Genomic DNA, 65,069 nt, shown 5'->3' with positions numbered 1-65,069 from the left:
GCAAGGGTGGCGACGTCCTCTCTGAGAAGCACTGGCAGGGCAGGGCTGCTGGGCAGGGCTCAAGGTTTACCTGTCAGTGGGCGGCTCCTGACCCAGGATTTCAGGAAAGTGGGCAGATGCCTCACCTTGCCCTCGGGGCCGCCCCACAGCTGGGCGAGGGCCACCTTCCCCACCAGGCCCTGGAGGCTGGCTCAGGATTCTTCTTGGGGCCCATGAACATATTTTAATTCTCTTAAAATCAGAAGGAAACATGAGCAGTGTTCCTTGATTTCTGGGGTGGGGAAGCGGCTCCAGGCGCCCCTGTGGAGCCCTGATCCAGTGCATCCAGGGGACACCTGGGCTCCGCAGCCGCGGGTTTCAAGTCCTCAGATTCTCCCCTCTGCGGCTCGAACCAGCCACGGTCAGTTGAATCTGTGGATGTGAAACCTGCGGCCATGGGGGCTGACGGTCCCGGTGCTGGGACCGCATCACATGCACTTTATGCCTCCAGCCGTGAAACATCTCACTCACGTTGTCTGATGGAGAAAGAGCCTCCACCCGGGGCTTCCCAGGTGGCACTGGTGGTAAAGAACCCGCCTGGCAATGCAGAAAACGTAAGAGATGCAGGTTCAATCCCTGGGTGGGGAAGATCCCCTGGAGGAGGGCATGGCCACCCACTCCAGTAATTCTTGCCTGGAGAATCCCCATGGACAGAGGAGCCTGGTGGGCGACAGTCCATGGGGTCACAGAATCGGACACGACTGTGATGGCTTAGCAGACACACGAGGCCAGAAGCGAGGAGAACTCCACTTTCACTGCATAGATATTTTGGGGTGTCTGCCCTGAGGTGGGTACTGTCCTTGGCCCTGGCGGGGACAGAGCCGTGGGCCAAGCACACACCCACCCACTGTGAGTGCGGGAGCTGTGCCCCCCACCCCAGGCCTTGTGCTCAGCCCCGCACAGAGGGTGATGGGTGGGGGTGGACAGAGAGAAGGTGCTGGAAGGCCTGGGAGCAGCTGTCCCCGGCAGCCACCTCCCTCCACAGCAGGCTGTCTGTCCTCCATTTCCACGGGCGGCCGAGCAGGGGGACAGTCAGCGACATCTAATCACCCCTGTGGCTTTCTCATTTCCTCCCTGAAATGGGAAGACATGGTGCTGCAAAGCTTTCTTGTTTTGTGTGCCCTGCCTTCTGATCTCGCCTTCGGCGGCTTGTCTTCCATCGATGCCCAGCTCGTCCCTCTCCCAGTGAACCCTCCCCCGCAGGCACTGGTGTCTCCTCAGACCTGGGCCCCGGCTGGGTCCCCAAGTCCTTGGAGCGTCCCAGCTGTCCTGCACCCCCACATTGGCAGACCGGCTCTGATAACCACTTGCTGGCTGTATCTTGACAGCGACCTGAGGAGATAACCTGCTTCCTCCCATTTTATCATCAGTGACAGCAAGCAGGTGAGAACCCGGGCTGTGGAAGCTCCTGGCTGGACTCATGGCCGCTGCTCAGGGAGCACCCCCTCCCTCCTCTGGGCTGCACCTTCTTAAGCTGTAAGAGCTTGTGGCTCAGCTGGTAAAGAATCCACCAGCAATGTGGGAGACCTGGGTTCAGTCCCTGGGTTGGGAAGATCCCCTGGAGAAGGGAATGGCTACCCACTCCAGTATTTTGGCCTGGAGAACTCCATGGACTGTATGGGCCATGGGGTCGCAAAGAGTTAGACACGGCTGAGCGACTTTCACTTTCAGATCAGTCTAAGCTCTTTGCCCAGCTCTGACAGCCTGGAATTTCATTCTACGTAAAATAAAGAAGGATAAGCCTATTGATGGGGAAAACCCAAATCAAAACACCCAAACACACACACACACCCCAAGGAGAGATGATTCCAGATTAATCAGGTTTGTTGTTGTTGTCAGTGATAAATGTCAAAGGCTTTGCAATGCCAGGACTGGAGCAAACTTTCTGCAATCTGTCAAGTTTCCACAGGATGTATATACACACTAGGGTGTATTTGTACAGAAAGAAGCTTAGCGTCAGGAACTGGCTCATGTGATAATGGAGGCTGACAAGTCCTGGGACCTGCAGAGGGCGAGCTGGAGACCCAGGAGAGCTGACGGCCTGACTCCTATCTGAAAGCAGGCAGATGGCAGACTCAGGAAGAGCCGGTGTCCAGTCCAAAAGAGAAAAAGCCAGTGTCCCAGATCAAGGCCACTGGGGAGGGGGAATCCTCTTACTTATGGGAGGGTCAACCTTTTTGTTCTATTCAGGCCTTGAGCTGATTGGATGGGGCCCGTCTGCTTTACTCAGTCTACCCAGTAAATGTTAATCTCATCTAAAAAAAAAAACCAGCACCCTCACAGACACACTCAGAACTGTATGGTGACCAAATAATTGGGCCCCACGGCTCAGCCAAATCGACCCACAGAATTAACCATCACACCTCTTCCTAGGCAAGATTTCAGCAGACGTGGGAGTTGAAGAGTTTTCTCCCATGGCTGGGACTCCAGGGGCACAGATGAAAGCAGCAGAGACGGCTCGCTGCCCAACTCTGTGACGGGCATGCACATCTTCCTCATGGCCACATGGTGGCGCCCACGGACGCAATTCCCTGGAGGGTGCCGTGACTAACCTTCATCGGCCAGAAGGGGGCTCCAGCTGGGGGCTGAGGTTGGGTTTTCCTGACTGTAACGCAGGGACTCTGAGCAGGGGTGCAGACCAGCCTTGCAAAAGGGAAGGAGCAGAACTCGGCAGCCCAACAATTCCGTGGGAATCTGGATCCTTCTACAGGAGCAGCTGGGAGGGTCCTACTTTCTGGAGCCAGGCACTCGCCTCTTTTAGGTTCCCAGAAAGAGCCCAGACTCCTCTGCCCTTGTGTCTCACTTTGACACAGGGCGTTTGGGGCTGGCGCACAGAGGCTCAGTAATTTGGATACCCCAGGGCTCATAACTGGCTCTCTGCCACTGTCAAAATGGGTCCCGGTGACTGACCGCACTCTTAAACCCAAAGGCAAGGTTGGAGTGGGAAAGTCTGGTTGCTTCTATTTGAAGGAAGAGAAAGGGGAGGTCATAGGCAGCACTCAGCAAGGGGCAGAACTTTAAAGGGACCGGCCTCCAATTTTTTCCTGGAAGACCCCAGGAGCCCGGCTGCCACTTGCTGCCAGCTGGCTGGCACTGCTTTGCTGTCCTGGGCACAGACACCACAAACGCAGGGTACGCCCCTGGGCTCAGAACTTGGGCCATGGGTGCCAGCAGCCCCCACCTTGTGATCTGGATAAAAGGAAAGCAGAAGTGTTAAGTTGCTCAGCTGTGGCCAACTCTGCAACCCCACGGACTGCAGCCCACTAGGCTCCTTTGTCCATGGGATTTCCCAGGCAAGAATGCTGGAGTAGGTGGCCATTTCCTTCTCCGGCGGAACTTCCCAATCCAGGCACCCAACCGGGGTCTGCTGCATTACAAGCAGATTCTTTACTGTCTGAGCCACCAGGGAAAGGAGGAGATTCCCGAAGACAGAACCAGTATTACTTTCCTTGTAGGGAAAACAACCCACTTAAAGCCCTAACTAAAAAACAACAAACCACCTTACTATCGTAAGATAAAACAGAGACACGGAAGAGCATACATTGAATCCGCAACTTGGTGGAAAGATTGCCCCACGCCCCCCATAACCTGGGCTGCATCCCCAGAAGGAACCATCACGTGGCTACGTGCATCTCTAGTTAATAGTTTGGTCTTGTTTGTTAAGTGAAAATCTCTTTCATTTATGGGACTCCCCCACTTCCACTCCTTTCTTCCCCTCACAATTTATCTGTTGAAGAACCCAAACCTCTTGTTTCCCGAACAGCAGTTCAGCTGTTGCCCATCTTCTATACTTCCTACAAATCGGCAGCCAGACCCAGAGCCTGGCCTGGGCTGAAGAACTCACAGGGCTGCAGGTCTCCAGAAGACCAGAATATGTAGTTGTCTCTTTCCATGACCTTAGCAGCTGAGCACCGAAGAATTGATGCTTTTGAACTGTGGTGTTGGAGAAGACTCTTGAGAGTCCCTTGGACTGCAAGGAGATCCAACCAGTCCATCCTAAAGGAAATCAGTCCTGAATATTCATTGGAAGGACTGATGCTGAAGCTGAAACTCCAATACTTTGGCTACCTGATGTGAAGAACTGACTCATTGGAATAGACTCTGATGCTGGGAAAGATTGAAGGCAGGAGTAGAAGGGGATGACAGAGGATGAGACGGTTGGATGGCATCACCGACTCAGTGGACATGAGTTTGAGTAAACTCCGGGAGTTGCTGATGGACAGGGAGGCCTGGTGTGCTGCAGTTCATGAGGTCGCAGAGTCGGACATGACTGAGCGACTGAACTGAACTGAGCAGCTGGAGATGCTGAACGCTTAGATCTGTTCACTCATGCGAAACGGCGTTATTGTTATTCCTTTAATTAATTCGCTTGCTTACTTTCATGGGTACTGCTCTCCAGCTTCTGTCCATTTAGGAAAGGCAGGATAAATTCAGCTTGTTTACCTACCAGCTTTCTAAATTGGTTCCTTATCGTCCTCCAAAGGGGATCAGTTCTATATGAAAATTGCTTGGAATTATGAATTCATGGATTTTAACACAGTCAGTGGGTTGGAAGTTGACTGCACTCTAGAGTGTTCCATTCTATGTATTTATTTGGCCGCACCAGGTCTTAGCTGTGACAAGCAGGGCCTTTTTGGGTGCGGCATAGGAACTCTTAGTTGCAGCACGGGGGATCTAACTCCCTGACCAAGAATGGAACCCAGGCCCCTTGTGTTGGGAGCACAGAGTCTCAGCCAACAGACCACCAGGGAAGTCCCTCGTGTTGCATTCTTGACCAGTAAAAGCCTCAAGTCAGCCTCTGAGCCCTTGAGCTACGACCCTAGTGTCTTTGATCACTTCTTTCGTCTTTGATGAGATAAGATGTCCCTGGCTCATCTTGCAAATTTCCTGTACCAGACCTAGAATCAGCCATTTCTCCAATAATGTCTTGTTTCTTTGGTGAGGAAAGGTATTGAAAGACCATAATCCAGGTGCTTTGGGATTCTCAGTGTTTATGGGCTGCTCGTGGTTTCATGCTTATGTATATTCTCCCCACTATCTGAAAGTACAATGATCCTATGAAACCCTTTTTAAGTCGAAATGGCATTAAGGGAAGAAGCAATTACCTTAGGGTATGCTTTGGTACGGAGAAGGCAATGGCACCCACTCCAGTACTCTTGCCTGGAAAATCCCATGGACGGAGAAGCCTGGTAGGCTGCCGTCTATGGGGTCGCACAGAGTCGGACACGACTGAGCGACTTCACTTTGACTTTTCAATTTCATGCACTGGAGAAGGAAATGGCAACCCACTCCAGTATTCTTGCCTGGAGAATCCCAGGGACGGGCGAGCCTGTTGGGCTGCCGTCTATGGGGTCGCACAGAGTCGGACATGACTGAAGCGACTTAGCAGCAGCAGCATGCTTTGGTAAGATTCAAAGAATAAACTGAGATAAAGCACAGACGCTCAGAGACACGGTTCGAAGCTGCGGTGGCTGCGTGTTGAGATGCTACGTGTGGTTTCTGGGAAGGAGCTTGGCGGGGGCCTCTCTCACTACCTAGGTGCACTCCCTCTGTAAACGCTGCTGCAAAACCAACACTGAACGCTATTTTCACTGCCTTTTTTCACAGAATTACTGAAAATGGGTGTTAGTGTAGGTCTTTCATAAAAGCAAAATGGTGTAAGGTGAATTTTGGAAAAGCAGGGGATATCTGTGTGTGTGCACACCCGTGCATGCTCAGTCACTTCAGTCGTGTCCAACTCTGTGACTCCATGGACTTGTATCCCGCCAGCCTCTTCTGTCCATGGAGATTCTGCAGGAAAGAATCTTGGAGTGGGTTGCCATGGCCTCCTCCAGGATATCTTCCCAACCCAGGATCGAACCCAGGTCTCCTGCACTGCGGGCGGATTCTTTACCACTGAGTCAATGGGGAAGCCCCTGGAGTGTGTGTACACATTATATATACATGTTATATATGTATTCACACATACGTAACACCAATGCGGATCAATACATGCTACGACTTAATGGCCTGATACAAAAATCCACCGCCCACTGTTAGGATGCCCGTTCTCAGAGGCTCTGAGGACAGGGACGGGAGGCAGGAGACAGGTGCTGCCAGCCCCACCTGCTTTTCATGTTGCTCCAGCCGCCACTGTGAGAAGCTGCTGCTACATTAATGGCTTGTAAAGTGGGCCCAGGAGACAGCAAAGCAGGAAGGAATCCGGCAAAAGTCTTGCCCTCGGGGAGAGGCTGGCTGAGTCAGCAGTACTCGCCTCGGGTGCTGATAACTGGAGCTTGTCTTGAATGCCACGGGGAGGGGAGGGCAGGCTCACAACCCAGGCCAGGCTGCGGGCGTGTGGGCACCTGCAGGCCTTACCTGCTCCCGCCCCGAGGCCTGGGCACTCCCTGTGGGCACTCCCACCGAGAGCAGGCCTCCCGCAGGCCCAAACGCAGGAGCTGGGGACAAGGCAGCCCAGGTTTCTGAAGGTCCACACTGGTCCCCTGCTGAAAGGACCCATTTTGTTACTAAAGAAATCTCCCAGTTTATTCCAAGGCTTTTTTAAACTTCATCACAGATGATAAGTGAAAATGCAAAGTACCATACGTGTCTTCTTGCCTGTCAAGTACATAAGCGTTTTTGTACAATGAAAAATACTGATTTGTTTTGACATTCCATGTTAAACTGCATCATGTGTAATGCAGACCTAATCCATCTGATCATGTGTTCTGGGGAGTGTTCTTTAGTCAACAGTTTTAATTTAGTATATATGTAAAAGAGAAACATGGTATCAGGTGTCCAGCCTGAGTCCTGTTTGACTTCCTGGAGTCGGAGGAAAGGTGCAGCCTGTTCTCTGTTGGGGCGCGGGGGGGGGAGACCACTGAGCTGTACCTACTGAGCCTCGATCCGCACCAGCCTCTGGCTCCAGCATCTCCCTTTCCTCTATAGTCTCCTAAGAACGTCATACTCTTCAAAGGAGGTTGCCATTCACAATAAGAAAAAGACTCTTTTTTTTAAACAGTTCACATTTATTATTGATAATAATAAAAAAATCTTTTAAAGACTGTATTGTATTACCAAGAGTGAGGTAATATGTTTACAAAACATTTACAGAATTTGATACGTAAATAATGTAATTAGGAAAGAAGGTGAATTAAGACACTAGTAATAGAAGGGAAACCAGAAGGATCGTTAGTGCTGGAAAAAGGTGGCACGACAGCAGCATCTGAAACAGGGCGCAGGGCGCTGAGTAGGGCGGGCCCAGCGCGGGACCCCGCCCACCTGCCCCACAGCCCCTCCCAGGAGAGCGGAGGGAGCCCTGGAAGGTGTGTGCAGGGATGTGCTTTGAACTCTTAAAGATACAGTCAACTCTGGGGATAAAATAGTGCCACTTCTGAGTCAACTTAAAAAGAACTGGTCTTCAGCCTGGGGGAGGGGGTGGCTGCAATTCAAATAGTTCTACAAACATCCCTGGGCTGAGGTGGACTGTCGAGTGAAGCGTTTTCTTGGCAGCTGTCAGCAAAATCGCCATCTGAGACACAGAGAGAGAGAGAAAGAGAGAGAAAGAGAGAGGGGACCATCTTCAGGTCCTTAGAATCTGGAAACAGGAAGCACTGACAGCAAGCAGTGTGGATCCACTAACTAGCCCTACTGTGCTTTCTGGAAACAAGCCTCTAGGTGCCAAGGGTCGGCTGTGCTCCACACAGGCCCGCAGCCCAGGGAGAGGCAGGAGAGTCTCAGTATGCCACACCCACGGAGGACACCCACGGAGCTCCGCCCCTCCCAGCCCTCCTGACCCCGCCCCTGGCACACCCTGGTCCTCACAGCGCTCCACCTAACGCCTCCAGGGCAGATCCATAACAAGGCAACTCAGGATTTCTGAGGCCGGGATTTCTTCATGATGAAGATGGCACCTGGCTCCTGGCCCAGATTCTTAAAAAGCACAGCCTCTGCCACACACACCATCACGTGACATGCCTTCATTCATTGTGGAGACTGACCCAAAGCAGCAACTGGACAGACTCACAGAAAACCTGCTTTTCCCATAAAAAGCTGAGAAAATGATGGGCCAATAAAAAGGCAGACCAGGCTTGGCGATCAGAATCAAAAAGAAAAAATCAAAAGCAAACCAACTTCATCATCTGATCTGCTTCGAGGACATCGAACCCTCTCTTACTTGAACTAAGTTTCTACCCACCCCTGGACACACATGCTTGCGTGTACACACATCCACAACTTCCTTCACAAAGGAGCCGGGCTGCCCAGGCCACAGGCGGTCCTGGCACAGCCACATGGGGAGAACGCTGGTCAGCTACAGTGAATGTGGGACGTTCCAAAATGGCGAGTGGGGCTCGCTGCCCCTGAAACACCTCCAGCGGCAGGAAGGACCACCTGGGCGCTGACGCCACCCGGCTGTGAGGGGCCCAGGGAGGCCAGTGGAGGAGCTCAGAAGTGAGCCATGCAGGAAGGAAGAGAGGCACACCAGGAGGAGAGGAGGCGGCGGCCCTTGGCCCACGTTCAGGACAGAGAAAGTCTGCTCTCAAAGTACCAAAAGGTTTGAAGGGAGGAGAGAGAAAATAATGTTTAATGATGGCGGTGTTCTTCCTGGCATCATGGGGGGTCCCCGAGAGCCCCCAGCCCCCACTTTACAACAGCGGGTCTGTTTGGTCCCAGAGCTGGGTCGGGACACCCACAGGCTCCCTGAGTCCTTCCAGTTAGGCGGCGACTACTCAGAGGAACAGGAACCCAGAGGGCGGTCAGCGCCCTCGGAGCGCGTCGACCACCGGCAGGGAGGAGGCGGGGGCCAGCTGCGGGCAGGGGACCAGTTGGCAGCTTCTGCTCCACGGAGGAAGGCGGGTCACCTCGGACGGGTGGAGGGGCTTCATCCACTGAGGGACAGTGAGGAGGTGGCTGGAATCGTTTTTTTTGCATCCAGGTTTGAGACAAAGTCAACCTCTTAACTGGTATATAAACTACTTTTCTTTGAAGAGAGCCCTTGTGCTCTGATTGGATTTTGTGCACACTGTATACAAAATCTATGGCTATTGAGTGAGAGTTACAACTACCTGTCGAGATAGCTTCGGGGTCAGTGACTACATTTACCATCTGCAGAGCTATCTGCTACCTAGAGGGCCAGAGCAGTTCACACAACGTGGCCGCTCGGCGGCGGGTGGGCAGCGGTCCGAGGTGGTGGGCCGTCCCCTCCGAGCACTGGGCACTACCTGGAGATCATGGAGCTGGAGTGGGACTGGCTGGACGAGGTGGTGGCGGCACTGAGCTGCGAGAACCCGCTGTGGCTGGACTCCAGGCTGGTCATGGAGCCTCTGTAAGCAGCACGGGAAGGGGAGGCGTGAGGACCCATGGTGACCGCCAACTGCCTTCCAGCTGGACCCTGCCCTCGCTCCCCTCGGTCCCCAACCCCTTGTGTGACATCACGAGCTGCCCTGGCCCAGAACCCGGCCTCCCGTACCTGAAGTCCTCGGAGCCGATCACCTCGGTGTAGTACATCACCTTGCACTTGTGGGAGGAGACCTGCAGGGAGGCCAGCACGTCGTCCACACGGGGCAGGTTGGTGGCGGCGCAGGCCGGCGTGCTGTGGAACTTCCACTGCAGGATGTAGAAGCCCGGCCACCGAGTCACGTGGGAGCCCTGGAGTGAGTCGGGGGGCACAGCTGAGGACCACCTGCTTTCCGGGAGCCCCCACAACGGGGACAGACGCCGAGGGGACCACATCTCTGTCCACTCGGATCTAGCGTCGATTACCGACCCTCTCGGTGAGGGAAGGGGCCAGCTACCCTGGTTCGTGATCAGGCCAGTCTCACACTGCCTCCAGGGGTGGGCCCTGCAGCCAGGCCCCCACCTGCGGAGGAGGAAGCAGGCGCCCACAGGGTGGAAGCCCCCAGGGGGGTCCTCTGCTTACCCTCGAGGCGGTAGGGTCTAAAAAGCTTTCCTAGGCCAGCCAATACTCTGACGTGCTTCTAGTGACCTTACCAGCATATCCCGGGTTAAAAGGATGTCAGTCTAAAGTTGAATGACGATCTGTGAAAACTGCTTTCTCCCCCTAACTCTGGAACTAAAGACCGTGTGATACAGCTTCAAACGTTCATTATTTTTAAAACTGAATACTCTCTTTCAGTGTTTCTAAGACCACCAAAACACTGTCAGGCTTATCCCTGAAAAGTGTGAAGGCAGCAAAATCATGCGTCTAATATAAAGGCCAAAAACTCCCGAGAACTACCATTCTGAGCTCAGGCACTCAGAATAACTAGCCAACGTTTTAAATGAACTGATGGAACACTGCAAAGAAATGAGAATGCTTGGTCATGACAGTTAACAGTTCCCTATGTCCTTGTTTATCTCACTTCTACTCAGAGTGATTTTCTTAAAGGAGACCAATGCCGTTGGGTCAAGGGTCATCTTAGCAGCCTCCTGAATCCCAGCAGTGCGTGTACACGGACTGCCCTCTCCTTCCTTCTGTTTGCTTCTGTGAAAACATCTCCAGAAATAATTCATGGCTCTAGACACAAGTCATGGATTCTGCTGAGCAGAGTTCTTCTGAGAGTCACTCGGCTTCCTGAATCACCCTGACTAAGAGGACACACTGAACCGCCCGGCCACCGCCCTAAGGCTTCCTTCTCCAGACAGAAAAGCCAGGCTGTGGGCAGGCTCAGGAGACCCTACCTGCACGCTCTCCCCTTCTTTACAGATCAGAGGCGACTCCACCATGCTGTAGTCCCGGCCCAGCTGCCAGACTCTGTCTATCAGCTGTACGTTGTTCCCTCCTGGGGAAGTGATGCTGTGCGCCCCCAGGGAGTCCTTCTTGGGTGGCTGTGGTGACCGCTTGGAGTGATAGATGTTAAAGACAATGTCCCCTTTGCACACGTCAAAATCCCACGTGATCACCGATGAGGCGTCCACGATCTGAATGAGAATCTGGAAGGAGAGGTTGGCTGCATCAGCCTGCCACGGTGAACATGAGCCTGTGAGCCGGCGCCGCGGCAGCACGTCCCCACCGCCCCCCAGCTCTCCTCTCAGCTGGGGGAGGGGGGTCCCAGCCGCAGGCCTCCTCGGCCAGGCTCGGCACTCGATCAAGTTCCGTGCTCCGTTAGCTCCCCCTGCAGCCTGAGTGTCCCGAACATGCAATTTAGATGCCATTCTAGGCTACCGGGTCCTGGCTGTAAAAAAGGCCTTGATACAAAACAGAAATAACGCTCAACAGCACAGAAGTGGTTCCGAGGGTTGCTCTGGGCTGAGGGGCACAGGGAAGGTCCCAGAGTAAACAGCCCGGGAGGGACAAGAGGAGGGGAGGCGAGCACAGGCTGAGGGGTGTTTGGCCCGCAGCCGCCAGGCTGGGTGGTGGGAGGGAGCCGCGTGGCCTGGGTGGGGAAGGCCCTGGGTGTCGAGTGCCAATCTAAAAGCTGAATTTCAGGCAGCGCCCATATAGCTTCCCAGCAGGGAATGATCAAAGTTACAGTTTCCAAAGATTACTGTGATAATTAAAACCAGCTGTGGAAAGCTATGTATTCACTAAAAAATCTCGGCAGAAGCCAGCCCCATACCCCACCCGCCCTGGAAGCCGCTCGCTGAGTGCCGCAGGCGGTGTGCCGGCTTCCCGGCCAGCAGTCTCTGGTGGTCCCCCTGCCTCGGCTCTGTCGCTACACAGACTCTCCCTAAAGAGCAGATTCCACACACACACGAGCCCTGTCCCATCCCAGCACAGCGGCAGCACCGACACCACGGGCTCCATGGGCCAAGCTCCTTGGGACGCCAGCCCCTCTGCGGACCGGCCCCTTGCGCCTGCGTTCACAGCAGGGACGAGGAACTCAGTCCTTGCTTCATGAGACCCCCGTCCTTGATGTGCGTCCTACTGAACCCTCAAACCAGAGCCGAAGTTTTCAGTGTTCTGACGTAGAAACCCTCTCACAGATAACCCTGCGACCCACAAGAACACACCGCACACTGAGCTCCCTACCCGGGACATCGCGACCGTGACCTAAGCAAAGACGAGAACGCAGCCTCCAAGTAAGAAATTAATCCAAGTAATCCTTGAGATGCAGTTGTCTCCCCCCAAAGAGGCTGGGAGTAAGGCACCTCAAGCCCGTCTCCGCTCATTCAAACCACAGCATCGTGTCCACTCACCCCAGGAGGCTCGGGTGGTGGTGAGGGAGGCACCCCGGCCAAGCATGGAGGAGCAGCACAGGGTCAGCTTAGCCAGCTTCAGCCGGGCGGGATCCCGCGACCCTGAGCCACACACCTCGGCCCGGAGCCCAGGATGAGCCGAGCCCACTCAGTGCGCTAAGACCACTCAGTGCAGAGACACTCATGACACCAGAGCGCACGCGTGTGTGGAAACAGGCACAGCCTTGCTCAGGCACCACCACAGGCAGCAAGGAGAGAACGCATGGCGTGAGCTCCTCCTCACCACCAGACTAGGAAAACGGGCAAACTCCTTAAAAAATAGTAAATAACCAAACCCAGTCAAGAAAACACAGAAAGTGCTGAAAACATTAAACTGAGAAGTTACAAACCTCCCCCCGGGGGAGACCTGCGAGGCGCCCCGTGCGTCAAGGGTCTTGGGTGGACCGGACGTGGATACGCCTGCCTACTCTCCTCCTGGGGGCCCTGACCAAGGGCAGCCAAGGTCTGCTCTGCGAGAGCCTGCTTGCCAGCATCGACAGCTACCTTAACTGCAGACCAAGTGCAGACCAAGACCAAGTCGGGGAAAAGCATCTGATTCTCCTAAACGACCCCCTACTGGGGAGACCACAGAAGAACCCCTGGGGGGAGGGGAGACCCAGGCCCCGTGGCTTCAGCCCGGCCCCTACCTCGTGCGGGGCCCCTTTGAAGACGCTGGCAGACTGGTAGATGGTTTCGGTCCAGAGCTTGAGGTCTTCGTTCTCCAGCTCCTCCGCGGTCCTGTACAGGGACTTGGGCACCAGGCCCCCCTCCGGCACCTCACACTGGAAACGGAAACACGGCTTGAGAGCAGTGCCCACGGAGGCCGATCCCGAGAGCCACACGCCGGCCTGACACGCTCAACTCTGCGGAGCCTAGCTTAGGAAATGGGAAACACTGGCCATGTCGTAAAATACCCTGCACTACTTAGGCAACATAATTGAGAAAAACCACTTAAACACACGTGTCTCACTTTGAGTAAATGAGAACAAGCTGAGGCTGATCTGCCACAACGCTCACAGTAGTGCGTGTGTGGGACAGCATCCAGCTACTGAAGCTGGTTTACGTAAGCAGCGCTGGGTGTTTATATTGTGCTGCAAAGGAAAACGCTATGTGAGGAAGAGTTTTATTCTCTACAGCACAGGCGCTATTTCTATCATGTGCAAGTAAGGGCAAGATGTGTAAGTAACGGGGGAAGTTTAGTGTCTGTGCCGGGTCAAACGACCAGTCCACACCACCAGCCAAAACCCATGAAGAGCGGCACCTTTCGAATTTGCTTGAAGCAGGCTAAATTAGAATTTGCACATTCGTGAATGTCCTAATTGACCCGGATATAATGACTGAACCCTCGAGTTCTTAAAATCCAAGTGCTTCCTGTGGTACCTGCCCTGGGAGGTGACTACACAGGAAGAAGCACGGCCATCTCCGACGGGCAGGGCGGCAGGACTCAGGGAGGCCGCTGCAGTGACGGCAAGCTGGACGGCGTCAGACAAGCGAATGCAGCCTCAACGCCAGCCCGACGGTGGCACAGAAGAGCCAAGCCGAAGCCTTAAGAGCCTGAGCGGGGAGACCTCTGCTCTTATGGGGTAGATCTCTGCTCTTACTGGATTCTTACCATTGCTAACACAGCACAGGGGAGTGGAGGCTCTGCCCACTCCAGCCCCGCTGCTTCCATTGCAACTGGAAGAGCAACCTGAGTCGTGCTCTGATACACTGCGTCTGTGTGTCTCCACAGATCTGACCCCAAGCTGTAATCTCAGGGGAGCTGGGTGGGGGTCCCCTGGCTCACTAGCTCCCTGCACTGCACTGTGGTTCCATCTGCGACTCCTCAGAGCGGGACTGAAGGCCTGAGAACTGAGTTCAGCTCTAAACTCCTCCAAGAATCCCCCAAGTTCCCATCAGCAGCTGAACACGTGAGCCAGCCAGGGTGGCCGCACCTCCACATCGCACAGTCTAATTTACTGTGAAGGGGAGTGGACTCCCTGCTGGCGTCACCTGCTGCGTCAGCAGGGCGAGTGGACCGCTCCCGGCTTGTTTCCTGGCCCTCACATCAGGCCGTCTTGCCCCCGGGGCCATACGGTCTTCAAGGAGCTAAACTTCTCTGACTCATCACATGCCCCACTCATCACAGTACAGGGGCAGAAGTGGAGCCATCTGCTTGCTAACCCAGCCATGCAGTGTACTTCAAATCCTGCATTACATAAAAGAGGATGAGCTCCCTTAATTACCCTTTTTAAGATGTGTTCCTGACATCATCCACGGGGCAACCTTTTTGGAGAATCAATTTGATTTTTTAACATTTTAAAGAAATGCACAGCTGCTCTAAAACGGTTAAAGAATCTAATTCACGCAAAGCTGAGAGCATAAAGGAAGCTGCAATCACACTGATTCTAAAACAAGCTCTCTTTAGTGTTTAACAATGAAGAATGTGTATGTTATCAAAAATTACCTAAATGGCTCTGTTTAGTTTAACCCAGGATCAGACAGATGCCAGCCAAAACCCCCAAACTGAAAGACAAATAATCCAAACGAAAAGTTCTGAAAATCATTTGTGTCAACCACACCCACCTTCCCTGCCCTTGTGAGTAGTCAGACGTGTTACCTGCCTACGTGGTACGTCGTACCATGCACTCTCCACTCAGGAAATCTGGAATGATCTCTTTGTCGATGTAATCCAGCAGGCCTCCAGGCCCCTGGTAGTCATTTCCTGCATAAATGAGGAATTTCCTTCTGGTGTTGTCGTCAATGAATGGACTAACCTACAAAGAATTGGAAAAGACCACGCAGTTATACTTGCTCTGCTGTCTGTACTTCAAGGGTGAAAATTACATGCTGATATTGGGGGGGTGGGATTCAAGTTCGATACGCTCTTTCTGTAAAGTCCAAAGTGTATGACGTGCGGACTCTCGGGAAAACTTTCTTCCCTTAAATAACCTGAGACACTTTGATCTCTCCACGCTTGTCTCGTTTCTTAACTAGTGATACAACTTGGAGTCACAGACACACAGGGACAGGAACCCGCACTCGCCCGCCGCGGAGGCGCACCAGCGTCCAGAGCACGGGGAACACGCGGGGGGCGCGCAGGATCAGCAGGCGGCCCAGTGTCTCGGGGTAGTTGGCCTCCACCACCTCGATGATGCGCAGCAGCGCCTTCACGCCCGGCCTCCACAGGTGCCGCATGTTCAGCCCCTCCAGGTCCACCAGGCAGGTCCAGGAGCTGCAGGTGAGACCAGCTCTGTTCAGCGCGCGCACACTCGGGAAACCACGGCCCAGGGTGACTGGCTTTCGTTTTTTATGTTCTATACAGTTGCTAGTGTCCATTTCCAAAAATACACTGGGTTTTCAAAATCACAGTGTAATGAACTCTACCGCTATCTGCCTGTATTAAGACGTGGGCTGCGTGTAATAGGACCAATCCCCAAAATACCAAAGCCACCAAGGGCTAGGGAACCAGGATCAAAGGTGCAGCCATCCATCCAGGGAGGCACGTGCTGCCCTGGACCTGCTGAGCCCCCTCTACTGACCCAGCGGGGCGTGCGTACGGCGTTTAAATACACGTGTGACTGAACGTTACTGAGTCAAGCGCTGCGGCAGGGGCCGGAAACACGGGAGTGAACAAAAGCCCTCAGAGTCCCTGCCCTCCTGGAACTTCTGTGCTGGTCAACCATCCAGACCCTTCCCAGGGCCCACCTCTGAACAACTGCACGTCTTCAGAACAGTCCACCATGACTGCAAGTTTGGTTTAAGAGCAGAGAATCATTTTCTTCTGTCCCACCTCCTCAGCACCAAAAAAAGCAGAGCAAAAACCAAGCAACTGGGACCCTGGACTCCCAAGGACCATGAAACTACCACAGGCCGACCCACACAGGCCGAGAGGACAGCAAGGCCTGGGGCAGAAGCACCAAAACCCAGCAGCTGCCCCGCAGCTGACTGCAGCACACGCCCCACGCGATTATCTGTCCCACCTGCTAGGACACCATGGAAAACAGTAACTACTCAGACTTGGTCCTAAAAACCAAAGCAGAGTCTGGCTTTTTAAAAATCAACTAGAAATACGTGACTCCTATTTCAAACAAGCTCGGAGGAAGAAGCAGCTACCTGATAGGCCGGCCGAAGACCTTAGTGTTCTCTTCACACCGTCGCAGGCCTTCTTCGTTGATGGAAAGAACCTGTGTACAAGAGCCAGAGACGTTGCCCATCAGTCTAAGGGGCCGACGCGGCTGCATCCGGCTGCGCGGGTGACGGCGACACCATGTGCCTCAGGGAGGCGTGTAAGCCAAACGCCATCTACGTCCTGACACGGCCGCACGCACAAAACACATCACAGAAGCAGCAGCTCGCTCCCTCATAGGCACGTCCAGAGCGAGCGTGTCTGAAGAGTCGGAGGTGAGTGTCGGCGGAGTGGCAACACAGTGAAGCCTCACACGCCAGCTAAGAGAAAGGGCAGTGTGACAACCGACCTCAAGTCTGGCTGAAGGGACCCCTTTGAGCTGGAGTAACAAGCCCTTCCCCGACAGATGCAGTCCACCCGTAGACCTGTGTGCATGTGTGCGGGAGCGCCCACGGAAGCACACGCACAGTGCTGGGCACCACAGAAGAGGCACAAAATGCCCACAGTGGGTAATGTGGGACGACGGCTTCTCCACTGCCTTTCAAGGTTCTGCTTGCTCGTTTCTACTTTAAGGCTAACATTCTTCTCTTGGGGACTACCCACGCTGTGCAGCCTGCCGGGGAGGGGTTGAGGAGACAGGGAAGGAGGCGCTCACAGCCCTGACAAAGGACGCTCAGAGCCAGGACCACGCTGTGCTGGTGCAAGAGCACTGCTGAGAGGCCTGACGAGAGGCGGCCCCAGAGCACAGCGAGGGTAGGCGGCAGGACCCACATCAGCCTGGGGGTGCGGCTGGGGGAGCGGGCGCCCGGCCCAACCCCCACGCCCCCTGGAGCAGCTGTGCCCGCGGCTGTGTTCGTGCTTCCCCACAGTGAAAACCGTTTTCTTAACTTTTGGGCCCTCTTTTGAAGTTTGTAGAATTTATAAATAGGTCCTCCTTTCTAATGATCAAAGTGATACACGCTGTGGCTACAGGACCATGGTCCCCTCCCACCCCCGCCGACAGAGAAGGAAGTGAAGCCAGCGGGCAGCACTCACGTATCTCAGCAGGGCCTCCTCGCCGAGAGCCCTCACCAGGCCTTTGGTGTCCATCTGCCCCAGCCGGAGCACGTAGAGGGGCCGGCCGTCTGCAGGGGAAGGACAGGCGGCGTGAGCACTGCTCCTGACCCGAACCGGGGGACGGGCGCCCCCATAGGCCAACGGGGCCCCGTGCGCTCTCCTGCTCTGGGAAGCAGCAGCTGGCTTCGGCAGTGCCTACAGGAGGCCCACCCGGTCTTTTCCCACCAGAATTGTAAAAGGTGAAAACAAAGGCCAACTGATGGAGCAGGTCATTAGCGGGGCCCCGCTGGGGTGAGGCGAGCCCCGCGGAGCTCGGCCTCTGGCTCTACCCGCGCGCACTGACGCACCTCCACTGCGGGGCTCGGTGCAGTAACCCCACTCCACCTGCCACCGAAACTGAGCCAGAAGCCTGTCCTGCAGGTGTCGTGTGCAGAGCATTCTGACCAGATGGCCCCACATCTGATCGTTCATTTAGGGATGCTGCTCTTGGTTACGTTTTGTTCACTCCCCAGGTAGAGCTAAGAACCCTCCTGTTGTGATGTACAAAACCTGGCTACGCGTTGTTACAGACACTGCACGGGTTAAGCCACTGCAAAGCACCTTTACTAGCACTCTGCTCCTGCGAAAACTCAGCCTTCGGAGTTTTAAAAATTAAGTCAAACAAACTCCACCTGATTAAGGAATGAAGTGGAGCAGGCTACTGGGCGGGGGGAGCGAGTAGCCAGGAAGCAGTGGCCTCAGGCCCTCCCTCTCCACTCGGCGGGGCACCCCCAGGGCAGCGGCAATAAAACAGGCGCCCACTCCTTCACACGGGGAAGGGGAGGGACAGCACACCCGAGGCCCCTGTTCCTCTCAGCACGGGTACCGATGCCACGGTCCCGGCTACCTTTGTCGTGATGGTGCCAGCCGCCCGCGTAGTAGTCCTGCAGGACCTGGGGCGGGTGCCAGGTATCGAGGATGTAGTCCACCTGGTGTTGCTTGCGCCAAGTCAGAGACTGACACATGGTCTCTCTGGCCTTGTCGATGTTGAAGTCCCGGGCGCGTAAGAACCGGAGAATATGCTCATCTTTCGGGATCTATTGAGAGAAAGAGATGTTTCTAAGCAATGTGAAAAGTTGCTAATGGGAAAAAGCAAGTTACCAAGGGAATAAGACTCTAAAAAGTCTCACTTCTTACTGAGAGCGAGCTGCATTATTACACTATTTAAAATTAGCCACTACCACAAATACCTTCCTTAATGCTTTAGAAAATCTGCATTATTAGTCTGAATAATCTTTAGACTATTCCCGTTTTAGCTTCAGCAAAGGAGAGTGAAGGCGTAAGGAACTTCTTAAACTCCAGCTGCTCTGACTCACTGAGCTAACCCGCCAGCTTCTGTGGTCTGCGCGCGTTCCGGCACAGTATTACACGCGATAGCGACGCAGGACGCAGAGCAGTGCTGTTGGCTCTGATAGCGGCGCTGGTGTCCTGACACCCCAGAGCCTTCTTCAGGTTCCACTCCTGGCAGCTGACAAGTCTGACAGTTTTCCCCGAGGGAAACAGAAGGCCAAGACCGTGTCTGGGTCTCCCGTGGCCCGGCTGTCCTCGTCCCTGGCCACATGCCCACGCTGCAGGTGCAGATGAGGGGGGCATGCAATTGGCATCCACCTGCCCCCCCTCCTGGGAAAATAAAGCACCGAGATGCACGGTCTCCTCTCAGAAAGGACTACCATTACACGGGAGTGGCTGGGAATGTCGGTCCCAGAACCAAGTGGCCTGGCTTCAAAGCCCGACCCCAGCAGTCACTAGACGTTAAGGCCCCCAGCAAGTTACTGAACTTGTGTGTGTGCACAACAGGTGATAATAATAGCACCAGTTCATGGGGCTGCTGGGAGGATTTAATAAAGATCTTAAACCAGAGTCTAATGCACGGTCAGTGCCCAACAACGGCAGCTCTGATCACAGCGGGGGAGTTCTCGCGAACAGATACAAACAGTCCTTGGATACTGGACGCTGGAGACCAAGACCGGCAGAATTGGACACCAGGCCAGCGCAGGAGGCCAGGAACTACCCAGACACGTGGATCTGCCTCCGTCCCACACTGGTCCCCCGTGAGATTACAAAAAAGCTAATTCGTTATGAGGCTTACTTACCAAACACCTCAAAATCAAAGCACAGGTTAATTTTTTTAAGATTTTTTTTTTTGAAGTGGACCTTTTCTTTAAAGTATAACATTTGTAACAATACTGTTTCTGTTTTATATTTTGGTTTTTTGGCCACAAGGCACGTGAGATCTTGGCTCCCTGACCAGTGATTAACCTGCACCAGAAGCCGAAGTCTTAACCTTGAACTGGACCATCAGGGAAGTCCCAAAGCCCAACAGTTAATCTCTGAAGAACCTGTGAACTACTTCCAAACCTTCTGAAAAGTAAAATGAATGAATATTTGTAATTAATTCTTACAACACTGCTTTTACTGTAACTTGATACGTAATTATTTTTAAGGCCATTCTCTGTAACATCTATAAATACGCAGCTAATTATACACAGCAGGGCATCCTAACTCGCTACAAAGGACTCAGACGCCGCACACGGGGTCACAGATCCAGTGCCTTTTTGACCAGAGGGACATTCCCACCTACGGCCATCAGGCACATTGACTGTGAGTCACTCGAACAGGACCAGGCGTCCAGGTGGAACAACGGCACCCCTGCACACGTGCCTGGATGCACACTCGGGCAGATGCTCACCTTGCCCTTGTGGGTCTCCTGGAGCCACTGGCGAAGCCGGATCAGGCAGCTCTCCTGCAGTGGCGTCAGGTCGCCCAGGTATCTCTTGATGTAGTCTGCGTCTAGTTTGTCTAGAATATCAATTTCGGACATTCTTAACAATAAGAACATTGGAACTTGAAGACTTCCAAACTGCCCCACTCGGTGACGTTCCCATGTGGTCCAGGAGTCAGAGATAAACGAGCCACGGGGGACGGTGGACTCTAACCAGCCACCAAAGGGCCCCCCGGTGACTGTCTAAACCCAGTCACCGCAGAAGCACAAGGAAACATGTGCATTCCAAGACACATCCAGCTGCCGCCAAGTCACCACTGTTTGCCAAGTATCAACTCTATTCACAATATCACGGCTGTTATCAATATTTAATAATACTTAATTCAGAGGGCAAAGCTGAGCCACAGAGAAGGCAGGGAAAAATAAATGCCAATGATTCAACAGAACTTCTGAGGGCAGAATTTTCTTGTACTGTCTTACTTTACATTGGGCATGACACTGAGCAATCAAAAAGGGTTTGTGTGCGTGTGTGTGTGTGTCACACGAGAAAGGCGTGGAGCCTGCCACCTACAGCTGTGTCTCTCCATGAAAGTCACTTGGTTCCTCTGAGCCTTAGTTATTAACTCAGTTATAAAACAAAGACAAAAGCATTTCTTACCTAAAAGGGACTATTATTAAATGAGCAAACATTCACAAAGTGCTCAGAAGAGTGCCTGGCATCTAGGAAGCCGAAAATGGGTATGCTGATGATATAACTGTGTTAACCCCTTCCTGACCATTTTTAAAAACTCTGGTTTCTTCATTCTAAGAAAAAAATAAAATGAATGTGTTATGTAAGCCAGAGGCAAGGGGACAGTGATAAGATCCATCTTTGTTCGTGTCATAGCTATGTGTCCCAAGAGGCAAGGGTTCCAGTTCAGCCTGGAGTCTTGCCCTTAGAATGAGGCCCCTTGCAGACTCACCGTCCGGGGTCCCTGCGGTGGGCTCGGCTGCCCCACTCGGGGTGCTGAGGGGCTCGCCGCTCAGCCCTTCCTTGAGCGTGGGGTCAGGCACGACGACAGTCAGTGACGCTGCTGGTTTCTTGCAGGACAAGGACGTCTCCAAAGAGGGGGCGGCGGCAGGTGGAGTCCAGCGGGGCACAAATGTGATGCCTTCTTCCTCTAACTGACGAAGGTAATACTCGATGATTTCCTTGCCCTTGGGAGCAAAGCCAGTTTTGAGGTTAGTACTACTACACTGAGCTTTCAAGTTACTCACTCCTCAAGGGTTTTGAAAACCATGATGAAAACTGAGTGACTACAGAACAAATAGGAAAAAGAAAAGCCAAATGCTTCTGTGGGTTTTTTCCCCATAATTTTACTTCCCCTTCTCTAGAGGCCTAGGAAACCATGTCTCGGACAGTGTTACGTCACCAGTTGCAAGCGCTGGCTCACCGCCCTGTGCCCAGGATGTGCTCTATGTCTCAATCCAAACGCTCTCCAGGAGCACCGAGAACAAGCCTTGGGAAAGCACCCCCTAACCCCAAATGATAACATCTGACACCCAAATGCCACGCTGATGAGCAGCAGCAGGAAAACAAGAAGGGAGCTTCTTCCAGGGAAGACGCGCCTCACCTCCCAAGGCCTCGGAGGGACCCGAGAGGCCTCCCCCAGCGGGCCCCGGACCCTAGTCCCCACCTCTCCCTGCAGTTCCGAGCAGGCAGCACCACAGCCAGCGGCCGAACACTCGCCCCTGACCTCCACCAGCGACCAGCGCGGTCTGTGGCCCCCATCCTCCCCTTTGACTCACCGGGACCCCTGACTAACCCACCCCCAGCCTCTGGAAGGGACCAGCTTGGACCATCTCAAGAGACTCCTGCCCATAAAACCCCAAGGGACACTCACTTTTTTAATGTTGCTGGTATATTGTTTCATTGCAATTTTTTCTACTGTACTTTCAAAACCAAAGAAAGATTTAATATCTAAACTTGCTGACTGTTCAAAACAGGTCCAGTCTTCATTTTCAGGGTGAACCTGCAGGTAAAAGAGAAAGTATTCTCATTAATTATACTGACGACTGAGAATATTTGCTCCTCAGTTCACTGGTACCAAGGGGGGAAAAAAACACTTATTTTACTAACAATGTTATTATCATGAAAAGAGCAGATGGAAAAATTACAGAGAGATTCAGAATTATGAAAAGCCTCAAATAATATTTTTAAAATATTCTAAAAATGACTATTAAAAGGAGAGCTTTATTTTCATGCTTGGTAGTATCATTCATTTATTCACCATATTTACCGAGTAGTGTTCTCTATCACAAACAAAACCAAGATCCCTGCCTTGTGAGGGTTACAGTCTAGCAGAAGAAGACTGGCAGTTGGCCATAAACACAATAGGTAAGAAGTTAAACCAGTGCTGGAAGAGAAGCACTATGGGGAACAGGAAAGTTGGCAGCAGGGCTAAAAGGACTGGAGGGCAGTTCACAGAATTAAACGGGGCGCTCAGGGCTGGCTTCGTCGAAAGGCAGACCTGAGTGAAGCCTGCAAGAGGCAAGGATGGGCATCGAGCAGAGGTCTGGGGGCAGAGGGAGCAGAGAGACCAGGGGCCCTTTGGGAAGCACACCGACGTGATCAGAGGCTGTGAGACGGCGGGCAGGCCTGCGCACGAGGCAGCCAGGACACAGAGGAGAGAGGAAGAGAAAATGCAGGGCCTCATGAGCCACTGTGAGGCTTGTGGGTTTTTCCTCTGAGTGAACTGCAGACACTGCAGAGCTCTGAGCCCTGAGAAAGCATGACATGATCTGACACACTTTAAAAGGATCACTTTGGATTCAGTGTCAAGGATACACTATAGGAAGGTGAGGGAGGAAGCGAGAGACCTACTGGGTTATTCCAATACTCCAGTCAGAGAAGTTCTTGCTCTGGGTGGTGAGCAGGCAAGACGGGAGGCAGATAAATGCACTCAGATCCAATCTCAGAGGGACACATATTTCAAAAGTGTTAGCGTGGGCCAGAAACGATGTGGCGTATTCATATTAAAGAACAAACCAGGGCATCACTTGGCCACCTTAACTGCCGCAACAATGTAGTCCATCCTGCAGGACACGCCAGCTGCCACCCTGCTGATCCCACGCATTAGAAACCAGTAACTGTGTGTGACGGAGAACTGCCCTCTCAGACAAAGACACGCACTGCCTACCGCGAGGGCCCGAGGGCTCTCAGAAGACCACGCCCCACCTCCCACCTCCGCCCCGTGCAGCTACTCACGCTGTAGCAGCAGAGCTCGTTAATGATGACCCGATTAGAAAACGTTTCATTATGGGCCTCAATGTGCAAAGTACGTTCCCGAGAGTTCAGTGAGTTTTTCTGGATAAAATAAACGTAATCAACTCCTGCAATCTTCAAAACAGAAAGAAAAAAGGGTTAATGAATAACACCCAACTGCAACCAACAGAAGCAATAAGCACAAATTCATTTTAGTTTTGGGGGGATTGCCTTTTAAGGTGTCCTTTCCAGTTACCTTTTTCAGCAGTCGAGGAGCATCTATATCCAGTTTGCAGCGCCTTTCTATAATGTGAATAGCCCCATCTTCACTCCTGAATTCATTCACAGTGTCACTGTCCACAAACATTGGAATCAAAGGACACGTAGGGAACCTCCTTTCATAGGCCTGTGAATACAATTTTGAAAAAAAGGAACTGAACCAAGATACAGCCTGGCAGTCTGGCACTGATGGTGTCCCTGGAATACAGGCATCTCTTCATACACACCAACAGTTACATCACAGCTCCCTTCATCTTTACACCTTAAACTTTCAATATTTGAAGAAAGAAAAAGACATTCTGTGTGCATGGATTGGAAGACTCAACACAGTAAAGATATCAATTCTCCCCATATGGATAGAGAGGTTTAACATAATTCCTTTAAAATCCCAGCAAGATTTTCTTTTGCAGCTTATGGACAAGAGTACTTTAAAACTTAAACCGAATGGCGATAGAACGAAAATAGCTAAAGCAATTCTGGAAAAGAAGACTATGTTGGGAAGCACCCCTTCCCATCTCAGTATGAACGCTCGATATGCGGCTACAGGAATCCAGACTGTGTGCACAGGTGGAAGGAAAGACACAGAGCTCCGTGGGTGGGTCAGGGAGCCACAAACTGACCCTCCCAAATGTGCCCCCCACCAGTGTTCTGCCAACAAAGCTGCTAAAGCAATTCAATGGAAGAAGGATGGCCTTTTCACAAATATTACTGGAGAAATTACACATCCATAGAGAAAAAAAGGAACCTGATAAACCCCATACTTATAGAAACTATCTCAAAATGGATTATGAACTTAAATATGTTTGTAATGTAGTTTTAAAAATGTATTTTTTGACTGCACCATGCAGCTTGTAGGATCTGAGTTCCAGGACCGGGGATCAAACGTGAAACGTGGGCCCCTGGTAGTGGAAGCACAGAGCCACTGGACCTCCAGGGAAGTGCCTGTAGCGTTTTTGAAATGACAAACTTGTAGAAATGGAGAACAGGTTAGTGGCTGCCAGGGGACGAGCGGGGAGTGAGTGGGACTGTAACAGTGTAGCAGGAGGGGAACCCTTGGGAGACGCTCTGTCTCTTGACTATACTGTGTTGATATCCTGGATGTACATGATGCTCAACGACAGTCTCTTTGGATGTTACTGTCGGGAGGAAAAATGAGTCAAGAGCCTGTGGAATCGCTCCATAGTATTTCCTGGGAATAATATGCTATTAATATCCTATAAGTCTATCATTATTTCAAAATACAAAAACTTAAAGAAGATTTGCTATATAATTTGTCCAAACTTTTAGAAAATGCACACAGGCACCAGATTTGGTTTGCTCCATAGCCATCCGTGAGGATTACTGATCTAAAGATAACTGAAGCCGTCCAGTGGCTCACAAGTGTGGGTGAGCAGGAAACCACAGGACACGGCGGGGAGAAGACACCTGAGAGAGGAAGCCCAGGGCTCGCCTCTCAGCTCTGCTCCCCATAAGGACAGGCACCGAGGTGACCGACATGCTACTCCCCTCTGAGGCTGCAGGAGAAACATGACAAGGGGAACTGAGACATCCCATCTGGAAACTAATGACAACCAAGCACAGATCTGAGGAAGAAACTTACAGTGCTGAAAAGATTAATCAGTGCGGAGGTGGCACACACTGCCCTGACTTTACCTCTAAAAGAGTGGCAGCAGTTTCAGAGCACTGTCATGCTAAAAAGTCAGTCTTCCTGGGGAAGTTCCACAGGCGGTCACAAGAGACCCCATGAAACACCAGAGCAACTGGGCAGCTCCTCCACCCAGGATGCTCACGACCATTTCATTTCAAGTGACTCGGTCTTCTGTATGTGTCTCATCTTCTTTCCATCACATTATCAAGTTTCCCCAGTCTGAAACATGAATGCCGCACTCCTGCTGTCCACGTTATTTAAAAGGCACCAAGCTAGGCAACATGCGAGGGAGGGGAAGAGGAAGCAGACAGTTCAGGAAATGGAGTCAGGGAAACACACAAGTGTCCTAAGAATAGGCAAGTGCTCTAAGGGCGCAAGGAGAAAAGAGTAAACAGCTTGGAGGGGTGGAGGCTCCGGAAGGCTGAAGGGAGAGGAGGAATAACACTGGGCCTCAGTGGAAAGGTCTGTGCGTGGTCAGTGATGAGGGGAGAACATTTTCAGGACAGAGAACCCAGGAGTGCAACTCTGAGGAAACCTCAGGGTGAGCGGGGACCCACAGCCAGCAGAGGAGGGAACTGGCGACCTGCACTCTGACACTGCCTGCCACGCTCCTGCTCAGCACCCAACCACGTGGCCAGGCCCCCAGGGTGGGTGTGTGTGTGTGTGTGTGTGTGTGTGTGTGTGTGTGTGGCTGCGGGGACCAGGACCAACAGAAGGCCCTGCCTTCCTGGAGCTGCCCTCCTGGTGGGAAAGGAGGGGATGCCACCATGTCACCATCTGGTCTGGAAGGGAGGCAGAACTCACGTGGTGACCAACTGCATTTGCTTTTTAGATGTTTTTACTTTGGGACTTGAAAATACATTCTTCATACTTATCTACTCCCCTTCATTCAAATACATTCTGAATCCCGTTAACTGCTAGCGTGGGATATAAATCACAGGAAAATTCTCTTTATGCCTTTTATAATAAACAACATTTAAGAAGTTTATTCAACTGCTGAGATCATACCTCGGATAATTAAGGCCTCAATGAGGCCCTAAAATTTGTTAGTATTAGGCACTGCACACACAATTCTAGAAAAAAAAAATGCTGAGTATCCTTTGTTCTACACACTGACATTGTCTAAACTGACTTCTAAATTTTCCTACATTAAAAAAAAAAAGGCTTTGTACATTCCAGCACTATGATATGTCAAGAAACTGAGATTACAAGGGCTTCAAAAAAAACACAATTCTTCTTAAGTGACATAAAGGGTAGAGTAAGTCCTTGGCAAGAAGCAACCTAAACTCGGCCCTCTACCACTTAAGTACCTATTATATCATTTGCAAAATACCCACAACATCCTTTAAATTCCTGAAATAGAGTGGTCAGCATAAGGCATTACCCACACAGGCTAGCCTTGAATTTAAAACAGAAAAAACTTTCCATTCCCTGTAAATCTATCCCTCCACATAGACGCGTACTAGCTGAGACATTCATTTTCACCTCGGTGTGCCCCAACCAGCTGGTATTTGAGGTATCCAGGCTAAAGAGCCACTAGCACAGGAGTCGGCATGTTCCTCTCCAAGACTCAGCCTGTGTGGAAACTGGTTAGTAAGCATCTGGCCTCCTCCCTCCACTTGGCTACAGGGCAGAGACCAAGTCCTACTTCTCTTTGATTATCCAGAAGAAGGACCTTACTCACTGTCTGAAACAGAGTCACTGTTCAACAAACATTTTTTGAAATATGGAATAAGAGCTTCCTAAATAAATCAATGAATCCAGCTTCGTGTTTCTGTGCTCACGTACCCTGGCTTATCTTTAGGAGATATGTGAGGCTATTGAATTTTGTGTACTGTTAGCACAGAAAATTAACTTTCTAGAGGATTAAGGGAAAGGAAGACTGAAAGAAGTTGACAAAACTTTAGTCTCTGAAATTGCTCAGGCTATCAGCAGTATTCTTGCCTGGGAAATCCCATGGACAGAGGAGCCTAGCGGACTACGGTCCATGGGGTCGCAAAGAGTAGGACATGACTTAGTGATTAAACAACCACCACCACCACCCTAGTTTTTCAGCACAAACCAAAACCTATAAAGTTTCTGAAGCCTCTGAAAATTAGAAGCATTCTAATTGTATTAAAATATTAAAAGCATTTACGTTCTAGCTCTATCTGGAAGGGCCTAGAAGATATGACACCTCAGCCGCAATAAGCAAACTTGGCATCCAGTTCCTATTTTCCAAATACCACTGCCTACTAAAAAGGAAGCTGTGCTCCTTGGAGAAAAGGCTAATTACAAGTCTGGAGCAAATAAAGGTCAAGGTGAGTCTGAAGCATTTCTTACCAGAAATCAAGAAAGTGCTCAATGACTGATGGGGAACCAGCCCGAATGGGTTCCCCTTGTCAATCCCCGGATAACTGGAGCACCAGAAAGAAAACAGGTGATAAAGCATTACAAACCATATAGAAATACTCAAGAAAAACGGGCAGGAAAGAAAATTTAACAGAAAAGATCATCCGATAATCACAGAAGGAATGACATGATTAGAAAAACCACATTCTGCAACCATCAATTTATAATAACTGATTCAAGCAAGGATCATCAAGGGATGCTACAGAAAGGGAGTTGCTGGAAGACACCACAGCCTCAAATTATGATCCTGCTAGTTATGTGTGACAAAGGCACAACAGAACCACTACCACGCAAAGACCTAGCGGACATCACCTTCACCAAATGATGGGAACCACCTGACAATCTGCTGGACGCCACGGAAGCACACACAAGCATGAGTCTTCGTGATGCAAACTGTGAACTAAAGCTAATCAAGAGGACAACCAGACACACCCAACTTATGGAATATTCTGCAAAACAACCAGCCCAAACCTTTACAAAAGAAAAACTGTCGATTTCCCTGGTGAGTCCAGTGGTTAAGACTCCGTCCTCCAAAGCAGGGGGTGTGGGGTCAATCTCTGGTCAGGGAACCAATGTCCCATACACCATGGGAGTGGCCAAAAATTTGAAAAAAGAAAAACTGTCAATGTCTTGATAAACAAAGAAAGTAGGGGAGTGTCTAGAATTAAGACAACTGAAGAGACAGGATTATCGAATGCAATGCTGCCCTGGCTCCTGGACTGGAATAAACATAGCTCTAGAAAATAGTTAAGGAAACGTGACCATATTAAGTAGTATTAATTGCATATTAAGTAGCAGTATTCTATCAGTGTCAGATTTCTCAGTTGTGATAATGACAGTTACATAGGAGAACATCTATTCTTCAGTATTTAGGGCAAAAGTGTTAAGATACACACAGCTTACTTTCAAGTGGTTGGTTCTACGGGGAAAAAAAAAGGTGTATGTGTGGGAAGGAACAAAATAAAACAAACATGTTAGTTTAGGTGAAATGTGTACAGGTACTCACTACACTTTATCAACTTTTTTAATAGAAATTTTTCAAAACAGAAAGTTGGGAAAAATATTAACAGGGAAAATTCACACGAAAACCAACGGTGCCTCTGCATATAACTGATTAAGTGCAACAGGTCACATTCACCCGTGAAACTGTTTACGAGGTCAGGTGCGCCCACAGCCCAGTCCAGGCAGAGGCCAGGCGTCCAGTCCCGGGGGCCCTCCTCACGGGGCCGCCTCCCCCGGCGGCTTGCTGTCGCTCGGAGGTGAGACACAGGCCCAGGGAACTCAAGCTTCTGGTTTCTAAATCCCGATTTTACAAAGTGACCCTATTTTTAAAACCCTGTTTGGGACAAAGCCCACACCTGCAGGCCTTCCATTTTATTTCTACAGGAGGAAATCTCCAGAAGTGAGGAAGAACCCCACGTTTCAACCACCACTAGGTTCCAATCACTTCATCAGAAAGAAGAGCCAAGGGAACTTTCAAATGCCTTTTTTTTTTTGCCAACTATCTGCAGTACTATCAAGTCATTTCCTAATCACACTCAATATTTATCTAATACAAAAACCAAGAAAGGCTGAAGGAAAGTAACTCTTTCAGAAGTAATTGCTTCAGAGGGAGAGGCATGTTCTTTGATGTTTCCTCTTAAAAGGAAAAATTACTTTTGGAAGAAAAATAACCACTGCAGTCATTTGCTGGCTCTCTCTAACACCGAGGTCGTTTCGACAGAGAAAGCAGCCCTACGGCCTTTTCCACTCGCCTCTGCGAGGAGGGCCGCTTCTCGGTGACAGCTCCCTCCTACCTTCCGACGCCCACCCTTCCTCTTTCAAAAGGGATTTCTGAGCCTGCAATTTGGGAGCTTGGCAACAGTACTTTGAGTTTTTAACCAACCTTTGAATGCAACTGTGACATAACTAAAAGCTAGTACTGTGCTAAAGAAAACCATATTTCAGTGAAGACATTTCAACCTGTGAATTAATAAGCTTAACACTGCATTCTGCCAGGAAAACCCATCCGAAAGAAATTCCATTTAAAGAACCCACCTTTAAATTGAACTCTGTTCATACCCAATTTAGCCAACAAGCTAAGCCAGCTGCTTTCCATGGAGAAACTTGGCTATCCTATGGCACCAGACATGACCTTCATAAACAGGTCGGGTTTACACTGAAGAATCAGTGAGTGAAAAAGTTAACTGTCGCTTTAGACTCTCTTAGAAATTGAAGTCATGAAGTAAACTGTTAGCTGCTCAGCTGTGTCTAACTCTATGCGACCCTGTGGACTGTAGCACACCAGGCTCCTCTGTCCACGGGATTTTCTGAGCAAGAATACTGGTTGCCATTTCCTACTCTAGGGGATATTCTGGACTCAGGGATTGAACCCAGGTTGCTGGTGCTCAAATAATATACAACCCATCAAGAAAATGTGACAAACTGACCCAAGTCCCTCAGAGTTCTATTTCTATTAATCCTGCCTCTCAAATTACACACATGTGAAGAGGGCCTGTATACGCAGCCCTATGCCAAGGTTCTAGAGAACACACGAGTGGGAGACACAGGAACATGCGCCTGTACACAGGCAGCAGGGGCCCCCAAGGAAAGGTAAGCAGCGCGGGGTGGGCTGAACGACAACGCCCTGGCCGGGTGGCTCCGGAGGCTTCGTGGAGGCAGTAGTCTGCAGGGGGTCTTGAAGGGCAGGCAGCTTTAGAGAGGCAACCTGCAGAGAAGGGAACATTCCCGGGTGGGGGGAACAGGAGTAGAACCAAAAGTCCGCCAAGTTGGATGAGTCTGTGGCTGAAACTCAAACGCAAGATGATCATCTAAGCCAACTGCAGATAGGAAAAGTGACGATGACCCAGGGAACCCAGGGGCCCTGTGCTGTCACAATTCAGCCCTGCGTGGGCCCTCGCACTCCACCTCGAAACTGAGGTTCCAAATCAGGTGCTGTTTGTGAATAACTGCTCATACTTAACAAGATAGTAATGAAACCAGAATCTGTGGATATCTGTGCCCTTTGAAAGAAAAGTTATAATTCAGTTAGTCATAACATATACTTCATTCATACAATTACTTACTGACAACCCAATCAGATTATCTACCTTCAAAGCAGTACAAGACTAGCAACAAACCATGGTAAAATGGCGCACACAACTGTATTAGGTAAGTTCTGTATTTATCCCACAGTCAATCCCCTCCATTCCCAGTCTTCAGATGGATCAATATATCAAGTCATAACAACAGGATTGGAACCTGCTAGTAAGATCAAACAAGAAAACATAATGAATATACTACAACTAAAACGATACATATAAAAATTTAATCTGCCCCAAGCCATTTCCCTCTCAGTTCAGTTCAGTTCAGTCGCTCAGTCGTGTCCGACTCTTTGCGACCCCATGAATCGCAGCACGCCAGGCCTCCCTGTCCATCACCAGCTCCCGGATTTCACCCACATCATGTGCATTGAGTCAGTGATGCCATCCAGCCATCTCATCCTCTGTCGTCCCCTTCTCCTCCTGCCCCCAATGCCTCCCAGCATCAGGGTCTTTTCCAACGAGTCAACTCTTCACATGAGGTGGCCAAAGTATTGGAGTTTCAGCCTTAGCATCAGTCCTTCCAATGAACACCCAGGACTGGTCTCCTTTAGGATGGACTGGTTGGATCTCCCTGCAGTTCAAGGGACTCTCAAGAGTCTTCTCCAACACCACAGTTCAAAAGTGTTAATTCTTCGGCGCTCAGCTTTCTTCACAGTCCAATTCTCACATCCACACACGACCACTGGAAAAACCATAGCCTTGACTAGACGAACCTTTGTTGGCAAAGTAATATCTCTGTTTTTTAATATGCTATCTAGGTTGGTCATAACTTTCTTTCCAAGGAGCAAGCGTCTTTTAATTTCATGGCTGCAGTCACCATCTGCAGTGATTTTGGAGCCCAAAAAAATAAACTGACAGTTTCCTCTGTTTCCCCATCTATTTCCCATGAAGTGATGGGACCGGATGCCATGATCTTCGTTTTCTGAATGTTGAGCTTTAAGCCAACTTTTTCACTCTCCACTTTCACTTTCATCAAGAGGCTTTTTAGTTCCTCTTCACTTTCTGCCATAAGGGTGGTGTCATCTGCCTATCTGAGGTTATGGATATATCTCCCGGTAATCTTGATTCCAGCTTTTGCTTCTTCTAGCCCAGCATTTCTCATGATGTACCCTGCATGTAAGTTAAATAAGCAGGGTGACAATATACAGCCTCGACGTACTCCTTTTCCTATTTGGAACCAGTCTGTTGTTCCATGTCCAGTTCTAACTGTTGCTTCCTGACCTGCATATTTCCCTCTAAGATCAAACATATCTGAAGCTTAAATTATTAATTCATCTTACACAACCTCAGATTCCATGATCCCAATAACACACTTTTTCCAGAGGTAGTATGTAGTCTGAGAAAGACTTCAGTTCAACCCATCGTGCCATAGGTCTAAGGAAAGGGCATTTAAGAGACTCATGAAACCCAACAAAGGAGGTTGATTTCTTTGCTAGAGCCACACACTGAAATGTGTGACGACTGCGGAAGGCACAATTATGGCTCAAAGAACAGATGGTGAGAGCGCAGCTCACACACAGAGTGCACCAAAACGTTCGCAACTACAAATATTTTAGACAGTTTTTTTAAAACCAGGAACACATCCTTTTCTCCCAACACCTACCCGCACAGTTAGCACACAATGATTTAACTGGCTCTGTTTACTTTTGATGAAGGAGCCATTTCCTCGTGTATCACTCTACACAACAGAGGGGGACAGGCAGGCCCTGGAAGACACGCTGAGGGACTTTGCATCAACACATCAGTTCCTTTACTCACATCCGCTCCTTTGCTCCAAGAGTTCTGAACATGAAATGCTTTTGTTAAAGGATAAGAACTTTTGTTAACACACTTTAACAGACTGACAGAGCTACTGGATTTTCAAATAAAACTCAAAGGATAATCAGTATGCTTGACTAACTGCATCTTGCGCGTGTTAATTCAGATTAGAAAACTATGGCCCATACTTGTCCAAACCACTTCGTGTTTCTGAAAGATCTCAAGACTGACATTTCAGACAACAGCCTGGGGGCTCCATACTTCCATGGGTTTATTATCTTGAAGACAATCATGCACGACATTTCTGATGGGGTATCCGGAGTGGGTTTATTATCTTGAAGATAGTCATGCATGACATTTCTGATTGGGTATCTGGAGTGGGTTTATTACTTGAAGACAATCATGCATGACATTTCTGATAGGTATCTGGAGTCATTGGTCCTTAAAGCACTGTCTCTTGGGGCAGAATGCCAGAGGTTCCCAAATTTGGGTTCCTGGCACCCTTGGAATCTCGACTTTTTCACGGTGCCCGAGGCCAAAGGAAATACCACTTATTAGATTATGGGGTCCAAACAACTTAAAAAGCATTTGGGTCTTAATAACTTAGTAACCATTTGAAAAATAATATGCTTCTTAAGTTGAAGGAGAAAACGTTTTGCTTCAGTCCTAAATAGCGAGAGTGATCTGAGGATGCGCGTGCACTCCTCTCAGAGTCACGCTGCCGCTGCTGTGAGTTCCTGCTGCACACAACGCACAGCAACCACCGCAAGCCCAACCGCACAGAGATGCAACATCATCGAAGGACGTGCAGTGTGATCCCGAAACCGTGAACTACCCTGAACCAAGAGTCTGCAGTGTTTGTGAAAGGTAGAGTATCACAGTGCTTCCTCAAAAACGGAAACTGTCCTATAGCCCGGGTGCTCTGGGGTGCCTCAGAACACACTTTGGGAACTGTGGCTCCAAGGGCTCTAAATTTTATTCATTCGTTCACAAATTCCTCTGCCTATAAATACATTATTCAAAATACAAACAGGGACTTCTTTGGTGGTCCAGTGGTTAAGAAATCACCTTGCAATGCAAGGGGACAAGGGTTCGACCCCTGATCAGGGAACTAAGATCCCATATGTGGCAGAGCAACTAAGCCCACGCGCCACGACCACCGAGCCTGTGGCCACAATGACGCCCAGGTGCCACAGCTAAGACCCAAGGCAGCCAAATAATTCAGTAAGTGTATTTTAAAAATGAAAACAAACGAGCTTCAATCCAACTGATCACCCTATACTATCAAACTTTCCGTCAAATACAAAAGGTCCAGCGCCCAAGCTAAATTTCCAACTTCTGCATAAAGGCCTTCAAAAACCTAAGACCGGTGAGCAAACTTTTCACATAAGCAAAGGGCCAGACAGGGAATATTTTCAGCTTTCTGGGCCAGACAGTCTCTGTGACAAATATTCAGCTCTGCCTTTTGAGGACAGAAGCAGCCATAGACAATATGTAAACAACCCGAATAGAGCTCGGTTCCAATAAAAGTGTATTTATAGAGACTGAAATCTGAATTTCAGATACTTTTCACAAGCCATGAAACAGTCTAGAATTTTTCCCAATCGCTAAAAAATATAAAGACCTATTTTAGCTGGTGTACAAAAACAGACGCGGGGAAAACTGATGCTGGGAAAGACCGAAGGCAGGAGGAGAAAGGGACGACCGAGGATGAGCCGGTTGGATGGCATCATCGATGCGATGGACATGAGTTAGAGTTATCTCCGGGAGTTGGTGATGGACAGGCGTGGCGTGCTGCAGTCCGTGGGGTCGCAGAGAGTCAGACACGACTGAGCGACTGAACTGAACAAAAACAGACAGCAGGCTGTCGTGTGCCCACTCCTGATCTAAGTGATTAACTGTAACGGGTTCCATGTAATTATTTTCCCACAAAAACGCAAGAGTTATTTTAAATGCCAACCAGTCTAAACAGTGAAAGATAAAAATTTGAAATAAAACAGAAAGGATCATAAGGCCAATGGACTATCACTTGTACTTAACTGCTCTCTGTTACACAAGGGGGTCTCAACAAATGCATTTCTCACTTACGCACACAAATCTGACTACGTACATTTAACCCAAGAAAGAAGTGGGGAGGAGAGGAGAGCACGAATGTGAATAAGGAGGGTAACCCCCACCGTTCTACTCAATGAACAGATGCACTCTAGAGCCACCTCTTCTATAATCTGCAGCCACCAACCACATGTGAATATTTAAATTTAATTAAATATTAAAGAACATTAAAATCCACTCCCTCAGTCTCACTAGCTACATTTCAAGTTCAAGAAGTTGCTCTGATCTTGGCTGACTCACAATGCTAACTTCACTACAGTGATGGTCTCACAGGTATACACGTCAAAACTCATCCAATTATATATCTTTAAAAGATATAGTTTATTATTTGTCATTTATATCTCAATAAAGTGGGGGAAAACAATAAAAACATAAATGCATATAGTTTTAATTGGCAGGCCAACTCTGGGAAGCATTTCTAATAGTGACCAGTATTTCCTGATAAAGAAGCTTGATTTGCCGTCATCAGCACAGCAGGAAAACTCAAGGTTAAGTGAAAAGGAAAGCAGCACCACGGCATTATTCATAATTGCCAAAAACAGGAAGCAACCAAGATGTCCTACGAAAGGTGAATGGATACACAGTCTGTGCATGGTACATCCACACAATGGAGTCTTATTCAGCAATAAAGTGAGATGCACTATCGAGCCACAAAAAGAGGTGGGAGAAACTTAAATGATTACAGCTTTGAAAGAAGCTTATGTGAAAAGGCTGCAGACTGTATGATACCAACTCTCTGATAACTGGAAAAGGCAACACTACTGAGAGACTAAAAAGACCAAGGGCTGCCAAGTGTTGGGGAGAGAAGGCAGGGATGAAGGGTGGGGCACAGAGGAGTTTCAGGGCAGAGAAACCGCTCCAAGGACACTGTCCTGGTGGATATGGGATGTTAGACATTTGTCAAAACCCAAAGGCCTGTAAAACACACAGTGAATCCTAATGGAGATGATGGATTATAGTTAATAATAACATACAAACACTGGCTCAAAAATGAAAGAAACACACCACACAAGATGTTAATACAGGGGAAGCTGTAGAGGGATATATAGAAATCCCATACTACCTGCTCAATTTTCTGTAATGTAAACCTAAAACTGCTCTAAAAATTATAATCTATTAAATATAAAGAAAAAAAGGAGTCAAGTAACACCCTGGCCAAAGGTAAATAGCCTATTAACTACCTGAGCTATTGGAAAATGAAAAAGTTCTTCTAAGAAGAACCTAGAGAAATTCATAACATCCTTTATTCAACATTCTCTCCCACGACAAACACTGCAGAGCAGGCACCCGGGATGCAGGAGGGAAAGACCAGGGCCGTCCCCACCGAGAGCTTTCACGAAGGGGGCCGCAAGGCAGGAGCGGCACCCCAGCACCGCTTGCCTGGGGAGCCTGCACACACACGGCAAGTGGGTTCACAAAGGTGGGTGCATGTACTAGGCAGGCTCCTGCTACAGAATGAGCTTCTCCCCACTTTCAAATGAGGAAACAGAGGCTGAGAGAAGTCAAGTCCCGGAATCCGAACCCAGAGCAGCGCCACGTCTCAAGGGACGGGCCCTGGGAGAGAAGACCCAGCTCCAGTCCCAGAGAGGGCCTTGGGAAGCTTACTCGGCATTGTTGAGTAATTCATCTTCTTCATCTTCAATTTCATCTTAGTTTCTTCATTTTTGATGTGCAGAATTGTAGAAGATTAAGAAAAAGAAGACGGAAGAGTGTTTGGCAGCCCTGACAAAGAGTACATACAATACTCAAAAAGAGGAAAAAGGTGCCTGATCACTAAGCAAAGACGCTGCCACCCACGGCCCAGGGACTGATTTAGCTTGGCACAGAAAGAGGAAGAGAATCTAATGTGAATGGCTTAAAAAAAAAAAATTCACCCTCAAAATCCTTGCTCACCGGGCTAAAATGACAATTTTATCTTCCATGGCCCTAAAAACACAAGATGTAAATAACATGAGACTTGGCTGGAAACCATTTTAAGTTTATAATTAGCCCACTAAAAAAAGAAAGGAACCAGGTGTGAATAGTATCATAGAGGTCTCCTTCTATAAGGAAAAGGAAAAAGTCAACAGAAATAAAGATAGAAATGATATCACTTCAACTTAGGGATTGAGAGTGAAATATTCCCTCTGTAGTGTGAAGAAAATACAAGAAACATATTGATTTAGTTATATAACTCGTTAATTCTACACTAAACTCAGTTGCTAGAAGCAGATATGGCCCTGAAGATTAACATGATCAAAGCCGAAAGAGAACTTTCATAAAATGAGTGGGGGGAGAGGGACTGCTGAGGAAACAAGATGTTCCCTGAAAGGTTTTGGTTGCAGGGAGCCCTGAATCGGGCTTAACGCTAATGGTAGTAACATGTTCCACAGAATGAAGAGACACAATACACTTGGATGGGAAAGAACTCCCATCAGGAAACCAGTGGCTCAGCCCCCTTCTCGGCCTGAATGAATGTAAACATTAGACTATTCCTACAGCCCTGGAGAGACACCTACTGTTTCAAGGACAAAGCCCTTGCCGCCGGGCAACCCTGTACAACTCTCAACCCAAGTGCCCCAGCACGCACGGCCTCAAACTGTTTTTAAACTCACAGCTCCTAGCAACTTCCGAGCCACTCCCTTCCCCCAGCCCGCCACCCAACTGTTGTCACTGGCCTCAGCTAGCCCGCAGCGTCCTTTCCCTCCCCGCCTCCAGCACTGTCACTTCAGGACCAGACACCAACCAGGGAGCCAGAAGGCAGAGCCAACAGAGAGCCTGGGCTCCTGTGTCAGCAGGCCCTGATTTGAATCTCAATGGTACCACCTACAAGCGCCAGCCTTCTGTTACAGAAAAGACGAAGATGGGCTGCATGCCACCAAAGATGGAGCACGAGGGGGAAGCTTACTGCCTGGCTGGGAACCGGGTCAGCACAGATCAGGCAGGAGGGAGAAGAAGGCTGGGGGAGGAGGACTGGGGAGGAACCTCAAAGCAAAGGATGCAACCTGGCTTTGTCCAAAGTCAGAAAAGCCCGGGGTCCACGGCCGTCCTGCTGACAAGCGAGATCCGGGTTTGTGTGGACGTGAGCCAAGCTGCACGTGGTCTGGGCGTGTGTGTGGCCACGCGGAACCCTGGCACCTGCACCACGGACAGTGGGCAAGGCAGTCAGGTCACCTGGCAAGCAGTTTAAATCTCAGTTTCCTCTTTGTAAAGAGGAATAAGAGAAGCGCCTACCTCTAAAGTTGTTAAGTCCCAGTTGTAAGTCCTGGGGATGTAATATCCGGCATGGTGACTTAACGACACTGTATTATACATCTGAAAGTTGCTAAGAGATCTTAAAGGTTATCACAAGGGAAAAAAATGTGTAACTGTGAGGTGATGGATGTCAACTTTTGTGGTAATCATTTCTCAAGGAACATAAAGTATTACACTGCACACCTTAAACAAACACTAAGGGTTTCCCACAATGCAAAAGACATAAGAGACACAGGTTCGATCCTTAGGTCGGAATGATCTCCTGGAGAAGGAAATGGCAACCTACTCCAGTATTCATGCTTGGGAAATCCCACGGACAGAGGAGCCTGGCAGGCTACAATCCATAGGATCGCAAAGAGTCGGACATGACTGAAGTGACCTAACACACACACAAACAAACACAATGTTATATGTCAATTACATCTCAACAAAGGGGGCAGAGTGGGGAGAAGAGCCTACCCACGTAAGTGTGAGCCATGAATGAGACAGTAGCACACTGAACCCACACAAGCTCATCCTTACTCCTGCATCTTTCAGATGTTCTTTAAGTGTTTCTTAAATGGTGGTTCAGCTCTGGGATCACCGGGGGCCTAGCAACCAGATCTCCCCAATGGGCTGTACACTGGGTTCAGCTGCCCAGGTGGTGCCCAAGGCCCTGCGCAGAGGCCTGCCCTACCACTCCCCTCCAGGAGATAAGAAGACCCCTGAAGGCAGAACTTGTTTGGAAACTGCTTCCCATCCCTCTATAGCTCCAGCCCTACTTTGCCTCTGGTTATAACACAAGCAGAAGATATTAAGAAGAGATGGCAAGAATACACAGAAGAACTGTACAAAAAAGATCTTCACAACCCAGATAATCACGATGGTGTGATCACTGACCTAGAGCCAAACATCCTGGAATGTGAAGTCAAGTGGGCCTTAGAAAGCATCACTACGAACAAAGCTAGTGGAAGTGATAGAATTCCAGTTGAGCTATTCCAAATCCTGAAAGATGATGCTGTGCAACTATTGCACTCAATATGCCAGCAAATTTGGAAAACTCAGCAGTGGCCACAGGATTGGAAAAGGTCAGTTTTCATTCCAATCCCAAAGAAAGGCAATGCCAAAGAATGTTCAAACTACCGCACAATTGCACTCATCTCACACACTAGTAAAGTAATGCTCAAAATTCTCCCAGCCAGGCTTCAGCAATATGTGAACTGAACTTCCTGATGTTCAAGCTGGTTTTAGAAAAGGCAGAGGAACCAGAGATCAAATTGTCAACATCCGCTGAATCATGGAAAAAGCAAGAGAGTTCCAGAAAAACATCTATTTCTGCTTTATTGACTATGCCAAAGCCTTTGACTGTGTGGATCACAATAAACTGTGGAAAATTCTGAAAGAGATGGGAATACCAGACTACCTGATCTGCCTCTTGAGAAACCTGTATGCAGGTCAGGAAGCAACAGTTAGAACTGGACATGGAACAACAGACTGGTTCCAAATACGAAAAGGAGTTACGTCAAGGCTGTATATTGGCACCCTGTTTACTTAACTTCTATGCAGAGTACATCATGAGAAACGCTGGACTGGATGAAGCACAAGCTGGAATCAAGATTGCCGGGAGAAATATCAATAACCTCTGATATGCAGATGACACCACCGTTATGGCAGAAAGTGAAGAGGAACTAAAAAAGCCTCTTGATGAAAGTGAAAGTGGAGAGTGAAAAAGTTGGCTTAAAGCTCAACATTCAGAAAACGAAGATCATGGCATCCGGTCCCATCACTTCACGGGAAATAGATGGGGAAACAGTGGAAACAGTGTCAGACTTTATTTTTCTGGGCTCCAAAATCACTGCAGATGGTGACTGCAGCCATGAAATTAAAAGACGCTTACTCCTTGGAAGGAAAGTTATGACCAACCTAGATAGCATATTCAAAAGCAGAGACATTACTTTGCCAACAAAGGTTCGTCTAGTCAAGGCTATGGTTTTTCCTGTGGTCATGTATGGATGTGAGAGTTGGACTGTGAAGAAGGCTGAGCGCCAAAGAATTGATGCTTTTGAACTGTGGTGTTGGAGAAGACTCTTGAGAGTCCCTTGGACTGCAAGGAGATCCAACCAGTCCATTCTGAAGGAGATCAGCCCTGGGATTTCTTTGGAAGGAATGATGCTAAAGCTGAAATTCCAGTACTTTGGCCACCTCATGCGAAGGGTTGACTCATTGGAAAAGACTCTGATGCAGGGAGGGATTGGAGGCAAGAGGAGAAGGGGACAACAGAGGATGAGATGGGTGGATGGCATCACTGACTCGATGGATGTGAGTCTGAGTGAACTCCGGGAGTTGGTGATAGACAGGGAGGCCTGGCATGCTGCGATTCATGGGGTCGCAAAGAGTTGGACATGACTGAGCGACTGATCTGATCTGATCTGATCTGATACAACTAACTATCTCCAATGAAACAGACTTAAAAGTTTTAAGCTTTAAGTTCAAAACGTAGTACAGTTGATTTGAGGACTTCACAATCCATCATGAAAAAGAAACATGACCATGAGAATCACAAACTTTACAGAAGGACATTTCCGCCCCCCACTCCTGCCCCCACCATTCTCCCGCAGGGTGATGAAGCAGAGTGTCAGTTTCCACAGCTCTAAGTCAGACACGGAAGTTGAAGACACTGCCATCCCAAGTTTCCACTCTTAGCCTCACCAGTCAATACTCAGTTAAAACAACTGTCAAAGAGCTATCATTCATGACCTACCGTGTGGAAGGGCTGCCCACTACCCCTGAGAACGGCTGAGCCAACAAGCCACTCAACTGAATGTTTATCCCCCTCTCCAACCTCTGGTTGGTTTCAACCTTGGTTGCATGTCAAACAAAACCCAATTTAAGGAGCTGATGGATCTGGAATTCATGACAGTATAGCCAAACCTCTAACTCAAGAAAAATGGCTTTAGTAATCAAAAGATGGAAGTTTCCTTGGACCTTTAGTGTTGACCAGTTATTTTTCATTATAATGTTACTTAAATACGTACAAACTAGGCAAAAACTCATACCATTATAAAACTCAAACTAACACAATATACATTTAACGAGAAAGATGACAATTTGTTGAAGACGAAGTCCTCCTTCAACATGGGACTGAGCAGCAGGGCACGGCTGCTTTCAAACCTGGCAGGCCTGCACCAAGGCAGGCCTTTGGAGATTCACCACTCCTACCACTTCTATTTAAGTCTTTATCTGTACAGCCCCCTGTGTGCAGAAGAACTTAGCGTATACTTGGCTCAATCACATCATTTACATATTAATTCCACCTCTATTCTTTTTGTATTTGCTTTCAACCATTAAACCAGTATTGTGAGGCAAACAACCACAGTCAAAAAATGGGCCCAAGACCTCAAGAGACCTAATTTTCTTCAAAGACATATAGATGTGTGACAAGCACATAAACAGATGTTCAACGTTGCTAATTATTAGAGAAATGCAAATCGGAACCACAATGACGTCACCCCACACCAGTCAGAACTGGCCCTCATTAAAAAGTCTACAAATAACAAATGCTGGAGAGGGTGTGGAAAAAAGGAAACGTTCCCGCACCGTTGGTAGGAATGTAAGCCGGTGCAGCCACCGTGGAAAACAGGATGGAGGTTCCTTAAGAAACGAGAGTTGCCCTATGATCCAGCAAGCCCACTCCTGGGCAGGTATCTGGAGAAAACTATAATCTGAAAAGATTCGTGCACTTCTAAAGTTCATGGCAGCACTATTTACAGGAACCAAGACATGGAAGCAACCTAAATGTCCACCAACAGATGAAGGGATGAGGAAGATAATGGTAGATTAGAACAAAAAGCACAACATTAACCAATCCCAGTTAGAAAATTAAAGGATACTAGTCAGAAAACACAGAGGTACACACATCTTTAAGTAGATCTTTATACTTAAGATATCTGTCACTGTCAATAAATCTTGAAGGACAAATGTTTCACAGGCCACAATTACTCGAGCCCTAGGCAAACAAGAATGTCTGGAGTGTTACAAAGGGTTTCTCTTCTCTTAGTTTTTTAAATTTAAAAGTCAAGTGACTGATTCATGATCCAACAGAATCCAAAACATGCCAGGACTTTCCAAAACTATTTCTAATCCATAAAACTTTCTAATAGCAAACTGAGTATATGTGACAATAAAAATAGCAGTTTTGCATATTCTTCTTCAAATGAAGTTGGATTTGGCAGAGCGCTGTTTCCCTTTTCCAGAGTGTAAAAAATGAGTCCGTGGACTTCAGAAGAGCATTTGGTGTTCCAGGGACTTGCAGCTGTCAGCTTTTATAGATGCCATGTGTTTGCCCACATAAAAGAATGTAATGAGCTATGGAAATATTATCCGGCCTCATGAACCAGAATAAAAGCGCCATCGTCAGTAGGCTGATAGCAGGAGTCGGTCCATGCATCAGGAAAATATCTATCAAGCACCGTTTATTAAACGCCTATTACACAAGTTGTGCCTCCCGGACCGTGAAGTGCTCGTTTCTGTTTTCTCTACCACATCCCTTCCTTTATGGTGGGAGCCCCCCGACAGTGCATCCCCCCAGCTCATCAATCTACACCTGCTCTCAGATGCTGTTCTTTCTTTGTTATGAACTAACGGCAAAGGCAACCGTGAGATGCAAACTAGAGCTGTATCTTGAACAGGTGGAACAAAATACAGCGGTTGAATTCAAAGATGAAAAAAAAAAATCTATAGAGATGTGCACTTATTTTTGGCTGACATAATAGTCAACTAGACTTTAAACAATAAACACAACAGCCAAAAAGTGGAAACAGCTCAACTGTCCACCGATGAAAGAATGGATAAACAAACTGTAGTGTGTATACACACACACACATATAAGATTATTCAACTTTAGAAAGGAAAACAATTTTGACATGTTACAACATGAAGGAGCTGTGAGGACAATATGCTAAGTGAAATAAGCAAGTCACAGAAGGATAAATATTGTGTAATTTCTCTCATAAGAGGTACTTAGAATAGTCAAATCTATAGAGACAGAAAGTAGAGAGGGGTGGGGATGGGGAGTCAGTGTCTAATGGGGACAGAGTCTCCATCTGGGAAGATAAGAATGTTCTGCAGATGAATGGTGGTGATGGTCATACAACCTGTGAATGTCCTTGAAAGTGAAAGTGAAAGTCACTCAGTCGCGTCCGACTCTTGGCGACCCCATGGACTATACAGTCCATGGAATTCTCCAGACCAGAATACTAGAGTGGGTTGCCTTTCCCTTCTCCAGGTGATCTTCCCAACCCAGGGATCGAACCCAGGTATCCTGTGCTGCAGGCGGATTCTTTACTGGCCGAGCCGCAAAAGGAAGCCCAGGCATACTGGAGTGGGTGGCCCATCCCGTCTCCAGGGGACCTTCCTGACCCAGGAATCGAACCAGGGTCTCCTGCATTGCAGATGGATTCTTTACCAACTGAGCTATCAGGGAAGCCAAATTGTAACTGGAAATAGTTAAAATGGTAAATCTTACGTATATTTTACCACATAAAAAAGAGTATAAATCTTTTTTTATACTCCACCTGAAAATTAGCAAGTAAAGCCACACAAAGGATTCAGTTAAGACAGGCACATGCTTGTTAACAGAGTTTTGGTATCACTATATAAACTCACAAAAAACAGTCTGGAGAAGCACGTACAGCAAACAGCCTCCTTTTAGTACACGCTAGATCCTTCTAAAGAAAGTATCATTAACGAGTCTCTATTATACAACCTGTTAAAAGAATCTATCCTTTCGAAGATTTTCAAGTAAGGAAAAGTTATAACTGAAACCAATTTTCTTTCTTCTACTCCATTCGGTACACATCAAATTAAGGACATCCAAACCAGTGGTCCTCCAACCTGTGCAGGCATCAGAACCAGGGCTTGTGAAACCCAACTGCTGGGCCTGCCCCGGAAATCCTGACGCAGCTGAGAATAAGAATTTCGAACTGTCACAATTACATCCCAGACCAACTCTGTGTTAAATGAAATAAAGATACGATGTGTTTGGGGAAGAGCTTTCTAAATGTTAATAGCATAAATACTGCAATACAACTCTCTCTTAAATTTACTTCTTAAAATAAATACCTTCAGCTTTTAGTTCTGAACTTGGTTTTAAAGACAGATACAGGCGCCGAACTAGGCAAAGAAACGCATTTTACCTACTGCTACAGAGTAACTTATTCAATTAAGAAAAAGGGTCATGTAATAAGCAACCTCCAGGTTTAAAACTATAGAGATAGAAAAAAGAAAATTAGAATACCATTCTATCAGAGTCAAGAATTTTTAAATGAATTTTATGTTCTGTAGGAGAAGCACATAAAGGAAGTTTTTTGGTCGCAAAGAGTCAGACATGACTTAGTGGCTGAACAAATTCATCACTATGGGAAAAAAGCCACTCAAACACTAATACATAAACCAGGATACATTTTTCAGAAAACTACAGTAATTATAAGCTTCAGTTCACTGAACATAAACTCTATTTTACTCAAAACCAAATTGCATCAGATTCCTTCAAAACACAGTATAAGTAGTAAATTCAACCAAAAGAATATGTTCCAATGTGACCTTTTGTTAAAATTTTCACTCCCAGAAGCAGCAGTAATGGCAGAAGCGAGAGTGTGCATCTCAGGACTGGCTTATTCTTCAGACAAATCCATTACTGAGGCTTCTCTGTAGGCTCGGGAGAAAAAGCAAAACGTTCTGGTTCCCACCCTGAAGATGCTTATGTGAAAGGAGAGGTGACAAGCTGCAGGGACCAGCCAGGCGACAGGGGGACAACAGAGCACAGGGCGGGAACTCCTCCGAGAACTGACCTGACCGGTGAGGGAAGGACGGAGAAAGGCACTCCAGCACGAAGCCAGCAACAGACGCACACCTGGGGAGCGGCCAGCGACCCCAGAGACGCGACTGGGGAGCACGGGGGGTCTCGCCTGTGGCGACGAGGCTACGAGGAGGCTTAGAAGCCAGGACAGAGCCAAGGCTCTGAACTCATCTTGAAGGTGGGGTGCAGCCACTTGAGAATTTTAAACTAGCAAGCAATGCGGTCAGACGTCCAACTGGGAGACTCGGGGGCAGCAACCCTGAGAAAAAGCGAGTGGGGCAGACAGGGTTGGGATGCAGGGTCCAGAGGACGTGAAGGATGCTGTGATGGAGGCTGAGCCCACACCGTCAGAGGGGACGATTCAGATCCAAGTCAACAGACACCCTGGATGGGCAAGGGTCCGGCCATCACTGGGGTTGGAGGGGTGGGGGCTTTCAGGGGTGCCTGGGCTCCGGGTCTGAGGGTCGGCACATGGCGGTGGCATTCCTCAGAAGCAGCAGTTCAGAGGAAAGGCAGAGCTTTTCAGAGGAATTCTATTGTTTTTAACATGCTTGCGTGCGTTCTGTTGGGTGTGCTCTTTGTGTGGGCACGAGGAAGGGTGGGTACTGTTCAGACCTACTAAGTCTGCCTCGGAATGGCCAGGTGGGGCTCTCCAAGCACGGAGCTGGCTAGACGCCTGGAAGCGCCTGTGTGTAGGCTGAGGGTGAGCCCTGAGAGCTTTGGTTTATAAACTGACAGTTGAAGCCACGGGTTCAGACGATGCTGGCCAGGAAGGGAGGTCGGCTGAGAGAGCTGGATATTCATAATACAGCATTAACCACAAGTTAAAACTGTGACATCCAGAAAACACAAAACTAGTTGAATAACTACGGGGTCTTGAAATAGCAAAACAACTTATCGTTAGAGGAAGAGCCCATCTGTACCCAAGGCAGCATGGAGGTGAGTCGAATAAGGAGAAAAGCAAGGGTGACCAGAGGGAGGGCCAGAGACCCAGGAGGAAGAGAACCACTGCCAGTCATCCAGTCAAACACGCGAGACATTTAGGAACCGGACGCTTATCAATCACTCAGATTCGCACTATGCATGTGAACAGTGCACTAGGAATATACGAATGCAAATCGTGTAGGAGAGAGCTATGAAATAAACATGGCAGATTTCTGAATGGAAAAAGGATTCAGCACACATCACGATATATACAGCAATTATCCTACAGGGTGATAATTGCATAAATCTACATACATACATACAAAGACTTTTCTTTAAAAAAACAACAACAACAAATAAAACAAGGCCAGTACTCTCAAGATCAACTGTACCTTTCAAGGGAATTGTTACTGCAATACATGCCTTCTGTTGCAACATGTAAAATTATCCCATTAGAAGTACATAAAACTGTTTTCACTCATACAGATTAAAAATCAAGAAAGATCAATGATCACACCTGCCCATCAAAAATTCTCTGCAGTGAATCTCTCTGGGCACTGCCCAAACCAGACTGACATCCCCATCCAGGGCTGTAAAGCAAGAAGCATGAACAAAGGACAGGCCAGGGTGCCTGGGACCCCTCCTTGCACCTCGGTGGTCCCCAAGCGCTTACCACGGACGCTACATAGGGAGCCTCTTAGTCAGATCTGCCAATAAATGAACTCCCTTCAACCGCTCTCTATAAACAGTAGGATCAACGAAGTGCGTTTGGAAAGACCCAGTTTAATTTGAAAAAAAAATGCTTTGCATCCTATTTGCAACTCAAAACTACAAAGGATAATTGCTGGCTTCAATATCTATCAGCAATATCAGCAAATGTTTAGACAAAGCTGCTAAAAAGTAGCTGAACTGACTGACTTGAGGTCTGTGACTCCTCCCGGTGCCAACTGGCTGTAATGAACAATTAAATCAGCAAAACGTTAAGGTAATTGAAAAGGACAAATGACCCAGTTTCTGTAACAAAGTGATGACACGAAAGGAAACAAAGGGAGAGGAGGATGTGAGGGAACAGAGGAGGCTGAAGAAATATAATAACTGAACGCTAAGGTTTATCTGAAGGAGGATCCAAAGAAGGTTAAAAAAAAAAGACATTGTGTTAGCAGAGAAAGTCTGAACATGGATTTGGGACTGGATGATGTCAAGGAATTATTAGAACTCTTCTCAGATGTGATCATGACACGGTGGTTACTTTTCAAAAGAAAAAGGTCCTGGCACGTCCCTGGTGGTCCAGTGTAGGGGACGTGGGTTCAATCCCCGAATGGGGAACTAAGATCCCACAAGTGCACCAGAACTAGAGAGAAGCCCAAGTGCCACAATGAGAGACTTCACGCAGCTAAATACATACATTTTTTTAAAAAAGTCTTTACAGTGCGAGGTATGTTTCAGGATGAATTAACAAGATGCCTGAAATCTGCTTTTTATATACACCAGCAGGAGGAAAGCGGAAAGAATAAACGAAACAAACTGGCAAAACGGTGATGCTTTCGGAGCTACGCCATGGGCAAGCGGGCATTCATCAAACTTTCCTTTCTACTTCTGCATACTTGGTTCCGAAAATACAAGGTTTACCCTTTTCTTTTTTTTTTTCCTTGACAAAAACAGGTAAATCAAGAAGGCAAGGAGCTGAATCAGATCCTGCTTTATTTCTTGAAATAAGAACCACTACTGAACCACGGCTGTATTCACTCTAGCACATTAAAAGTAATTCAGGAGGCATAACGTGTTGGGAGAGTGGGTTTAGGAGAAGAGAAAAAGCCTGGTTCTGCACAAAATAGCGTGTGAAGGAAGCACAATGACTGCTCATTGTCAAAGCTGAGTACATTTGACCGCATTCCAGGTTTTACTACACGGAACAGAATTTACGCTATGGCATTCAAAAACTTGATAAATGAAAAGAGTACAATCTCCCTCACTATTAATAAACTGACCAGGATCCTTAATGTATCAACAGAAAAACTGGATTGTTTCTCTCCACTTCTAGACTGAACAAAACTTTTTAAGCTGGTGACCCCAAAATGAAGACTGCTTATTTCTTTGAGTAAAAATAAATTCTATTGCATACTGGGCTGACTGAAGATATACCTATACCTCCATTAATGAAAAAGATGTATTTCAGTAACACACCTAATTGTCAGAAACTTGGAAAGCATAAAGGGCTCAGGGATAAAATCTAGGATGAGAGGCAGAGAACATGCTTCGAAAAGAAAAACAAAAGATGGAATGAAAGTATTTCATAACTAAAATAAAGGTACAAACCAAATACGCGTGGGACTCAGGTCAGCGGAAGAGAACAAAATCAGGAAGAGGGGTCGGGGGCTCCCAGTATCTTCGGCCAAGGAGGAGGGGCGGATGGGCACATGGGGCTTCAGGGGGCAGCCACCTGCCTCAGAGCAAGAGGACAAAGCCAGATGGGCTCCAGCAGGACCGAGGAACAGCCCGGAAACAGCTGCACGGGGGTGGAGGGTGGGCTCTACCGCTCAGATTTCTGCGCACCTTGCCCTCACCCTAGAAGGAGCAGACTGGACTGCATTTGGTGTACACCTTCCTTAGACAGCGCTGTGATACACAAGCACACCCCAGGGTCCCCCACATGTCTCCCCAACTGTCCTGATGCATAAACTGAATGGATGAAGTAAGGTTTACATATATACAAAGGTCTATTTTAAAGAGACACATTCATAGTTCACATGTCAACAAATGACTCTGCTGATTCATTTCACCTTGCATTTGGGCGCGGCACAGGGGCTGGCTTTCAGAAAGGGAGGGGGGAGGCCATGGATGTTTCCAGGCCCTGCCTCTCCCACTGGCACGTCTATGGTCTGCTTAGTTCTACAGACCTCCCAACAGTCTACACGAGAGACCAGCCTAGTCACCAGGTTACATAGCAAGTCTGCGGCAGGGCCCCACTCTGTACCCAGAATCACAGCAAATCTCCTTTCATCCTCTAGTCTTGTAGGAAGATATGAGATATTTGAGGAAAGAGGAAAAGAAGGAAAAAAAACAGAGACCAAAACAAACCAAAGGAAAGCAAGAGAATGAGAGGAACAGAACCAAATGCTGTTGTGGGAGCCACTGGTCAGCAAGCGCACACTGAAAGAGAGAGCTTTTTGGTTACTCAACCTGTAAAAGCATATCACTTAAACTACTACAAAATTTGTCAAATGGGTTCTGCGTAATTTATGATGGTGTTAAAAAAAAAAAGCCAACTTCATCACAAAAGGGCTCTGCTTTTCCAGGAGGCATCGGTTAACTGAAGGCTCGCAGCATGCTACTTCTCTTCATGGAGAAAACACAGAGCCCTCATCTGAAGCAGATCAGATCTGAGCTTCAACCGTCAGACCTAGCTCCCAAGTCCTCACACGGAAAGCTCAAGTGAGCAAATGGACACCAGCCGATCAAACATATCTGTGTGCCTACGTGTGCTCGGTACCAACACTGGAGGGAACAAGGGAAAACACAGTCTCTGCCCTTGAGGAACATATACAATAGTTAGAGAGCAATACTCGGGCACCTTGGAAAATAAAAGAAACCACCTACCACCACCTACCACTGACTGCACCATGAAGGAGGAGAGAAACACGAAGGGCTTCGTAGCTGCCATCAGGGCAAGGGGTGGGCCAGCTAAGATCAAGATTAGATGGGGTGAACATCTAAGGCAAGGAAGGAAGTGTAGAAAGGAAGCGGGTGGGGGGCAGAAAAGACACCGTGGCAAACAGGGACAGCACAGAATAGATGGAAACATTCACGTTGGGAAGTCGGCACAATTATGAGAGAAGCTTGAACAGGGAAGGCAGGATACGAAGGGCCTTGGAGAAAATGCAACGCGGTTTAGAACAGATGTGACTGATGAGAGCGATCACTTCCCCGAGGGCTGACAGGCGGAACCTGTGTCCAGCAGGAGGATGCAGGCCCAAAGGGAGGGGCGTGAGTGAGAAAGGACAACTCTGACTCCCCCCCGAAAGCTGGACCGGAGGTGGCGCTCAGGAGAGGGAGGCAGACAGCTGTGACTCAAGGGCATCATCTAGAAGGTGCATCGGCTAGGGATCCACACGGCCAACAGGGTCTGGGAGCCCACGACAGGGTGAAGAGAACAGGGAGCTCGGGGAGTGGACGTGAGCAGAGCTGTCGGGTGACAGGAAGCCTGGAGAAACAGGGCTTGGGACTGCCTGGCGGTCCAGCAGCTGAGATTCAGCGCTCCCAACGGAGGGGGCCCGGGTTCGATCCCTGGTCAAGGAACGGGATCCCACATGTGAATTCTAATAAGACTTCACATGCCGCAACTAAAGATCCTGCATGCTGCCAGGAAGACCCAGGCAGCCAAAGAAATTAATAAATAAAACGGGGCTGCACAGGAGAGCAGCAGGGCCTCTGCCATCGCATGTTCCAGCAGTCCAGGGGCAGCTGTCCTGCCGAGAAACGCATCAGAGACTGGTCCTTGCCTCCCCGCCGCCGTGGCCACAGAGGCATGGCTCCCGGGTCCTCCTCTCCCTCGGTCTCACCTGCACCCTGACCCCACTTTACACTGCACACTGACCTCTGCTCCAAGGACTCACTCTCCTCTGCATCATTTGTGAAAGGCCAAGAAGGCCAGGAGGAAGGAAGCTGGACCTGAAAATGTTTACGCTCTGAAATCAGTGTTTTATCTCAGAACTTTCCAAATGAAACACTCAAGTCCAAGCATCTCAGAACCACACCTGCCGCCCAAGTCCCTTCTCGGCGGTCACCTCACTAGGCCAGGGGAGGCCACAGATATACCGGCGGGTACAAGCGACTGGAATGTCCTTCACAGATTAAGCTCTCCTCCCACAGGTTGGGCAGAGCAGCCCCAGGAAACATTTCTGGTTGAGCCTGGAAAGGTCACTCTTCAAGGACAAGAACCCTCCACAAACATTCCAGGATACACATTCTAATAAAAAGAACAGCAAACTCTACCCCAACTACCTGCAGAAGCTCTCTCTTCTCTGAGCCTCAGACTCCTCACCCTCAAAGGGGGCTCAGCAGGGGCGCTTCTCAACTCACCCAAGCACCAACCATTGTCTCTGGGCTCACAACTGACAACAGAACGCCCCTCAGAGGCCACAAATGCCTGCTCAAACACCTTCACTTCAGTTTTGCTTGTTTACCATTAACTCGTAGATGATTTTTTAATTCTACCAAGTATACTGACCCCAAAACAAATGGTAGATTGTCATGAAATCAATCAAAATAATTAACTTACTTGATACCTACCGTGGACCTACTACTGACACAGGCACTTCCCACCTCATATTCTGGCAATTCTAAATTACAACAGAACTCCTGGTTAAGACAAACAGAGGCTTTAAGTGGACGGCATGACGTTTCCTTCCACGGTCGTCACAGGACCCTGTAACTCAGGACTTGGATCACCTGTGAATACCACAAACTGACCACCTGACGAACACTTCTGTCCGTATCACTCGCTGTGACTACTGAAGCACAGTCACTTTTGGAGGGTCTCAAAAATATTTCTGTTCAAATTATAGTTCTGTTCTTGCATTAACTGAATGTCTTTGCTCACTCTGAATAAACTGAAAAGAATATTTTAGAGTAACTCTTTTGTACTTGTTTTTCCTCAAAAAGAGAAAAATCAAGCAAGGAAAACACTGTGGATTTTATGTAGTACAATTACAGGGAGAAAAGCACGAGGGACCCCACAAACTCACTAGACTATGCCTTCCAGTTTCTACCCAAATCTGGAGGGGAAGGGGTAATAGACTTCATTTTCAGATTAAAACGTAATTTCTTCCAAGTCAAAAAATTTTACTACTGCTTAAAACAGAAGCGAGTGAAAAACCAGTTAAGTTTAAAAGATTGAGGGGTGGCTGAGAAGTTCAATTTCAAATTCTTCTGTAAATCCCTGCATAAATGTGACAAGGCAAACTATAGCATTTTGAAAACCGTGAAAAAAGGAAAATATGGAAGCTGAACATTAGGTAAGCAAAATACCTTTTTATTATCAAGTGTTTGCCTAAGAGACCTGCCTTTGCCTCAAATGATCAGGGTCGCAGCAATATTTAAAAGTCGTTTGCAACATAAGAAAAAACGTAAGGCACCAGGTCCCGTGCCTGTCCCCTCCACCCTGGAGCATCTCCCAGGTTTACTGTCCTCCACTGCCCCAAACTAATCTCCTAGCACCACCAGCCCCTGCCAACCAGAAAGGGACAGGTGACCAAGCCCCACAAGGAATCCACAGGCCAGCCAGCATCCTGGGACCGGAGTGGGCAGCAGGGAGGATCAGATCAAGTATCTCTAGAATCTGAACCAGGAAATGTGAAAAGAATTGTTCACTTAGAAACTGAAAGAAGGCGACAAGAAATGCCACAAAGTTAAACTGGGGCCAGAGTTCTGACCAGCTGAAAAAGCATGTGAGCTGAAGCCACAGGAGAGGAAGGTAGGAGAGCGTGAAGCAGCCAGTGGCGAAGGGGTGAAGGGTGAAGTTCCGGGGACAACTGCTGCTGGGAACACCCTCCCTCCCCCCAAGCCAGGTTCCTGGAGTTCAGCCCGTGCAGGCCCACATTCCTGGATTTCTGTACGATCCCATCACACACAGCATGTGTTCCAACAACAATATCCCCCCTCTCAGGCCACAGTGGATCTCTGCTCTTTATGACCAAACGACCCACACAGCAAACAGGAAGCAAGCCTTCCTGGTAAGCCATTAACATAAAACACTGAACAGTCCTAGGACTGAAGGAAAACACAGAAGCAAATAATATCCACCCCCACCCCACACACACAAATCTCACACCTGGCAGAAAAGGGGCACCAGGGAGCTTTCTGAGGTAAAGGAGGGAATGGTTCTGCATCTTGACAGAGATTCATGTCACTCTGTCAACACTGATCAAACTGTAAACCTAATGTGATCATTTCACTGTCTGTAAATTACACCTCAATTTAAGAAACAGACGCCCTGAATCTAAATTGTTCCCTTGAGAGGACTTGAGTTTTGTTTTCCAAAACTAAACTGATCTGGATAAATCTCACAAATGATGCTGAGCAGCCAGCCAGATGCAAAAACACTTGAGTTTTTGTACACAGAACAGATACAGAAATTCATCTCTGGTCAGAGTCAAAATAGGGGCTAACTACAAGGGACCAGGAGGAGCTGAGGGTCTCTCATTGGGCTGAAAGGCTCTGGTTCAGACTGGTACTTTCATCAGGGTGTATTTCACGAGCAAGGCATCCTCCAGTCATACATTACACCTTAACGGTAACACAAAAGAGACAGGGAGGAAAAGGAGTTGTTGTTCAGTTGCTAAGTCGTGTCTGACTCTTAGCGAAAAGAACCGTTCACATAGAAACCGAAAGAATGCAGTAAGAAATGTCACAAAGTCAAACTGGATCCAGAGCCAGGGTTCTGACCAGCTGAAAAAGTACATGCGCTGAAGCCAAGGGAAAGAATACCTTACAGTAATCTAAAAGAGAGCGGAAAAAGTTTGTCTGGGGTTTTTTTTTTGGCCTCTAATTAAATTACTACTTCGAGCCAATCTCTTTAGGTAAATAACAAAGAAAATTAAGACTTTTAATTACCCCATTTGTGGAATTCTTATGTGACTCAAGAATTTAATATTAAGGGAGGAAGCTCATTTCAGCACAGTCCTTAGAATCCTGTAAATTAAGCTCCATCCTTCAGTGTTCAGCTTCATATAGTGAACTCACCCTCATTCTAAATGAGCAGAAGGAAAAAACCACTCTCTACATCCCTTTTCTACTTAAACAAAAAAGGAGCAAAATCCAGAGGAAGAATTATTTAGTCACAATCCCACTTCTGTATTTTCAAAAGGAGAATTGACTGAAATTCATACACAACCCTGAGATGAATTAAAAAAAAAAATGCAGATTTTGATTTTCAGAGACTTATAGTTTAAAAACAAATTCACAAACTTGCTAAAGTTCATAAGCATAAAAACAGAATATGTAAAAGTGGAGCAACAGATAATCAAATTTGGACACCTAAGAAGATAAGATGCAAGAGAGAAAACTGAAAAGTACTTACAGCCATAATTAGTTCAAAGGGGTGTTTATACACCCTCACTGGTGACTGGTATTTTTGCACCATGATTGCAATAAAACAGCAATCCTTTCACACCTGCAAAACACAAACATTTGTGATAAATAACCATGATATGGAAAAAATTTGCATTTACACAACATACTACAGTCTTCCTTAGACTACAGTCTAAGGAACCTTAATAGATCACAATTCTATGCACATACAAGTCAAAAGATGATGCTTAATTATACAAGGGCAAGGGAAGGCAGGAAAACAGGAAGAAAAGGTGAAGAAAGTCCAAGTGGAGCGAGGGAAGGAGCGCTGGTCTGAGGGCTGGAGGACTCAATTACCTTACCAGCCTCACTGCCTCTCCTGGGGCCGCCCTGGGTCCTTTCCAGCAAGTGAAATGCCGAGATTCAATTATTCTAATAACCCATACAATTAGTTCTTGAATCATTTTCTCTTCAACTTCCATGAGAAGCCAAATAAAAATGGTGGCACTTTAAGATATTAAGCCCAGAACACACAAAAATACAAGTGGAAAAAAAAATACTACTGTGTCTTAAATTATGGGATACTCCTCAAAAGCTATTTTCAAAGGAAACTTGTCAATCTCCATTTTCTAACTGCGCAGGCTACAACAACTTCAGGGATCAGTCTTCAAATGGCAGACACTCCAAGCCCTCTGGCTAGAGGCTCCACTGACTTTTTCAGCCTCAAAGAGCTGTAATACCAGGAAGCAATCAAGCCTCCTTTACCCGTCAAGAATCCTTCTGCCAGGGGCACATTCAGAGGCTGGCCTCAGCCTAAGCTGGATTTTTCTGAAAAACATACTTTTATTTGGAGCCCTCTATGGGACTTCACTTCCCTATTTAAAAGGAAGGAAGAAAAATAAATCCAAAGAGCCTACCTGTCCTGCTGAGGATAATTATTAAGAAAGTTATTTTATGCTGAGTAAGATGAGAGGATATTCAAAAGTACAAAACGGAATATCCTCAAGGAGCCTAAAGCCTAGCTGTAACAAAAGAAAAAATTACAAAGGTATATTTTATTTCATAAGATTCCTACCCATATTAATTACATTTAAAAAGATCTGGAACTTCCTCTGGTATGTTTCACATACCTCTCAGAAAGACCAGGTTCTGGCAGCAAACAGCTACATCTGGCAGTCTGAAAAACTGCTAAAGAGTAACTCGGGGCGACCTCAAGCAAGTCATTTGACTCTTCTGGGACTCAGATCCACCTCTGTGAAGTGAGGTTCAGGGTGAGATAACACTGTAAGACTTCCAGCTCTAAAACCAGGAATGAAGTGAAGTGGCTGGCTCAGTCGTGTCCGACTCTTTGCGACCCCATGGACTGTAGCCTACCACGCTCTTCCATCCATGGGATTTTCCAGGCAAGAGTACTGGAGTGGGTTGCCATTTCCTTCTTCCCTAAGATCTTCCTGACCCAGGCATCGAACCGGGGTCTCCCGCATTGTAGGCACATGCTTTACCGCCTGAGCCACTTCCGTCTGGGAAGTCTTAAAATCAGGAGACTCAGAGCCAAAACTCCTGAATCCACCACAATCAACTGGAATGCTGTCATTAATCTTGATTCTGGGACTGGCAGGTCCTGGTGCGCTGGGATAGAGTTCTGTTTAGTTTTGCCAACCTGATAATGCTGGTACACAGCAGGAATTCGATAACCTTTTAAATTTTTAACTAGTAAAATTTAATTTTAGGGTATCTCCCACAGAAAGAGAGGATACTTACTGGGTATATAAAGGGGTTGTAGGGCTGGGGAGAGAATGTTTAAAAAAAAAAAAAAAGAGGAATGCGCAGTTAAGACTCCCGTAACATCCATTCGGGATTCCACTGCCTGGCAGAATCCGAAGCGACTACGCTCAAGAACCTGGTAATTCCCGAGCTTCTGAACTCCTGCCAGTTCCCAGCTTCGGATGCTCTGGTCTAAACCAACGTCCTACGTGGGAATCCGGAGTTACAACGGCCAAGCGGCACCGTGGACCAGGGCAGCCCTCTATTGCATGACAATTGGTGCTTTAAAATTAGCCAATGGCCGGACTCAACGAGTCCACCCCAAACAGGCTGGAGGGGCGGCCGGGCCCTCGGCTCCATCTGGCGGGGGCCGGGGAGGGAGGGGGGGGGTCCCGGCGCCGCGGTTTCTCGGGCCCCCAGTCCCAGGGAGACACGGGGAGATGCACCACGGGGGCCGGCTGGGAACCCAAACTCCGCTTCCCCCAGGAAAAGGGGGTCTCCGGGGTGGGAAGATCGGAGGTGATGGGGGCGAGGAGGGGGCGACCCAATACTGTAGGAGCCTCACGGGGGTCGGGGGGAAGACGGGGCGAAAGGAAGGCCCGCTCTCGACCCCTGCCGCGGAGCTGAGGCGAGCCGAGCAGAACCGAGGGGCCGGGGAAAGGTGGGCTAGGCGGGGAGGCGGCCGCGAGAGCCCCGCGCCGCCCGCAGGGGCCGGGCCGGGGGGCGCGCTCGGAGCCCGCCGCGGAGACGCGCGCTTACCTCTCGTCAGAAAAGCCGGGCCGGGGACGCGGGGCGACCGAGGGCGCTCATGCCGGCGGCTCCGTGGCGCCGTCGCCGTTCCACTGCCGGCCGGCCGCAGCTCCGCCGCCGGTTCCGGGGAGTGGGCCGGGGGGGGCGGCGGGGGCGGGAGCGGGAGGGGCCCGGCGCGGCTCGAGTGGTTGTTACGGGTGACGGGGAGGGCGGGGCCGGGAGGCCGGAAGGGGAGCGCGTGCGCGAAGGCGGCCGAGGGGCGGAGGCGGGCGCGAGGACGGTTGCTAGGGAGGGGGGAGGGCTGACAACGGGGACCCAGCCGAACTGCGCAGGCGCCGACTCCAGGCCGGCGGACGTGGGCGGCGCTCCGAGCCGGTGTTCGCCCAGAAGCGAGGCGGGCCAAAGGCTCCTGGCCCCGCCCAGGGTTGCGTCAGGGGGCGTGTCTTGAGTAAGGGGCGGGGCCCGCGAGTAGCCCAGCGGAGGTGGCCGAAACAAACAAAAAAAAAAAACCGGCGGTGAGCCGAGAGCCGCGGGAGTTCCGCTGACTTGAAACTGGGAAGTCTGCGAGGCATCAGAACAGCTGGGGCCTTCCGGCTTTGCCGGCGCCCACGGCCCTGGGCTAGGCCCCCTGCCCTTGGTCTGATCGGCGCAGGAGCCTCTCCGAGCTTCCTCGTTTTTTGTTGACTTCTGCAGTGCCCTGACCACATTCTCGCCGAGTAATGCAGATGAGACAAACGCCAGGACTGGGGAGGGGCTGGGTGGGACCCAGCAGCATCTTGTCAACACGTCCAGGCTGTGCAATGGAACTAAGCCAAGCGGATCTGGCGTTTCAGCGAGAGCTCCAACTTCGAAGCACAAGGGTGATACACACTGAGACCTTTGGGGGTTCTTAAGAAGAGCTAATGACTAGAGAGGGACAGCACGCACGTCCACCCACACAACAAGGCTGGTTTTATAGCCAACATACAGTTTCTCCATCAATGTCACTGTTGTTCCGTTCCCATTAGTCACCCTGGGTGGCTGTACATTTGACGCTGCCAGGGCAGAGCACATTTTTGGAACTGTTTTAGAGTTCCCTTCAAGGCCAGTTTACCAGTCACACAAGAAAATCATTCATTACTTGATCACACCTTGTTTTTCAACTCAAACCATCATTTTCCAACATGATCACCTACCCTGCTTACTAGATTCATCTAGGAACTGGCTCTTGCCTGTTTGTAAAAATCACATCCACCTTAAAAGATGCTGGGAGAAAGAGACAACCCAGTAAACAACAGCACTTATGAAATGGTCTCACCCCAGAATTGACCTCATCTGATAAGGCTCTACATGCAACCACAAATTTACAGGAAATAGAGAACAGAGCAACATGTTAAATGACACCAAGGGGGAAATTATCAGCCAAGCATTCATCATGGGAAATGCTGCATGACAAATACATTGTTTATCAAAGTACAATGGAAAAAAAAACAGGATAAAGGCCACACTATAGATCAAAAGAGACTGAGGAATTTACTAAGTCATACACTTATAATTTGTGTGCTTTGTATGTATATTTATACTTAAATGAAATTTTTTTTCACATATAAAATTACTTTCTTGAAAAATCCAAATTGTAGAAATCCTCACGTGGACTTCCCTGGTGGCCCAGTGGTTAAGAATCCACCTGCTAAAGCAAGGGACACAGGTTCAATTCCTGGTTGGGCTAGATCCCACAAGCCTGACCTAGATCACATGCCCATCCCTGAACCAGTCTTTTGATCCAGAGGGCTCAGTGTCCAGTTTTGGGGCACACAATCCCAACAGCAAAACCAGGGATAAGTCTCCAGTGAAACCTTGTGCATGTACAGTGACAGAAGGTGGTTTAAAAAAAGAAAAAAGATACATGAACAGTATCTTTAAGCAGTATCAGCAAGATACATGAACAGATTCCCAAGGTGAATAGACTCGGGAAGGGAGCAGCACTCTAGATGCATAAGGTATGGTGTGTTTGATTGTTTTAAAATCAGTTCCATTGGGCAGATATCCAAAATCTATAAGAAACAGCACTGAACACCATGCTGCAGTTAAGCAGAGAGATCCAGTCATTTTAACACACGTGCACGGAGTTCTTATTATGTGTCAGACGCTGGGTGAGGCATAAAGGTGAGCGGAGGAAAAGTATATCGGGATCAGGTTTGGCTGCCATTGACCAAAAGCCCAAAGTAAAAGTGCCTTGACAAGATAGAAGTCTGTGTCCCTTGCACATGAATCAAGTCCAAGAAAGTCCAGGGTGGGAATGACACTTCCCTGATCACTGTCAACTGCCGACTCCCCCAAGACCACCTGAATGTGGATTCAGGTGGCCTCTGGTCTCATCATTAGGGACATAGGTTCCTTCTGTCTTGCTGCTTTCCATCATGATGATGTATTCTCTACCCAAGGTGAGCAGGAGGAGAGGATGAAGACCAAACATCCTTTCTTGAAAGATGCTTCCTTGGAAGTAGGGTGTGTGCGTGCAGTAGTGTGTGTGTGTGCAGTAGTATGTGTGTGTGTGTGTGTGTGTGTGAGACAAGCAGAGCAAAGGACAGGCCTGGCGCAGCAGCAGTGCCCCAGCAAAGACCATCCTGCTGCTCCTGCCTTCTGGTGCCCACCGGCTCTCTTCCTCAGACAGACTCTCTAAGGTCATATTATGAGAGTCTCTGAAACACCTTGACTGAGTCCCTAGCTTGAGGAGCGTCTGTGTCCCTCTTACTTGGGATGGAAGCCCCGATGGGTGCTTTGTATAGGCCATTTATCAGATGCCTTTGGAATGGAGACAGAGGATGGCCGAGCTCTAGCATCCACAGCAAGACACTCTGGTTCCTTTGGGTAGCTCAGCTGAGTCCCCACTAGGAGCCTGAGTCTGAAACTGCCATTCCTGGTGGTCACCTCTGGCTGACAACAGGGTGTGGCATCCACAACCTGGACACAGACCCTCTGGCCCGTTATATCTTCCCCGACAGGACTAACCTGAGCTGGGGACACGGTTACTGGTCCCTCTGACCACATCTTCTCCATCCATCTTAGCGCTCTATCAAGAGTCATCTCAAGAAAAGATCAGGAAGCTGTTGACACCTAAGAGGATCGGGGGTATGGATGAAAGGAAGGGTCATTGCTGAAAGGACACCGGGAGGCAAGCGATTGTCTTGGCTAACATTTCAGCCTGCTGAGCCCAACCTCTTGCCCACAACAGTGAAATGAACAGGAGGTAAGTCTGAACGACTCCTTTGAACATTACTAAATCTCAAGGTCAGTGAAATATTTAGGCTGTGCTGAGAGCACTTAGGCTTCCCTGGTGGCTCAGTGGTAAAGAATCCTCCTGCCAAGGCAGAAGGTGCAGGTTTGATCCCTGGGTCAGGAAGGTCCCCTGAAGAAAAAAACGGCAACCCACTCGCAGTATTCTTGCCTGGGAAATCCCATGGATGAAGGAGTCTGGTGGGTTATAGTACACGGGGTCGTAAAAGAGTTGGACACAACTTAGTGACTAAACAACAACAAGAGCGCTGAGTTCTGATTCTCTGGTGGCCCTGCCCACCTTGGCATATACACTTTCTACTTTGGCCAGATCCTGGGACGTGTCAGGTCTCTTCCACTTCTGGAAGAGATCACTTTCTCATTTGGCAGTGAAAGGGTAAAAAACAACCTTGCAAGGCATGACAGTTTCTCCTGACGTGGACCATCTGGCAAAGTTTCCGGCCTGGAAAAGTACAAAAAATATAGGTTACCCTACAGGCACAGTTTCTTCATTGAGCACTGGCAGTCATCCCGTAGTTTTGAGCTAATATCATTGCATCACTCCCAACCTGGGAAAACTTCATGCCAAGAAGACAGATCTGCAAAAGCTATCATCCGGCCTTACATATTTCTAAAATATTTCATTTCAATCTGGAGAGGCAAAGCTATCCATATCTTAATTGGCTTCCCCCTCCTCCAAGTGTTTCCTCTTCCAAGACACTCTCCATGCTACTGGCAAATTTCTCTTTCAAACACACACACACACAGACTCTCACTCGTTTGCTCAAAATCTAACACTGGCAACAGAGATAGATTTCAGCTTCAAAGCTGCCATCCGAGATCTTTTGTAAATCTTTCTTTTGTTCAGAATGATTTTACTTTCATCTCCCCTTTATCTGCTCACTTATTCATTCCTTTGTTAACTCAGCAAACATTTATTCAGCCCCGTAATTTATTCAGGCACCATATTTAGCACAGGAGTGTGGGAAGATCCTCTCTATAAAAACAGATTTTCCTTCAAGGGGCTCAGCCTACTGCATGGGACTGACAAGTAAACAGTGACAACACAGCCTGTTAAGTAAGCTCTGTTGAGTTCAGTTCAGTCACTCAGTCGTGTCCAACTCTTTGCGACCCCATGGACTGCAGTACACCAGGCTTCCCTGTCCATCACCAACCCCTGGAGCTTATGCAAACTCATGTCCATCGAGTAAGCTCTGTAACCCCTCCCTAAAGCCTTTCCTTTTGCCTCTTCTCCTCTGTGTCTGTGCACCCGGCACTTCCATTATAAGGCACTGATGGAGCTTCCCTGGTGGTCCAGTGGTTAAGACTCTACACCTCCAATGCAGAGGTCTCAGATTTCATCCTTGGTTGGGAAACTAAGATCCCACATGCCCTGCGTGGCAGCGCAGGGGGCAGGAGGTAGGAAAAGGGCACTTGTAAAAGAATTGGGTCTTTCTCTACCCTCCATTTATAAGTTGCTTGGTTCTTGGGATCACATCTACTCATGTTCTTCTGCCTCTGCACTTGGCATTTTCCAGAACCCTGTAAAACACTGGTTGGGTTGAAGTGATGAGTCTTAAATTAAGCCTTTATTCTGAGAGCGTTAAATGTGTCTCTCCAGCCACTACACTGAGCTGATGCGTCCTTGGGAGCGATGCTCTCGACCCCTCCCCCTGTTATGCTGTCCCCTGTGTCACCAAGTGAGGACATGGAGCTCAGAGAAGCAGCCCAGCTTAAGAAAATTGCTTAGCCGTGTGCTCTGGAAAACCTAGCGCTCATCCGATGAGATTTAGGACGAGAAAGGATGACCTGAGGCCTTTTAGCTTCCAGCTCAGAGGAATAAAAATAGGCACCCCAATCAGGCGTCTTTTGGGTTTGTTTCTTTCAAAAAATATTGTCCTTGCTTCTCCTACCCGGGTGCAGCTGTGTGGTGCTTTCATAGGCCAGATGGGAACTTAAATTAGCAAGTCAGCAACTTGCCCCCGGCTACTCCACCTTGGGTCAGCTGGGGTGGAGTGGGGTCACCTTGCAGAAAGGAGCACTAACAAGGGACAGACCAAAGGCCACAGGACAAGGTGGGACCTGGTGAGGATAAGATGCAGAGCACCCCAAATCCGATTAGTAAATCATTTTCCCCAGGGCTAAATAGGGAAGAGAGTATTTCCACCTTCAGTTCTGTGGGTGGAGACTGGACCGCACAGGGAAGAGACAAACAGGGGCTGTCAGGACCCAGAACTCCCCACTTCCTCCTTGACGTGGATGATAGACAGGGCCACTTCAGACCCCCAAATCTCCTGTCTCCCAACGGCTTTTTGTCTGTGGTGTGTGCTTGACTGCTAAGTCACTTCAGTCATGTCCAACTCTTTGCAACCCTATGGACTATGGCCCACGAGGCTCCTCTGTCCATGGGATTTTCCAGCAAGAATACTGGAGTGGATTACCATGCCTTCCTCCAGGGAATCTTCCCCGCCCAGGAGTGGAATCCGGGTCTTTTATGTCTCCTGCATTGGCAGGCAGATTCTTTACCACTAGCGCCACCTATCTGCGGGCGGAGTATTTATTCGGGGGTGTATTCCACAGCCAAGTATCTTAGAGCTCTGCCTCCAGGTTATTCTGTGACCTCCTGCTGAGAATCACCCTTCTGCTCAATTCACACCTGCGGAAAATCCATCTCCAATCCCTTCCCACCATGGCAGATCCTGTGTGCCATCTCAGTAGCCCAAAACAACTTTTCTAAAGGGGAAAAAGAAGCACTTTTTTTTTTTTTTTAATGGGAAGTTGATGCAGTTTGGTGTCAGAAAACTATCTCACAGGGTTGCTAAGCCTGGATAAGAAAATGTTTGTGAAAACATTTTGGAAATGATTAGGCTGTTTGCAAACACTGCCCACAGCCAGGCATCCTTCACAGCTCTGCCTCTGGAATATTCTCTGCTGCTGCTGCAGCTGCTAAGTCGCTTTAGTCGTGTCCGACTCTGTGCGACCCCACAGACAGCAGCCCAACAGGCTCCCCCATCCCTGGGATTCTCCAGGCAAGAACACTGGAGTGGGTCGCTATTTCCTTCTCCAACACATGAAAGTGAAAAGTGAAAGTGAAGTCGCTCAGTCGTGTCCGACTCTTAGCCACCCCATGGACTGCAGCCCACCAGGCTCCTCCGTCCATGGGATTTTCCAGGCAAGAACACTGGAGTGGGGTGCCATCGCCTTCACTAGGCACAGATTATTATTCTCCTACCTACCACTGTGATTGCTTACCAGCATCGTCCTCTACTATTTAAAGAAGTCCCTCCCCATCTTTGGGCTTCCCTGGTGGCTTAGACAGTGAAGAATCTGCCTCCAATGCAGGAGACCTGGGTTTGATCCCTGGGTCAGGAAGATCCCTTGGAGAAGGGAATGGTTACCCATTCCAGTATTTCTGCTTGGAAAATTCCATGGAGAGGAGCCTGGTGAGCTACAGTCCATGGGGTCACAAAGAATCGGACTTGACTAAGTGACTAACACTTTTTAACACACTTCCCCATCTTCAGTTTCCCCAAATAGAAAAATAATAAGAGTATTGTTCAAAAGAACAGTCCTCTCTTGAATGGCTGTAAACACAATGCTGAACAACACAGGGGTCTTTCTTGGGAAACCACTTGCTAAAATTACCTCGGACTTGAAGAGATCGGGGGATGCATGCAGAGGTGATCATCTTGCTTGGCTGGATGCAACAGTCCCTGCCACCCTCCAGACTCACAGAGCTCACTGGACCAAATGCCAAAGTGTGAACGCATCACTGATGCTAACAGGGATGTGCCTGCCAGCCCTGCTCCCGCTGTTACCTCTGACAGGCACCGTGCTCCTGCCAAGGCCTGACCCTTGGCTGCCTCCGGGACACCAGCTGGCCTTCTGCTGCTCCCCAGAAAGGTGCAACCACTCCGATGCAAAAACAGGAGCCTGCTTGCCCTCATTCCATACCCCGGAGGGACACAAGCGACACCTCTGAACTTCACACAGCAGGTTCACCACATGGACTCAGGAAGCACCTGGCACTGGAGTGATGGTTTTCTGGGGCTGTCATAATGAACTGCCACAGAGTGGGGGGCTTAAAACAATAGAAGTGTATTTTCTCCCAGATCTGGAGGCCAGAAGTTCTGGAGGAAAGTCAGGGTCCAGCTAGAGTTGTGTCCCTCCTGGGGCTCCAGGGCAGCTGTGTCCTGCCTCTTCTGGCTTCCCAGGGCCTCGGGCATCCTGTGCCTTAGGGCTGCATCTATGTCTTCCCATCTCTACATCTGCCTTTTCCCTGCATTTCTCCAAGTGTCAAGCCTGTCTCTCCTTTCTCCCTGAGGACTCTAGTCATTGGATTCAAGTGTTGAAAGTGTTAGCTGCTCAATCATGTCTGACTCTCTGCGACCCCATGGACTGTAGCCCTCCAGGCTCCTCTGTCCATAGAATTCTCCAGGCAAGAATTCTGGAGTGGGTTGCCATACCCTCCTCCAGGGGATCTTCTCAACCCAGGGATAGAACCTGGGTCTCCCACATTGCAGGCAGATTTTTTATCGTCTGAGCTACTAGGGCCCCCCGAAATCCACGATGATTGCCTCTCCCCTCCAGACCCTCAACTGCATCTGCCAAGACCCTATTTCCAAATCAGGGCATCTCCCAGCTACCTGGGGTTGGGACTTGGACACATCTTTTGGGAGCACCCCCATTCCACCCTCTGCAGTTGGCTAGAACGGAAGTCTACTTGGAGGGATGGGGGCACTTACTGCTCGCTCCCCTTCCACCATCATTTCAGCCCAAAGGTGAGAAGAAGGTGTTTGCAACCCACAGAGTCAGGGGCACCAGGACCCCAAGGGCATGTGCTCTTGCCTGATCCCAACAGCTGTGGCTTCTAAGGAAAGTGAGGCCAAAGGAAGGACAAGGCAGAATTACTGTCCAGTTTAGGGCCCAGGCCCTGATGGAGTCAAAGAACAAAGACCCTGCTGTCCTTGGCCCTCAGGGGCAGCCTCTTTGTCAGCCAGGCCTTGCTCTGAGGCTCACCATGTTCATCTGCAAAGGAGCTCGTTTCCTGGGACCTGTTTGGCAACACAAAGGACTTTTCTGCAGATCAGCCTCTCGACAGTTCAGGGGAGCCTCCTAGGAACCCCTGTGATGCTGGCGACCTAGGTTTATTCCACACCCAGGGGAACTGAGGTACTAAAAGTGTTGCTTGCTTAATCTCTACCGAGAATTCTGATCTTTGGAGCCAGGGGGTGGTACCTCTCACCTGCTCTGGTGACTGAATATGGTGCCCTATTTAATTTATCCTGCATTGGGTTTCCTTGAGGGTTCATGCAGCAAGAATCTACTTGCAATGCAGGAGACCAAAGTTTGATCCCTGGATCGGGAAGATTCCCCAGAGAAGGGAATGGTTACCCACTCCAGCATTCTTGCCTGGAGAATTCCATGGAAAGAGGAGCTTGGTGGGCTACAGTCCAGCAACTGAATATGGTGCTCTATTTAATTTAGTTACTGTTTAATAACAGCTTCCTTTGCTGTGCTGGGCACTTTACATGTGACATCACAGGTCCTCATAAGAGCCCATTTTGCAGGTGGGAACACCAAGGCACACACATGGTAAGTAACT

At 48.8% G+C, this 65,069-nt stretch overlaps 1 protein-coding gene across 1 annotated transcript; it reads right to left on the bottom strand.

Annotated features, from left to right (window-relative positions):
• Positions 1-7,025: 7,025 nt before the first annotated feature.
• SEC14L1 (SEC14 like lipid binding 1) lies at positions 7,026-56,375 on the bottom strand. The gene is made up of 16 exons (XM_070389143.1): positions 56,219-56,375; positions 53,706-53,798; positions 23,621-23,770; positions 23,368-23,499; positions 22,004-22,132; positions 21,083-21,317; positions 20,088-20,197; positions 18,246-18,435; positions 17,339-17,427; positions 16,291-16,361; positions 15,238-15,409; positions 14,817-14,951; positions 12,843-12,977; positions 10,699-10,950; positions 9,488-9,666; positions 7,026-9,341 (listed from the first exon to the last, which is right to left on the bottom strand). The coding sequence occupies exons 2-16, from the start codon at positions 53,766-53,768 to the stop codon at positions 9,236-9,238; spliced, it is 2,148 nt and encodes a 715-aa protein (XP_070245244.1). The 5' UTR covers positions 53,769-53,798; positions 56,219-56,375; the 3' UTR covers positions 7,026-9,235.
• Between the last annotated feature and the right edge of the window lie 8,694 nt (positions 56,376-65,069).

This window comes from Bos mutus, chromosome 19, assembly GCF_027580195.1.
Source record: "Bos mutus isolate GX-2022 chromosome 19, NWIPB_WYAK_1.1, whole genome shotgun sequence".
NCBI lineage: Eukaryota > Metazoa > Chordata > Mammalia > Artiodactyla > Bovidae > Bos > Bos mutus.
This window is presented reverse-complemented; position numbering and strand designations above follow the sequence as displayed.

Coding starts and splice junctions, on each gene's coding strand:
- SEC14L1 (XM_070389143.1), bottom strand. CDS start 53,768: ATGGTGCAAAAATACCAGTCACCAGTGAGGGTGTATAAACACCCCTTT. Junction 16,362..17,338: donor AGGAGGCCCTGCTGAGATAC/GTGAGTGCTGCC, acceptor TCTTGTACACAG/GTTCTTTCCATCAACGAAGA. Junction 12,978..14,816: donor TCCTGAGTGGAGAGTGCATG/GTACGACGTACC, acceptor TTCCGTTTCCAG/TGTGAGGTGCCGGAGGGGGG.